This window comes from Berghia stephanieae, chromosome 1, assembly GCF_034508935.2.
Source record: "Berghia stephanieae isolate SIO BIC M18660-M18661 chromosome 1, UCSD_Bste_1.3, whole genome shotgun sequence".
NCBI lineage: Eukaryota > Metazoa > Mollusca > Gastropoda > Nudibranchia > Aeolidiidae > Berghia > Berghia stephanieae.
The window spans coordinates 57877693-57945192 of NC_088360.1; the positions used below are offsets into that span (position 1 = coordinate 57877693).

The 67500-nt window shown below is 35.6% G+C and overlaps 1 protein-coding gene across 1 annotated transcript; it reads right to left on the reverse strand.

Moving 5' to 3' along the window:
• Positions 1-12516: 12516 nt before the first annotated feature.
• Positions 12517-48366, reverse strand: LOC144978238 (YTH domain-containing protein 1-like). Its single transcript, XM_078924059.1, has 16 exons — positions 48169-48366; positions 42780-42863; positions 42056-42190; positions 36891-37103; positions 36245-36418; positions 35773-35921; positions 34422-34476; positions 33790-33907; positions 29055-29139; positions 27940-28136; positions 25936-26015; positions 23971-23998; positions 19927-20008; positions 17348-17422; positions 16928-17068; positions 12517-12934 (listed from the first exon to the last, which is right to left on the reverse strand). The coding sequence occupies exons 1-16, from the start codon at positions 48185-48187 to the stop codon at positions 12650-12652; spliced, it is 1920 nt and encodes a 639-aa protein (XP_078780185.1). The 5' UTR covers positions 48188-48366; the 3' UTR covers positions 12517-12649.
• Positions 48367-67500: the final 19134 nt, after the last annotated feature.

Consider the following 67500-nt stretch of genomic DNA (forward strand, 5'->3'; position numbering starts at 1 on the left):
TTGTGCCATAATCAACTATTCAACATAACCTATAACATAGGACATCATTAGTACTATATAGATGTCACTGCCAATAACCCATTCCTCTCTCTCTCTCTCTCTCTCTCTCTCTCTCTCTCTCTCTCTCTCTCTCTCTCTCTCTCTCTCTCTCTCTCTCTCTCTGCACCTTACACATGGAAAATGAGTCTCTTTGTATTGCGACTTTATCAGGAAGTATGCAAGTGGGCTCAAAGTAACAAAACTAAACAAAACAACAAAAATGAATAAACAAACGATGATTCTCCGTAATTCTAGGGTTTGTCTATGTTTAAGATTATTGTTTTGCTAAGTGGGTATACAGTTCATGGACAAATTTATCGAAGTAATTAAAGACGAGAAAGAACGGATTTGACATGTTTTCGAAACCATTATTTGATTCAAAAATTTCGTTAGACCACCAAGTATGAAAATAGAATGTTAGAGAGAGAAAAAAAGGGTGGGGGGGGGGGGGGGGGGAGGAGGCGAAAAAAGCAGCAGGGAAACAATGTAAAAAGAAAAGATTGGGCGGAAATAAAGGTTTTCTACCCTCACCAAACAAATCCAAATTGATAACTTGATTATGGTAGTAGAATCATATTTTATATATATATATATATATATATATATATATATATATATATATATATATATATATATATATCTATATAGATCATCTTTCTTTCTTGAAAGATGAATGGAGAGCCACGAAAAAAAGTAGGATCATTAATAGACAAGGAAGACTTAGAAAGAAGGAAAAGTTTATCGACGGCCGCACTAAATAAATTATTACATATATGGATTAGAAAAGATAAAATTAAATTAAATACTAAAATCAAATTATACACAACCCTTGTAAAATCCGTGCTTATATACAACTGCGGAACATGAGCACTGACGGAACCGAAGAGTATAGATTAGATAGATTCCATAGAAAACAACTGAAAAGAGTCCTGAATATACGATACCCCACAAAAATAAGCAATAAAACATTGTATGAAAAATGCAATGAAAGACCCTTATCCATTCAAATCCTGGAGGCAAGATGGCGGCTTTTGGGCATATACTCAAAAGAGATGTAAATATACCAGCTAATAAAGGCATGAATACTTTTTTCACCCCAACTGGGCACAAGAAATATCAAGGTAGACCACCCACGTCAATTCACACTGTCCTCAATAGAGACCTAAAACGCCTTCAAAATAACAAAGTATTAAAATCAAAGGAAGACCTTACGAAATTAGCATCCACAGCAAAAGACCGTGAACAGTGGAAGGAAATGACACGGATGATTAGAGAGGCAGCCGAGGCGTCCCGATCGGATGATTAGGAAGCGAAAGGCCTTAAGTCAGTAAGTCATATATATATATATCAGGCCTGCATTGACATTTTTTATTTGATAATATTTAAGATTTTTAGTGAAATAATACCCTATTCGCGGCGGCCATTTTGAGGAAGAGAAAGAAGCAATTTTATGTGCCAAAAGATTTGTTGAACGTTCCATTGTTATAAATCTACTGTTAGAGTGTGTTTGGAATCTAAAACATCATTTATTTGCTCTCCATCAAAATCATAATTTGTTCAAAACTTTATATTGAATGATTGGGGGCAGCGTGGCTCAGCGGCACGGTCTTTGCTTCGTACCCAAAAGCTACCGAGCTCGACTACCCGCCTCGTTGTGTGGCTTTGAGCAAGTCACCTCGCTCTAGCTAACTTTGCGGCGCTGTACCACGGCTGACCCTGGGCTATTCCAGTCTTCCCTTGGAATAGACCCTAAAGACAAATTTCCCCTTGGGGATGAATAAAGGGAATTTATGATAATTTTTTTTAAATTTATAATCAATAAATTTTTTAAGAAAGAGAAAAGAAAAGGAGAAGTTTAACATGTGACCACGCTATTTATTCCACTCTGTGATCAAGTGGTAAAGTTCGAACGAAATTTCTTAGTCAATTACTCATACAATAGTCATTGACTAAGTCCTTAGTTCCCAAATTGTCCTGCCTGAACAATATTTCTCGGTGTCAGTTGACCTGCTTCAAGATAAAATTTAATTTTGAGAACATTACCGTGTCTTATCTATAACGTGTGCGAGTAACCGAGAATTACATGTCTTATAAAATTGTGCAAAGACAACTTAAAGCTTACTATAAGTGAATGACAGACGATCAGGATTTGTTTAGATAGAAATAGATATTCGAAGCCAAATTGTTACTGTTAATTTATGAAATAATGTTTTCAGAAAAGAACGAAAGAAACCTGTCAACTTAAAGGTTAAGATTTCACCCCCCCCCCCCCCCCCCACCACCACCCTCTTTCTCTCTCTATTTATTTATTTATCAATATCTCTATTTCTTTCTTGTATAACGAAGTAATTACGTCGCCATCACAATTAACCTAAATTAATATCATCATATCAGATGGGTGAAAACGAAAGTTTGTGAGATAAACATACGAAGTGATCGTTTGAAGTGCAAGTGTTTTGCTTGTGGCAAGCGATAATGATCGATAACACAAAGTTATCATTTTGAATTCACCATCTAAACCACTTACAATACATAGCCTATCTATCGGCAGTACCTATAAACGACATTTTAAAGAGATTATTATAATAGATACAAGCTCTCACAAGTGCGATAATTCGAATCTTAAATGAGATAAAGGAAGGTATATCATAGGGCATTTAACTTTTAGATGGCATTGCTTGTTGTAATATCTCTATCAGTGTCATCATTTACAACTTGAACGAAAGTGGTAAAAGATACGTATAAGAATGACCCTTTGTTTTGAAGTTTAAAAATACGTGAACACAATAGAAATTAATTGAACTCGATGGGTTAATTGTTCCCTATTTAATGCATGTAAACTTTCGCATAATATAGTGCCTAAGGTACAGTATTTTGATTGGGAGAGAGAGGGGAGAGAGAGAGAGAGAGAGAGAGAGAGAGAGAGAGAGAGAGAGAGAGAGAGAGAGAGAGAGAGAGAGAGAGAGAGAGAGAGAGAGAGAGAGAGAGAGTTTGCTGGGGGATTTTTTCTAAGTTTTACACTTGTCACACTTTAGACCATTTCAGCGCTATTGAAAAGGAAGATGATAGAACAGTCAAATGATGTGGGGGTCTAGCTATCAAGCAGCGAAGAAAATTATAAACATAGGAAACTAGTTCGACAAATAAATATCAGAAGAAAATCCTAGAGCGCTATATTTTTGTAAAGAGTCCCACTCTGATAACGCCACAGGGTCAACATTCAGATGTTTACAAAATAAAGTTTATAAATCTAACAATGACATAACATTGACATAATAAATGTGTAACGGACAAAGAAAAAACAAAAACATCCTCCTACATTAAAAACGATTTACCCACCTAAAGGTTTCTATATGCGCCAGGCAGGTCCCATGCGAAACCTTATGGTCGCATTCCATCCATATAAGGACGGAAAGCTGAATAGTAATGACGAATGATTTGGTGGTAGTTGAGTGATACGCAAACATAAACAACTTAACCCGGGGGGTCAAGTCCATATAAAATTTCATTCTTTTTTAAATACAAGTATAAGAGTGTCCTTCACATTGTTTTTAATGCTTTTACGGCGCTGCAACATATTTAGGTCAAATCAGCACCAGTAAAAAGGAAGAAAATGAGAAAGTAAACAGTTCTAGAATTGCAATTAAAGCACCCAAGAAAAGGGAAGACAAAGGGGAATTGGTTCAAATAGGAAACAGACGTGGATTCCAAGAGCATACTTTCAAATTACTTAGAGATCACCTAAAAGTCTCATCGATACAAGAACAGGAACACACTAAAATGCTTACAAATCATATACAGTATGTAAACAAAATATAATACAGTGCATAACAGAGAGATGATTTGCAAGGAAAAAAATAGCATCTCCCAAAAATAACTATACATTTTACTCTTTCTCTCTCATCCAGGGTATCCCGCCAGGGCGAGACAAAACCAAGTATCATTCCAGTGTCATTCCAAGACAAAGACAGAAAGCAAATTGGAAAAGAGATATAGGGGGATAGAAGACACAGTAAATGCCTCCCTGTCCACTATGGGAGGTCAGGAACCCGCCCAGTCCTTCTATTAAATGGAACGGATTTGCTTACGGGAAAAGTCCCCTTTCAAACTGACACACTGAAATTAATTGCATGCAGATGTGGGCTGAGAAAATCCCTCCTTTGCTTTTTAGAGGAAACATATTTTTGTGACGCATCTCCATAGTAGTAGTAGCAGCAGTAGTCGTAGTAGTAGTAGTAGTAGTGGTAGTAGTAGTAGTAGTAGTAGTAGTAGTAGTAGTAGTAGTAGTAGTAGTGGTAGTAGTAGTAATAGTAGTAGTAGTAGTAGTAGTAGTAGTAGTAGTAGTAGTAGTAGTAGTAGTAGTAGTAGTAGTAGTACAGTTCGCTCCGGATGATCGCAACTTTCGGTTAATCGCAACATTTCCCAAGAAACATAATTAATTCTATATAAAAGTCACTGGTTAATTTCAACAAACTTCGCTTAATCGAAACACATTTTCGCCCTCAACAAGTGGTAAATTCAGGAAATCAAACAAAATATCATGATTAAATTTCATCGTGGAAGAAATCGTGACAGGTTGAAAAATCGAGAGTGAGTGGTATTTAATGCTATATTAGTGTGTCACCACTCTATTATAGACAAAGAGGGCGGGGCTTTGCAGTATGGATTCGTGATGTTATCTGTGGTCATTTAATAGGAGGCAAAGGGCCTGGGAATAGTTTTTACAACAGGTAGACAATGACAGTTGTAAAGAGATATCCTGTGTTTTGGGATTGACAACTGTGCTTTGTGACCAACGAGTTTGATGAGAGCTTAAAATCTCTCATTATGGCTAATCTCTTTGACTCTTAAAAATGTTGAGATCAAAAGAGTGAAATTTAATCAAGTCTGAATAAGACGTCGACTTGATCAAAGCTGCTTTTGCTTGAAAAAATATATTCAGGGCTGACATATGTTATCTTATTGCTCAGTTTGTGGTGGACTAAGAACAATGTTTACAACAACTGGTTTGAGTTTGAGTTTACCATATATGTGTAAAATTTTGCGATAGTGGAATGGAAACTCAATTTCGGTTAATTGCAACTTCGGTTAATCGCAACATTTTCGCTGATCCCAAGGTGTTGCGATTATCCGGAGTGGACTGTAGTAGTAGTAGTAGTAGTAGTAGTAGTAGTAGTAGTAGTAGTAGTAGTAGTAGTAGTATTGGTAATGGTTGTGATAGTGGTGATAATCTAAAAAAAACTCTAGACGTTTAACGCTGCATGCAATAAGAACTGGGTCGCATCAGCCCAAAGGAAAAGAATAAAGGTAGATACAACTCAGTTGAGAAGTGCCTCTTATGTCGAGGGTAACAATGCCTTGGAAAAATTATAAAACTCATTCAAGAATGTTAAATGCGCCCAGCATCATACACAAATATTTGTATTTTGTTGTTTTTATGGGTTTTAAAGGCGCTGGTGACTTTTATGTAATTTTAACCCAGTAAAAAGAAAATAGTAGGGGGAAAGTTGTAGATCTGAAGTTAAAAACATCAAAGAAAGACAAAGGGAACCGGTTCAATTATCAATGTGTCTATTTTGACAAAAGCCCGCAATTTCGCGGGGAAAGAACTATTTTCATTCGATATTGCCAGAATCATTTTCTTGATTAGCTTGATTACGATTAGATGCACATTTTAATCGATGTGCTTGTCGTCGCTGCCATGCTTTATTCGGCATGATTTTAGTTTATCAGTCAGTAGATATCAATATCAATAAGTCGCAAGTCTTTACAACGCTTTACTTGGGAGTGCTTTGCACTACCTTCAATACTTCACAAATTAAAATGGCGGCCGAGAATCAAAACAATGGTCAAATTAGGAAATTTTAAACTTTCACAAATCTATCAAGGTTTGTTCTAGAGTTTTTAAAACGCTTTTATATGATGACAAATTGAATAAATAAACGCCTGACAAAAGATCAACGGTGAAAATAGAAATTGAATGAATACTGGGGATGTAGGAGCTTTCGGAATGTCTCCCCTTTACTTATGTGAGGTCATATGAGAATCTGAAGCGGACGTGAAAAATATCAAGTCCCCGAATCTGTCTACTTTTGGTTTGTTCGGGCTAGAAGCTAGACAGAACCAATTGACAGTTTGCCGAAACGTTTAACTAAATATTTCCCAGGGCAATAATTATCACATCGATGGCATAAAAACGACAGTAATATCAGCAGTAATATTAGTTGATGTTGTTAATCGGTGAAACTTGTTTAAAATTTCTGTAAATCTGAATACCGTCATGTGATCAAGTGAATTATATCACTATGAATGCCACGATTTGCTGAAAAAATGCCAATCTGACAGTTCCTAGCAAACACACCCCCTCCGCCCCCCCCCCCCCCCCCCTCCTTGCTCAGGAATCTCTCTACTTGACGGACACCCCCCCCCCCCACTTTTTTTTTTCTTCCACGCAACCACATTCCAAAACACACACACACACATGCATGCACCACACACACACACACACATACACACACACGCACACGTATAAACATACACGCAATGAGAACACACTACTACATAACAACACTGATCACCGCTAAATCAACACAACGGAAGTAAGGACTCTACTGGACAGATAGAGTGGAGGGTGTGGCCATGAGATGTTAGTGTCTTCGGTAAATTTTTTATGATATCTGTTTGACTTAACGAACTTTCAAACTGACTTTAAATTATAAAAGGAAATCAAGTTATCTGTTTATCTATCTGTAAAAAATACATTTCTATTTTTCAAATCTTTCAGTAGAGTTGTGCGCCGTATCAATTTTTTTATTGACTCAAATAAGCACAATGTTCTCCACAAGGCTATATTTTTTAAAGAAAGGATATACGTTTGTCTTATCCCGGCATAAGCAAAGGATCCCAATATGAAGGATACACTCAAATTCAAAGCTGATTTACAAGGAAAAAAACACTTCTCAAAAAAAGAAAAGGAATTATAACTTTGAGAGCTTCCCTCTCAGTCTCAGCTAATGATCCCTGGCAGGATCAGGAAAATACGAGAAACCTCAATCCAGGACAAAGACAGAGAGCAACATGGAAAGGGAAAACAAATATAAAGGGATAGAAGACAGCAAAAGTGGCCCCTCCACCCTCCTTGGAGGGTCATAATTCACAAATGAAACATTGTGAAGTCAATTTAGCATGGCAAATCCGTCGAAATGCGCAATGTGTTCATATTTATCTATTTTTCGTTTTTATTTAAAGTAAAGCCACATAGAAATGATATTGAATCACCTTCTCAAAGGACTTGAAATGGGGGAAACACATTAACAAAATAACCCAAGAGGCAAGCTCCACCCTCGCCTTTCTCCGCCGAAATCTTAGCCACGCCCCAACGTCATGCAAACAAAACGCCTACCTCGCACTTGTGAGATCACAATTGGAATATGGAGCGGTTGCTTGGGACCCCTACCTGAAGGAGGATATTCAAAAAATTCAGAGACAAGGCGCCCGGTTCATAACTGGGGACTATAAGAGCAGAACCCCAGGATGCATGACAAAAATGTTAAAAGAAAGAAACCTCATCAGTCTCCAACAAAGAAGAAAAGAAACCCGTCTGTCATTCATGTTCAAGATTATAACAGATCAAATACCATCAATAAAGGCAGACTCCTTTTTCACGCCACGACCAAACAAATGAAAAATCCGAGCCAACCACATAACCGAACACCCCATTGAGAGATACGCCACAAACAATTCAAACTGCTTCGAAATCCCACAGACAAGAACACAAAACTACAGAAATTCTTTCTTCATTAGCACTATCTCAGAGTGGAATGGGCTGGATGAACTGGTCATCATGGCACCACACCTAAACGATTTCAAGGCCCGACTGACATGGGCCTGCGCCCAATGAGGATGCCACTGAAATACAACCAGACCATTGGTTTCTTCAGCGCCAACCATACAGATACAGTATATTTTCCGCTAGCCTCACTAACAATCAGATTCTATGAGTAGAATTAAATGATAAAATCCAACTCTCATTTTGACAACAATATTTATTAAAAACATTTTATGTATTAAAATTACAAATATCATACTCACAATTGTAATAAAATGAATGATTTCCCCGATATAAAACATATTTTGCCACCAAACAAATAACAATGAACGACACGAATCAAGCGTGAGATTCTTTATTTTTTTTTTTAATTCAAGTAAGAATATTAAACTTGGTCCCATTAACTCTTAATTATATTTTGAAGGGAAATTAAAATTGCTAATGTGCCATATTCTTAAAAGTCGGCATACCCTAGACAATTGTATATCTTAGACAATAATTCAATTTTGTAAAACTCTAACCCCCCCCCCCCTTTCAAAAGTGGGGGATGGATTTTTCTTTTTTTTAAAGAATGACTTGCTATGACTTTGTTTTGTTTTGTTTGTTTTTGTATTTTTTTTTCATTTAAACAACAAATTAGATAAATCAAGAAACTGCATTCAAAGACAAACATCCTCTTCATTACTTCCAACTTCAGTCAAATGTGAGTATAATTAACTATTGCAGGCTGTATCGTCATCACACTCAGACAAAGAATAAGAGAAAATATCAAATTAGCAAAAGTAACATCACCAAAATTAATTGCATTAATCTCAATTTCATTCTTTTCTATTCTACTTGTAGATACCTAGATTGTCAATGCAACACAAGTCAAGAGCACTGCTCAGAAGTGCAGAGCTACGTATCCTTTACACAAAGCAACTCAATTTTTATTATCTTCCTAATTATTCGACAAACACCTTAGCCATTATAAAGTAATAGCCAGTCTTTGGCAACAAAATATAACAAATCGTGAGTTGTATTCAATAGTTCAACCAATGGGACCACTTATCTCCATGAGCACTACTAACAACAACTCACTGGGCGGTGCAAAAACAAAATAATGATGTCAAAATGCCAGTCTTTTTGGGTTTCAGTGTCAGGCTATAACTTTATGATGGCTACGTAAACACACGCACGCATGCACACGCGCACACACACACACACACACAATGGACTTGAGAAAGTTATTTTTATATAGTATGTGACACAAGGACTACAAGAAATCTGATTATGATATGTACAAAATGTAGATGGCAATGAAGAAATATTTGATTTAGATGTTTTTCGTATACACTTAATTGTCATTTCAGCACCAGTATCAAGGAAGATGATGAACAGTCAAAAGGTTTAAATCTTGTAATAAAGAGCCAATGAAAAATGTAAGACATATGGGACTAGTGCAAGACAGATCAGAATTAGATGGAAGAGTGGTTTATCCTTTCAGTATGTATGAAACTACTTGTAGCTTGTCTGAAGAAATACACTCAGATGGTTACAAAATAAACATTATAATAAAAACCAAACCATGTCATTGTCAATCATAAAGAGATGATTAAACAAGGTATAGAAATATCATCTTTTACAAAAAGAAAAATCCATCGTCCCTTTTCTCTCTCACAAAAAGACTCCAAACAGAGCCCAGGTGAAAGCAAATGGGTCTCATTCAAGAACAAGGAACAAGAAATTAACGACATGGAAAGGTCAAATGATTGAGAAGGATGGAAAAAAAACAAGTCTGTGGATCGATGAAGAATCCACCGACCAAGGAGGGAGAGTGCAAGGGAGGGTCCAATGTTTTCCCACCCAACATGGAATTCCAACAGTTGCAAACAGTGAAGAATGACCTAACATAATGAGATTTATAAGAACACTGGCTAATGTAAAAGAAAAAAACAATTTGGTTGTATATTCAAAATTACAATCTGGTTAAAATTTTGAAATGCTGAATAAACACAATAAAAAAACAGACATCAGAGCACCACCTACATTAATGGGAAAATTTGTTTTATGCATTGCGTGCAAATACATTTGATATATCACTGCTTTGCTCTATCATATTCTACCCTACAAAAAAAAAAAAAATGTGATAACAACAACAATACCACCAATAATAATAATAATAATAATAATAATAATAATAATAATAATAATAATAATCGAGACAGTAAGATCATATCAGCGCCAGTAAAAAGGAAGAAAAGGGATAGTAAAAAGTTATAGAATTACAATTAAAGCACCCAAGAAAATGTAAGACAAAAGGGAATTTGTTCAAATAGGAAACAGATGTTGATTCCAAGAGCACACCATCAAAATACTTAGTTTGAGATCACCTAAAAGTCTCATCCAGACACAAGCACAGGTCCCCACTAAGAGGAATACACTCAAATGTTAACAAATCAAATATAACACGTAAATAAAACATAATACAGTACATAACAGAGAGATGCTTTACAAGGAAAAAAATATCATCTCCCAAAACTATAACTAAACATTCGACTGTTCCCCTCTCAGCCAAGGAACTCTGGCCAGGGTCAGGACAAAACTAAGTAATCTCATTCCAAGACAAAGACAGAAAGCAATTGCAAAACAGATATAGGGAGATAGAAGACACAGTATGTACCTCCCTGCCCACTATGGGAGGTCAGGAACCCCACCAGAATAATATATAATAATATAATAAAAGAATGAAGAAGAAGAAGAAGAAGAAGAAGAAGAAGAAGAAGAAGAAGAAGAAGAAGAAGAAGAAGAAGAAGAAGAAGAAGAAGAAGAAGAAGAAGAAGAAGAAGAGAAGAAGAAGAAGAAGAAGAAGAAGAAGAGAAGAAGAAGAAGAAGAAGAAGAAGAAGAAGAAGAAGAAGAAGAAGAAGAGAAGAAGAAGAAAGAAGAAGAAGAAGAAGAAGAAGAAGAAGAAGAAAAGAAGAAGAAGAAGAGAAGAGAGAAGAAGAAGAAGAAGAAGAAGAAGAAGAAGAAGAAGAAGAAGAAGAAGAAGAAGAAGAAGAAGAAGAAGAAGAAGAAGAAGAAGAAGAAGAAGAAGAAGAAGAAGAAGAAGAAGAAGAAGAAGAAGAAGAAGAAGAAGAGAAGAAGAAGAAGAAGAAGAAGAAGAAGAAGAAGAAGAAGAAAGAAGAAGGAAGAAGAAGAAGAAGAAGAAGAAGAAGAAGAAGAAGAAGAAGAAGAAGAAGAAGAAGAAGAAGAAGAAGAAGAAGAAGAAGAAGAAGAAGAAGAAGAAGAAGAAGAAGAAGAAGAAGAAGAAGAAGAAGAAGAAGAAGAAGAAGAAGAAGAAGAAGAAGAAGAAGAAGAAGAAGAAGAAGAAGAAGAAGAAGAAGAAGAAGAAGAAGAAGAAGAAGAAGAAAGAATAATAAAGAACAAAGAAGCAACAAAAATGGAGAAATACAAGATGAAAATGGAAATGAACCAGACTCGCTTTGAGATTTAATTATTTTTAAGGGTTTTACGGCGCTTGCAACACATTTAGGTCATATCAGCGCCAGTAAAAAGTAAGAAAATGGGATAGTAAAAAGTTCTAGAATTATAATTAAGGCACCCAAGAAAAAAGTAAGACAAAGGGGAATTGGTTCAAAGAGGGAACAGGTGAAGATTCCAGGTTTGAGATCACCTAAATATCCCGTCCTGACACAAGAATAGATCCCCACTAAGAGGAACACACTCAAATGTTTACATATCATAAAATATATGTAAAATAATCAAAGAAATAAACAGTGCATAACAGACAGATGATTTACAAGAAAAAAAATATGATCTTTTTTTTATATACACTGATTTGACTAATAAACCTATTGGTGGACAGTAAACATTTTTTTTTAATGAACCAAATAAATGAAATAAAGTGCTTTTCTGACGGTCATGTTTGTGGTCTTAACACTGTTTTGTTTTTTAAAGAAAAGAAATAACAATAGCAGCAACAACAAAAATGACGAAAATAATAATAATAATAATAATAATAATAATAATAATAATAATAATAATAATAATAATAATAATAATAATAATAATAATAATAATAATAATAATAATAATAATAATAATAATAATAATAATAAGTTTAAAAAAAAACAATAAACAATAATATCCAAGTAGGTATATAATATAATGAATAAACATATTCTTTCGAGAGGTAAAATCGTGAGTGTCTCAAAAAGCAAATCGAGATAATAAGAAAAAAACACACCTCTAAATCTATACTTAAAATTTAAAATTAATCAAACAAACAGGACTCTGAGTCTGGTGCGGCCTATTCTAAAGGTTTTAAACAAACAAAAAGTTTTACAGAATAATTTTGAAAAATATTCATTGTAGGGAAACCAGAGCCAATATATATTTCGATGAAACATCAAGACAAAATCGTTTCTCTTTAAAATCAGATTTACACTTTTTTCACGAAAAGATATTTAACAGCTTTAATTTTTCTACCCAAAATTAAACCCAAATTATTAATTACAATTACAACTCTTCAAGAAAGGATAGAGGTGGAAAAAGAAATAAAATTAGCATTTGAAACAAATACTGACAAGCATACATAAACACGTACATATGATTCACAATTCAAGGTTCCCAACAATTATGATAAATTTGACAAATTAAGAGGAAAAGCATCAAATAATTTTAATATATATGAAGATAACAAATGCTTTGTTTTTATAATTGATTATTCCTTTTTTAAACCATTTTTTCGTGCCCCATCATTTCATTCATTCAAAAATCAATCATTTCACTCACTCCAAATTCTATCTCCGTTCTCGTCTCCTTCCACGATCTTTCTCTCTTTCTCTTTCTCTTTCCGACTGATAACGGTCATGTTCATAGTCTCTTTCACGACGATCATGGTATTCCCTCTCTCTTTCTCTCTCCCTCTCACGATCTCTGTCCCTTTCTCTCTCCCTCTCCCTTCCTCTATCTGAACTCCTTTGAGATGAAGAATGCTGCTGCTCTTCTCGACTTCGATGCTTTGAGCTGTTGTTATTTATACCAGATGAAGTGCGACGAAGAAACTCATCAACGTCACGCTCATACTGTGAATAAAAGAAAAAATTCATCAGAGAAACACATATTTTGGAGTTGCAACTAACAATTACACGGTCATTTTTTTATAATGAAGAGTTTTTATTTACAGTCTATTCAGTGGAACTTGACCGTTGATTTTTCATCTTGATGTCCCATCCCAACTGAAAATGAGACTTGATATTTGAAAGATTATGGATTAGAGATATAAGTTGTGTCTTTTATCTACCTCTTTATTATTTGTGTAGAATAAAGTTTTAAGTAAGTAGAGATAATAACGATATTTTATTTCGTTTTATTTTTAAGGTGTTTACAGCGCTCACAACACATTCAGGTCATATCAGTGCAAGTGAAAGGAAGAAAATAGGATAGTATGAAGTTCTGGAATTACAATTAAAGTACCAAAAAAAAGGAAGACATAGGGGAATGAGTTCAAATAGGGAACACTATCACTATCAGTGTACTTAGTTTGAGATCACCTAAATGTCTCATCCTGACGAAAGCACAAGTCCCCACTGAGAGGAACAATTTCAAAAGTTTACAAATCATATGTATGTAATACAAAAATAATACAGTGCATAACACAGAGAGAGAGAGAGAGAGAGAGAGAGAGAGAGAGAGAGAGAGAGAGAGAGAGAGAGAGAGAGAGAGAGAGAGAGAGAGAGAGAGAGAGAGAGAGAGAGAGAGAGAGAGAGAGAGAGAGAGAGAGAGAGAGAGAGAGAGAGAGAGCGAGAGATGAATTCCAAGACAAAAAATATCATCTCCCAAAACTCTACGTTTGACTGTTTCCCTCCCAGCCAGAGCCAGGACAAAACCAAGTAATCTCGTTCTAAGACAAAGACAGAAGGCAAATTGGAAAACAGCTATAGAGGGATAGAAGACACAATTAGTGCCCCCCTGCCCACTATGGGATGTCAGGAACCCCACCTAGAGATAATAATGATGATTATGATTGAAGTGAGTGTGGAGTAAGAACAGTGCAAAGCTCATGAAGAGTTAAGACAATATTTGACCTTGATGGAGGTAAATGCAATTAAATATATATATATATATATATATATATATATATATTATATATATATATATATATATATATATATATATATATATATATATATATATATATATATATATATATATATTAATGATAAGGACGGATAACAACAGTTTTGAAATATATATAATCTGATCTCATGCCGTAACTGCAACACCACTGACACAAGATATTGACTTGATAGGCAAGAACACTAAAAGCATAGATTATAATATAATGACATGTCCTTCAACTTTAAAACAGGTTTTATCCTAATAAACAAAGACACATCTTGACCCTGAAATAAGACTCAATTGATTTGATATGCTCAAAGTGATAATAAGCTGCTAACAGCTGTGGACATTAAAAAGTAATAACAAAAGTGAATATAATAGCTTCCAAAAAATTAACAAAATACCAAACACAAAATGTTTCGGGCTCAAAATCCTTCTTTAGCCAACAACAGAAGCAATAAAGACATAAATACATTACTTAAAAACCGGACAGACATAGAGAAATACTTGGCACGTCCTCTCTGTATGTAATAAGATCTTGGACAAAAAGAAGCATCCACTCTATTCTACAGGTGCTTAGAGTCATGAACATGTTATCTGCAGTGAACACAATTCACTTTTTTGTCCTATCGTCTGGTGAATATTATTCACTCTCCGTGAACATATTATCGTGAACATATCATCGATTGTCTTATCTTTCTCCTCTTTCTTCCCTCTCCGGATTGTTTTATCTATCATTCTATCTCTCACTCCCCTTTTTCTTCCATCTTCCTCACTTTATTCCTCTCAAAACTGATTGGTTGAGACTTGTATTGGAGACAATCACTGACTAAAATCACAAAACCAAGTTATTAAACCTTTTCATTCCATCTCTAAGCCTTAAAGGGCTAACATGTAGCTTGTGATTATTAAAAAATAAAACACACACATACAACTCTTCAATTATGCCTACGGAATTGATAACTCTAGAAAAGGTGTTATCATTCTGGGGTAGGTAAAATATATATTGATGTAATATTGTACAGAGCTATTAATGCTTATGTAATAACGTGTTATAATTCAAGTGTTGTGAGATGTTGTTACTTTAATTTTGTGCTTTTTATTATATGGCATGGTGATTCACAATGGACAAATTGATGCCGTTTGTGTTAGCAGTCTGAAGACGTATAGTCTCGGCTGCTATAATAATATTGATACATATAATAATACAATAATAATAAGGGTAACAATTTTAATAGTATCAATAATTATAATAATCATGATAATATATATCCCTTCTCACCGCATTACTGGGAGGAAACCACTGAACGCAATATATGATATTAAAATATTTTATAAATACACATATGACTGGAACAGGCTCCTCTTGGGCATACAATTTTAAACCCTGTTCTATTGGCTGAGCCCATAAAACACACCATCTTCATTTTGACAAGTTGTTAAGGCCCGGAGTTAACTTGTCTACACACTTGTCCATCCCTAAAGGCTCCTTGTAGATCCCTACTGACTCCCTACAAACATCTGTCACGTTGACCAAAAACACCTCAATATCCACAACATCTGCCAAGTACTGCATTGTGTGAACACTTGTCTGTGCTGCTAAAGCGTCCTATGAGGGAGGTTTACTCATAGTGCACCACCACTCATCTAGGACAAAGATAAGGAACTGAACCACAAAGACCATGATGACAAAACCCTTTTAATCTTTTTTCTTTATATTTGATTCTTTATTAATTTACAAAAAAAATCAAAACATATTTTCTTAGCGTTAGTCATTGAGAGTTCTTTTCTTGGGGGACCAGAATTTAACTGAGTACAACTATACTGATTTAGCAAAAAGCATTACACTTTGTAACCAAGAGATTGTTTTGTTTTTTGTTTTGTTTTTTTTTGTTATAAAGAAACATTTTGAGCCTGAAATGTTCCGTGTTTGGTACTTGTTTGAAGATATTATATTCATTTTGTTTATTATTTGGTACTCTGTTCTTTAATAAGAATTCTGTGAAATATTTTTATCAAAAAGAAAGAGTAATTGGTTTTGCAAAGCAATGTAAACAAAATAGCTGATCTTTTTTTTAAAGAATAAAAAGAAAGTCAGGGGAAAAAAGTGTAATTTTAAAAGATTTGTTAAAAAAAAAAAGATTTTTTAAAAAATTTGGGCCCATACAACTGTTTAAAAGTAAAATATTAAATGAAATTCCATCTATTAAAAAAAAATCAGAATCATGAAGTTTAAATATACAATGAAGAAACCTGCTTTATGAGATGAATAAAAAAATCGCCCTGAAAACCCCATTTTAATCCTTCTTTTTTTTATAGTATATTGGCGACCCTCTAGACTTTGAATTGAGTGTAATCAAGTTTGAATCCTGACCTGATTTTTATTTCCCCATCAAAAACTTGTTAAAAGGCTATTATTCACTATCTGACCTAAATTTAGATTAGCAGTGATCAAAAACAAAATCCCTTGAGTCCCTATCAGCTATTTGGTCTTGTGGTATGAAATTGTCTTTCGAACCTGAAGGTCCTGATTTTGAGTCCTGCTTTGGGCGGGTTATATTTGTATGCATGGGAAAGGCTCTTTACTCACTTTCTCTAACCATACTCAGTTTAAAATGAGTACCTAGTCATTAGCAGCTTTGTATTACTCTTGTCAAAAAAAAAAATAAGTGTGATATCGCCTACAGACGTCATGTCTTGTCCTACATGTTAAGTGCTGAAGTTGACTAGGGACTCCTTGTAAAGTGCTTTGAGCACATTCAGTGGATATTGCACTATACAAATGCTCATGATTGGTGAAATACGGCTATCCAGGTAAAATCCATCCAGACCCCAAATGGTTGAAGTGTATTGATCAACTGCTTAACTAAGTTTCTTGATCCAATTAAAAGTAACACTACAATGTACTGCAAAAAAGAAAGAGAGATAATAATAAAAACAATTTAAATCAACCATACCGATCTTTTACTGCGACTTCCATAACGTTGTTCTTCAGCACTGCTGCTGTAATCATTGCCGCCACCCATTGGATATCCTCCACTTCTTGAAGGTCTTTCATAGTGAGGTGCATATCCAGATTGATCAAAGTAACCTGGTGGCTGACAAAATATAAACAAGAATTTTTTAGATACTTATTGAACTTAAGTACATTAGAAACAGACAAACGTATTGGTATGAGTAAATAAAAAAGTACATCATTTCTAAATTACTAAATGCACATTGCTTCCTTGATTTTCCACATCCAATGAAAAAGTGGCATGAGACAATATATTTACATTATAAACAGACAAGAAGCAATACACCAAAAAAATAATAATAAAGCGAATTTAACAATAAAGCTTAGAAAACTGTATTTAAAAGTTCATCAAATCACTTACTGGCGCAAATTGTGCCATAGGATGTGGTGGAGGTGGAGGTCGTTGACTAAATTCTCTCATGTAGTCTGAATAGGACTGTAAGAATGATACAAAAGTGCTTAGTATAAGTTATACAGGAAAGGGGTGGGGAAAGGAGGTGAGGAAAAGGCTTTTACTTTTAAATGCTTATCTATGATCCTCACATTTCTGATTTTCTCTCTAAAAATAACTGAAGACTGAGTTCTTTGCAAAGCACATGAATAATTTTTAACACTTACAGTAATCTCAACATGCAAATCTGGACATCAAGGGAATCTCAAACATACCTCAATTCTCCATTTTATATTTCTCTATTTTCATAGCATATTGGCGACCCAAAAATCTTGAACACGAATATCAAAATCTTGAAAAAACTGAACATTCACTGCCCTGAATTCATGAATTTTTGCCTTTTGGTTGTATACAATGGACACAAAAGATACCATTGCTCTATCTGTGACATTAAGTGATAGCAGATGTGTTTCACGTATGTTTATGTATGTGTGTGAGTGTGAGTACGTAGACAACCCCTTAATCTAATTCTAATTGTACCAGTGGGAGACTAGCAAAGCAGTGATTTCGGGAACAGCTACTCTTGCACTCCAGCACATTTTCTTCGAACACAGTTTCCTTGAACTCATGGTTTCCTCATTCAAATGTCCCCATTTTTTTCCGTATTATTCATTGTTATCATTCCATTCCTTCCTCGAACTAATTCTTACCTCAAGAACGTTTTCCTCGAACTAATTTCACTCAACCAACGTAAAAAATCTTTCAAAAAAAATAATAATCAAAGGAACTTTTAATGCACCAGGTGATTTCGACCACTGATAATGTGACAATGACAGTTGTTACATTGTGCTTATCGTGTGTATCAATCTACACTGCAAGTGCGCCTATACACATGCAGACACACAGTCACTCAATCACCGTTTCACATAACTGACACCTCTCTAATTATTCTTATCACTTCGCCATTCATTCTAATTTCAATGCCACATGCCATGTCGGTAAATGAATGTTGCAATAGAGAAACCCCCCCCCCCCTCTCTCTCTCTCTCTCCACACACACACACATATACATGCACACTCACATGCCAACAGCTTATAACATGTCATGTATAGAGTTATCTCCCTCAACATATCAATAGAGTAAATAAAAAGCGGAAATTTATCATAGGGTCAATTCCAAGGGAAGACTGGAATGACCCAGGTGTCAGCCGCAATGCAGCGCCGCAAATTGAGCTAGAGAGAAGTGGCTTGCTGAAGGCCACATAACGCGATGGATATTCGAACTAGGTATCTTTTGGATGCATTCCAAAGTCCATACTGTTGAGCCACACTGCCCCCTCCCCCCCCCATCAAGTCGTTCTGACAAGACACAGGTTTCCTCAAACATTTTTGCATGTCCTGGGGAGTTTGAGGAAACCGTGCTAGAGTGTACATATTAAATCAAACAAGCAATTAGCAGTGGGGAAGATGGAGAAGAGAAGCATGAGGGAGATAAGTGAGGATTGATAGTGATTAGATATCAGAATCAAAATGACACAGCATGCTGATTGTGTAATCAACACTGCAACTGGCTGGCTTTGCCTTCTATAATAGCAAATGCAGTGGGGAAACTCATTCCATCTGTATTGAATGAGACGAGACACACTATTTTTTTTTTTTTGTTTGTTGCTTTAGGTCTCTTCCAACACAATTGAGGTTATATGAGAGACCGCTGAAACAAAAAAACAAGCAATCTAACAAAAATAGTACAAATGTAAATCAAAATCATAACCTAAAGATATCATAAGCTAAATTATAAATAACCAAGAACAAACAGGCAGAAGATTTACAGAAAAAAAAATATTCCCCTGTCAAAAATACAATCACAAACCAAAGAAGCAGGATAGGCTAGTAAAGAGAAGAAGAAACGACATCACTATCGGATCGTACACCCATGCGAACATCATAGGTATATGATTCAAGGGTGATGCTCCCATCCAACCACCCACACGAGACACACTAGAAACTACACTTGTTTCCAGAATTTTTTTAAAAGATGGCCAATAAAAAGGAAACTAAATTGTCTCACTCTTGAATCTAAATGACTGATATTAGCGGAAGTGGATATGACATTACAGAATCCACCAACATTTACCTCCCTCACTTTCTCTAACATTTAATTCTTTGTAAAACTGAACACAAAAATATTTCTTTGTTGCACTGTATATTTTAACAGTCACTTGGATTGACTACAAAGGGCAATTTTTTATCACAGCACAAAACCGAGGTGGTCGCCAGATAGACAAGTAAGTAAGACAATCCATGTGCCTCCATCAAGATGGATTTGAAATCACAAAATTTGGCTTCAACTTTCATGCAAGGTTTTGTTCATTGTTGGTAATGTTAATTAGTAAGAAGAAACAAAGAGAATTTATTTGTCCCCAAATTAAATCAGAACTCCCTATGATCCAACCTCCTTGAATTTAATTGAATCAAACTCCACTGTATACAATTGGCTGTCCTTTAAAGTTGTCAGCATTCAGTGATTTTATAACAATAGAAAAACTTACTCCACCATTCATATATGTTTCTCGTCTTCCTCCTCCCCCTCCTCCTCCTCCTTGTCCTCCCCCATAACGTTGAGATCTGCCACTGTAAAACACAAAAATGCTATATGTCAACACAAAAAGGCTAAGAAATTATTCTCAATTATCATGTGGGTACCAGACTTTTATGTGTTCCTTTTCCATTCTTAATGGATTAAAAACCACAAAACCCAAATTATGAAACCTTCAGATAACCTATATTCTGATAAGCATGATTTAAAATAAAGACCTACTTAGCGCCTTAATCGTTTATATCCCAAAAGGAAAATAAACAATCAAACTGAATATATCATATGATGAGAAGACATATCTTATCTATTTAGGGAGGTCCATTTAATATATGGAGCAGTCTCATCATGTAATTTGAATGCATGACCTCCATTATTTATACACTTACCTATTCTCTTCATAAAACCTTTAGAATTTGATATAAAGTTAACTCATAAAATATGTATACACACCATTTGAATCTATAAAAGTGGCGTAAAGCTATTGGCTGAATAAGCCTTACAATAATCTGATATAAACCTTCATTCTGTATTTGTAGTTTTTAAAAAAAAATCAAATCATAAAGTAAAAGCCTGATACATTACAATGAATTCTCTCACAAATATTAGAGTTTAAGATTCAAATCTCTCATCTTAAGTATCTCTGTAATATTTTGTCTCATCTGTAACGAAGTAGGCGATGTTTGCTCTCTTTGGTGGTAATGGAGGCAAAAATTCTGACCTCAGCATTTTGTACATAATAATACCCTGAGATGCCAGTTCTCAAGAATTTCGGCACAGTCACCACTCAGAAGAATTATTTCATAAGGCTGAAAAAGGAATTTCCCTACACAATCTTCTATCTAATTAAAACCATACTATATGCAGACCTGCCAACCCTACATATTCCAAAAGTGGAATCAGAAGGTCAGAGAATAGGAATTTGAGACCAAAAAAAAGGAATTTTTTAACAATGGATAATTCTGTATCAAAATTCCCACCAACTTTGCCATCAAAAACATAAAGACAATATTCAGGCAAAGCTGGCAAAACTACATATCATCGCAAGTAAGTAATAGAATGGGGAAGGGGGAAAGGAGTGCAATTTATTCTCCTACTTAACTCCTTGTTGGCAATCATTAAAAAAAATATATTTTAAATCACCCTTTTAACTCTTTCAGCGCTGAGGCTATATTCACATTTCTGTCACAAAATGGCTGACACCTGATTGAAGCAGCATGAGAATGACAAACTATGACAAAGAGACATTCGAATTCGGCACAAAATTCCAATCAAAATACCCCCTAGGGCCAATTGAATGTTCTGATGAAAGAAATGATACCATTGGTTAAATTTATAGTACTTTAGAAAGTAGGATTTGATCACATCATTGTTTTTGCCTTTCAAGACCATCCATTGGCCAGTGCGGTCAAAGAGTTGATCTCCCCCATTTTTTCTTCTTACCATTATCATTTTATGAAAATCGGAATTTAAAAGGCAATAGCGGAATTGTGGAAAAGGAAAAGTAAAATAGGAATGATTCCACCAAAATCAGAAGGGTTGGCAGGTATGCATATATGTAAACACAATGTCCAAAAGTATCCCAACCCAATTTTTCCAATTATAACAATATTTGTGACATATGTAGGTCATTCAGCATTAAAACTGAAGAAAATGGGATAGTGATAAAAATATAAGTTCACAATTGAAAGCACACAAGAAAAAGTAAAACAAAGGGAAACGGTTCAAATAGGGAACAAATGCAAATTCAAAGGGCAAAATTTAATGTGCTTAGTTTGAAATCACCGAAAAGTCTCATCTAAATGTAAGCACAGGATCCCACTGAGACGGATACACAAAAAAAGGAAAACAAAGGGAATGGTTTAAATAGGGAGTAGATTCTAAGTGTAAAATATTAATGTGTTTAGATCTCAAAGTCTCATCCAAACATAAGCACAGGATCCCACTCAAATGCTTACAGATCAATATATTTTCAAAAAATATAACAGTTTCTAACAGAGTGGTGATTGTTGCCAGCGGTGATGTGATGATGATATAGTGCAGGTTGTCATAGTGGTGTTGATAATGAGAATTTTGCAGATGTGGTTGTGGTTGTAGTATGGGTATTAGTGATGATGATAATGTGGTGGTAATGGTTATGATGTTGTGACTGTTACAACAGTGATGGTAGTGGTGATGATACTGTTGTGGCAGCTGTTGTCGTTGTGTTAGTGGTGGTTGTAGCAGTGGTACTAGTGAAAATGATGATGCGATGATTATTGCAGTAGTGGTGGTGGTGATTTTGATGTGATCCTGTTCATCGTAGTGGTGGTAGTGATGATGATGATGATGTGGTAGTTGTGGTAATGATAATGATAATGTGGTTGTGGTTTATAGTATGGGTGGAGGTGACAATGATGTGGTAATGGTTGTATAGCAGTGGTGATAGTGATGGAGATGTGGAGGTGGTAATTGTAGTAGAGGGGTTGGAAGTGGTGATGATGCAGTTGAGGTTGTTATTATAGTAAAGGTGGTAGTGATGATTGTGGTTGCAGAAGTGGTGGCAGTTGTAATAGTGGTTGTGATGATGATGATGATGATGATGATGATGATGAAGGAGGTGAGAGTTGTAGTGGCAGGGAAGATGATGGTATGATGGTTGTGGTGACACTGGAAATTGTTGGAGGCTTTCCTCAGAATCATAAATCATGACAGGAATTTGACTGAAGTTGCCTGCAACCTGGAAATTTTAGCTCCAGACTAGAATTTTTTTCAGTGAAATCAGTTTTGGCATCTCTGCAATATCCAGCTGAACTTATGAGTACCTAGCTATAGGCATTGACAGATGCTATAAAAAAGCATTAGTGTAACAAGGATAACTGAGAAAGACAGGCAACTTGTTCTATATAAAAAGGAAATCTGGTTGTGTGTGACCTGCTGGGGAAATAGATGAATTTAGCACAAAAATGTTAAGCCTGTAGCGGACAGACTATACATTTATAAATGATACAAATACAAGTCTACAATTTTATCATAATCAAACCCATTCATTGAAATAGTTATGTATGTTCACTATTTTCTGAAAAAAAAAATATGAAGACAAATTCTAATTCTACCATTGTGTTTGACACATCAAAAATTTGGGACGTAATTCTCAAATTTCATGTGATCTGTCAATCCCCCATTTTGCTTTATGATTGTGCATAGCCTGTTTTTCCACAAAAGTCAACTGATTTTCCTATACATCTCAAATATCTGCATTTTGTATTGACTCAGCTTTTGTGGAAACTATTGTAAGATATCATTGACCAAATGCTGAAGTCTGTTCGATTCAAGTCAGGACTGAGGCCACTCATATTTATAAATAAATTGAATGTCCTTTTCTATTTAAGAAGACTGTGTCATATTACTATTGCGGGAAGTTGCCCAGTCTTGTAACAACAGGTCCAGAAGATGTTTTTTACATTATTTTGTGTGTTCACTTGTGGTTGACAAGTCAATAAAGTAATCATCTCTTTCCCTGCAAACTTTGTAAACATGTAGCTTACATGGCAAAGGTCTGTGAAGTGTCTGATTTTGTTTGACCAGCATCATTATGTAGGTTTCTAGCCAAAGCTAAAAACGAGATGCAAGTTTGAAAACTTTTGATATCTTGATTTTTAACGACTTTGTTATAACAGTAGCCAGCAAACTTTCTTAAACAATAAAGGATTTTAAATTAAATTTGACAAGAAATAATTTTAACGAATGTTTGTAAATTTTCATGTTTCTGATTCCTGCTTCATATCTTAACAGCGTCATAATTTTTTTTTTTCCTTTTTTTTATTTTACTAACAATCTATATAAAAAAGGGACAATTTCTTAAATGTGACAAATTATGAGAGCAGTAGTGAAATTCATGACAACATAAATATCAAATTAACATGGGCTAAACACATTTTTAAGACAACAGACTATCTTGGATCAGTCTATAATCAGCTTATACTTTCATTTTGCTAATGAAACTTGAAATATAACACACCTTTCCATTCTCCTGTCTTTGTAGAAAGCTGTGGAAATATTTGAAGAGGTGCAAAATTATTCAAAAGTCCACAATATGATGGCAAGAAAAAAAAAAATCATGATTTATTTGAATTATTGACTAAAAACACAGCTATGAATTAACTAACTAAATATATCATGATCTTCATTTCTTCTGTGAAATTGTGCAAATTCAGGTCAACACTTGGAAAGGTTTTAAAAATGATGTGCCTTCTGCTACATGAAATCATTGCTTTATACAGGCCTGTAAATCATCTTTTCCAAAATTGTCTGAAAATTTATTCTAACCACCGATGACCTTATTCTTAATTTTGCCTTCTATCAATTGAATGTCGCTTCCGCGACATCTACAAATGTTTTGGGCATGCTGCAGAATCGTTTACTGTTAGTTCTTGTATTCCTTCTTTGTCTTTATGAGAAAACGGCTCAGTGAGAATTTTTTTCTTGCAGATGAAGCCGCAAAATAAAACTAAACAAAAGACATCCGTTTCACTTGCGAATTAAATATTCACTTTTTCATTTGAAAATTCGCCGTAATATGGTTTCGACAGTGTTAAGGCCAACAATCGTAAATTACAAAGAAATTATATAGACTCAAAGAAGGAAATATAGCAAATTGTGTGGGAAGACATACGATTTAAGAAACTTCATGAATGAGTGTTGGTAAAACTGTGCGAGCATGCGAATGACCGCAAGAGGCAGCCACAAACGATAAAACTCAGAGAAATGGGGAATCCCCTTGATGGACACACAGCAACAGCCAAAGCGAAGGAAGCGAGAGGCAGCATGAGAAATAGGAAATCCCCTTGACGGCAACACACTGTGCATGAGAGAGAGAGAGAGAGAGAGAGAGAGAGAGAGAGAGAGAGAGAGAGAGAGAGAGAGAGAGAGAGAGAGAGAGAGAGAGAGAGAGAGAGAGAGAGAGACTGCATTATGCTTCAGTACTGTCATCCACTGTTTTAAGTTTCCCCTGATTTTTTATTTTAATTTAGGCTATAATCATTTTTTCTTCCATACCGGATAAAATTTCTTTAAATTTATTATTGTCTAATAGTATGTCCCTGAGGTAGAGAATAATGGATTGTCTGATTTCAAGCAATTGCCGGAGAATTTACAGCCCTGTTTATAATAACACTCCAAAATAAACAATAAATACATGTCACTTAATCATTAATTTCATTTTATTAATATATCCAACTCCGAAACTCGTCTGTTTATATGATATACATAGCACAATCAAAACAATCTTCAGCTTTAAATGTGCAGTAAGTAATAATTCCTTTCAGTTTTATGATAAAGAACCCAAGATGATCTATTGTTCAGTTAGGGCTCACCCATAGGGCTCTCAGATTACTATTATAATAATAACAGAGCCTTGAGTCAATTGGAAGCCAATTAATCATATTTGATTTCTTCTAACAAGTATAACGGATACAAAATGTGTTCTGACAGAGAGAGAGAGGCAGAATATATACATCATCATTATCACTAAAAAGACTAGAATGAAAATTAAAATCAGTTTGAGCCGCTTTGATGTTTAGTGGTCTGACACCCGCCTTCAGACCATTAAGTAACTGGTACAAATCCCTCTCTGAGGTGATGCAAAGTTGAGTCCTTGAAAAATGTTCTTTACTCATTCTCTCGCCAATCAGGTGTAAACTGAGACCTGGAAGCTAACAGCATGGTCTCTGTCCAATTTTTTGGGGTTTTTTTTGGTATAAATGCCTGGCAGACATTGCGTTTTATCCTAGATGTTGAGCATTGGTTTTGGCTTGGGACACCATGTAAAGCGCCTTCAGCACATTTAGTGGATACCTCAGTACTAAACAGCATATGGTGACCAAAAACATTATTTCTTGGTAAAAAATACAACATTAGCTTGAAAAAGGAGGAATGGTCCCTTTTAGTAAGCCAGTCATAGAAAATAAGATATGCTGCAACTCACGCTCTCTGTCATAGCCACCATGGCTTCTTTTATGTCGTGGATTTGGGCCTTCATAAAAATCATCTCTATTTGGTCTGCGTCTGATTTAGTAGGAAAAAATAGTCAAGTCTATATCAATGACTGAACTCATTATGAAATATCCATGGCTAGTAAGAATTTGGACTAGTTTTAAAAAGGCATCAATTACAATGCTAATCATGAAGAAGAAAAAAAAAATAGCAACAAGAGTGAAGTTGATAATTCTGCAAATTAAAATGAATATTTTCAATCTGCTCTGCAAGAGATGATAAAGAACAGTAAAAAATGTCAACTATCTTGTGAACAAAAATGGGAAACTGGGAGTAATATAATCAATATTCAAATTTAAACGAGAACAAAAGATTATAACATTTTTCTTCCTCTTTAGTAAGAGATTTTTAAAAACATCTTCTAATGATTATTTCATTATGCTTCTTTTTATGTCATTGGAAGAAGGTGGAAGTTGGGTTGGGGATAAGAAAAGGAAACACATTTCAAAAATTACTGAACACAACTCTGAATTTGAACAAAACTTATTCTTTCTCTAACAAAGTATGTAAAAATAAAACAAACAAAAAAACAAGAACAGGACCTTATGAGGAAAAAAATAGAACAGAACAAACATTAAAAAAACAAACAAAAACAAAACGAGATCGTTACAAAAGAAAAGTGGGAGTAAAAGGATGAAGAGAAAATGAAAACGTATGTCAAAATTTAAAATGAGTAAAATTGTATGAACAGCACACTTGACTGATGGATCAGACAGACAACATACCAATGTGTTATGTTTTTACCATCCATTCAGCAATCTCTTGTTTGTACTCCAATCAGGTTGGAATTGGACAACAATCCACTTGGACTAGCAAACCCATTGATATCATTAAGTCCATTATACGAATTTAATACAATCCACTTGCACATTACCCACTGAATATTGGTAGAAATATTGCCTCTTTTTAAAAAGCTTATTCTCCACTCAGTCCGTGAAATTAGATTTTAACACTTTAAAATAGAAAGTTTTTCAAATATTTTTCTCTTCTTAGTAATCCAAAACCACAGAATTTTCAAAAGTTCTCTCTTTAAAAATTCTTAACGATTATACCCACATACTATCCAAAAAGTCAATTGGATCTTATCATAACCACAATTTTCATAAAGTCCTTTGAAAACAGTCCCAGAAGCTTTGCACATTCTAATTTTTCACAACACTTCAAAAAATCTAAACAATATTTTAGCCTCTGGCTTTTCTAGGAATTTCTATATCTTATTTTCTAAAAAGTTCAACTTTTACACATGCATAAGTCCAACCTAAGACCAACATCATCTGAGAATATGTACTTCTACATGGAGAAGTTGTGGATGAAGAAAGGTCATATGCTATACACAATAAGACCTTTATTAACAAAAAGGAGTCCAACCATAGCCGGGAAGCTTTCTAAAGCTGTGCTGAGAAGATGCTTTTCTATGGGATGTGAACGGAACATCAATACAGCAATAACATTGCAGCCATTTCTAGCTTTTAACCGCCTTCACAAAACACAGTCCGGATCTTAGATTTAGAGATGTGTAATGTTTTTAACCTATCAAATTTAAAACATGTAAAAACGAATAAGGTTACAAATCAAGAGAGGAAATATATCAATCAGAACCACTTAATAAGTAGGCTAAATCTTTTTTATTATCGCTAAATGAATAACTTATTTTCTTTAAGTATTTTTTCAGCTCTCAGATTTCTATATCTTTATATATATTCCATTCAATACCTTTAATTATTATTAAATATGCCTACAATAAATAGCCTAGTATCATTGCACACTTCATTAGCACCAAATCCGCTCTTTCATTACTTCTTTTTCATCAACACGATTTCTATCACATTTTAAAACCATCATCAAAATATAGAACAGACTTCATATGATGAACACAAAGGCTGACAGGGTGATGCATGGCACCATGTTACAACAAGTGCCTTATCAGCCTCCTAACCTTGGGGGATAATCAGCATTTGGAGCATTATGTACAGGAGGTCGTGATGACACCATGCGAGGACCCCCACGCTCTTTGTGACTGCTTTCCAAACGCGCATGGGCTTTCCTGGCCTTGTAAACTACATCCGATATGTCTGAATCTTCATCCATGTGGAACAGCTTACATAGACTCTCGCCACATCTAGGTTCTATTTCCTGAAACAGATTTCATTCAAACAGACAAATTATGTTTGATCAAAAGAAATGTTTCCTTTTCTCTTTATGAAAATCATCAATATATGGATACATTGAAGCATTCCTTGTAGTATTTTCCTAAGTGCTTATTTAAACAAATAAATAATAAATAATTAAACTCAAATTTATTTCATCCCCTAGAGGAAATGTGCAAAGAATAAAAACTGATTGATTGACCGATTAATTGACAGATAGATTTGATTGAAGGATTGATGGAACCTTAAACAAATGTAACAAATTGAAAACAGAGAGAGAGAGAGAGAGAGAGAGAGAGAGAGAGAGAGAGAGAGAGAGAGAGAGAGAGAGAGAGAGAGAGAGAGAGAGAGAGAGAGAGAGAGAGAAAGGAGAGAGAGAGAAAGAGAGAGAGAGAGGAGAGAGAGAAGAGAGAGAGAGAGAGAGAGAGAGAGAGAGAGATGGAGAGAGAGAGAGAGAGAGAAAGAGAGAGAGAGAGAGAGAGAGAGAAATGTCTGTATGAGATATTCCCTCTTTACAAATATAATCGTTATCATGTAATACATAGCACCTGTCACTTAATGCCATAATTATGGACACAATCAAGATTTATTTATCATTATTATTATTCCCAGGGAATTCTGAAAAAACCAAGGCATTAGCTGCAATGCTGTGTTGCAAAGTGAACTTGGCAAGGTGACTTGCTCAAGGTCACACAGCAGAGAGAAATAAAAGCTTCGGCACCTCCATGTATCCTCATCATACCCACAGTCGAGATTATCTTCCATGCACGGAGTTGCGACTTAATGACAAGACAAGACAAGACAAGACAAGACGCTGAGACCACTATATTACGCTGTTCTCAACAGTAGGGATAATACAGCATGATTTTTCATAGCGGGGAAATAAGTTTTCATATTTTCATACCTGTCCATCTCTGCCAATCTTAACCCTTTTGTTGTCATTCCACAGATTGAAAAGATGATTGGTTCTTGTAAATTCAAGGTCCCGTCTGTAGAAGAGTTAAAAAGAAAAATTCTTTCACTATTAAAAACTGGTGAACAGAGTAAAGTTGACTGGTTTCAAGAAAATGACAAAAGAAGTGTAAAAATCATTACCATTTTAACTTCAGATTTAACCCTCATTGCATAGATTGATAATCAAAGGACCTTCTATTAGCTGCATTCCAAGAAATATAGCTAGAAATATTCTATTTCATTATTTTCTACAGCAAATCAAGACAGGACTCCTCAATAAAAAAAACTACAACACAAAACTTTTTTGATAGGTTAAATTTTTAAACCCTCATATTAAAAGTAATTTGATTAAAATATTATTCACTGAGACAGTGTTATCTATACAATTAGACCAACCCTCACGTTGATAAATAGTTTTTAGGACTGGAGACGAGACAGCACATGTAGCTTCTCCTTTTAGCACCTCCTTGCAGATTGAGAGGTAATGAAAAAAGGTGAAGTAGAAAAAAATTTATAATCTGTAGTCATTAAATAATTTAAATATGATGTAAATTGTTAAATATTTGACCATGTTTACAATTTTTTTTTTATTATCATTATTATCATTATCATTATTATTATTATCATTAATATTATTATTATTGTGCTCATTGTTATCATTATCATTTATTCATTAATATAAAGTCAACTCTGCTTAATCGCGCACCCTCTGGAGTTCAGGTTAGTGTGTCGATTAAGCGGAGAAGCCAAAAATAATATCTAAGCACCAGCTTTCATGTGCCATTCATGTAGGACCTTCACTTATCAGTTTTCTACGGGCTTGGGACATCACATTCTAGACATGACCTCATTAGCATGTTTTTCATTTATTTATTTATTTGGGTTTGTTTTTGTTTTTCTTCTTTATTTTTTGTCTTTTTTTTTCTTTTCTTTTTCATGTTTTATCGTCAACAAAATGTGACATTATTGTTTGTTAGAACAGTAATCGCAAAGCGTTGATTGCTTTCTATTCTGAGAAAGCTGTTTACGTTTTGTTTTTATTGTTTGTTTTTTAGGGTTTTACGGCACTTGCAACACATTAGGTCATATCAGCGCCAGTAAAAAGGAAGAAAATAGTAAAATGTTATAGAATTACAATTAAAGCACCAAAGAAATAGGAAACAGATGTAAATTCCAAGAGCACACTATCAAAGTACTTAGTTTGAGATCACCTAAAAATCTCATCCAGACACAAGCACAGGGTTCCACTAAAAGAAATACACTCAAATGTTTATAAATCATACATAATATGTAATCAAAACATAATACAATGCATAACAGAGAGACAATTTACAAGTAAAAAAATATCATCTCCTAAAACTCCAACTATACATTTGACTGTTCCCTATCAGTCAGGGCATCCAGCCAGGGCCAGGACAAAATCAAGTAATCTCATTCCGAGACAAAGACAGAAAGCAAATTGGAAAACAGATATAGGGGAATAGAAGACACAGTAAGTACCTCCCTGCCCACTATGGAAGGTCAGGAACCCCACCTAGCAAGCTGTTTATAAACCTTTGTCTCCAATCTCAATCTCCAATTTGTCTACCAAGTCAAGTTTTTAAGGGTTTGTCAGGGGTGGTGTGTCACATTCTGATGACTCATTCTTATCTTCATTATCTAGGCATTATCTTTTGTGTGGCTGAACTGAGTCCAGTGGTTCCTGAGATGTCAGTTCACCGCCAATGTTGTCCATTGTTACGAATTGATCAAATGCTTTGGCCGAAAAGTTATGTGAAATAGGAACAGCGTTGTTGATTTCATATGGCTGTTGGTTGTCACTCAATCAAGGTAAAGCAATTAAGCAGTGATTGTGTGTGATTAATCAGAGTGATTATATAGAAAAAAAATCTGTTTTTCAGGAATATGTACCGTATATGCATAGTGTGCGAGAAATCGATGTGCGATTTAGCAGAGTGAACTGGGGTTGTTTTTTTTTGGTTGTATTTCTTGTACTACTCATAAAGGAATATTGCCAAATCAACAAATCAAACATTTTCTCAAATCATTTGTTTTCCAGGTATAGATCAATCATAGGTGCTTTGAACCTAATCAAGAACTGCTTTACCTGTATATGATTGACTTTCTTAAGGCCTTTTGCTTCCTAATCATGCAAACGGGACATCTCAGTTGCCCCTCTAATCATCTGTGTCAATTCCTTCCACAGTTCACGGTCATTTGCTGTGGATGCTAATTTCATAAAATCTTCCTTTGATTTCATTCGTCGTTATTTTGGAGGTGATTTAGGTCTCTATTCAGGACAGTGTGAATTGACGTGGGTGGTCTGCCTTAATATTTCTTGTGTCCAGATGGGGTGAAAAAAAGTATTCATGGCTTTATTAGCTAGCATATTTTCATCTCTTCTGAGTATATGCCCAAAAAGCCACCATCTTGCCTCAAGGGTTTGATCTTTCATTGCATTTTTAATACAGTGTTTTATTGCTTATTTTTGTGGGGTACCATATATTCAGAACTCTTTTTAAGTTGCTCTCTATGGAATCTGTCCAATCTTTGCTCTTCGGGTCCAGTCAGGTGCCCATGTTCCACAGTGATATAAAAGCATGGATTTTACAAGGGTTGTGTATAATTTGATTTTAGTGTTTATATTTATTTTATCTTTTCTAATCCATATATATAATAATTTATTTAGTGCAACCGTCGATAAACTTTTTCTTCTTTCTATGTCTTCCTTGTCTCCCATTAGTGATCCTACTTTTTTCATGGCTCTCCATTCATCCTTCTTCCTTGACAGTAATGTTATATCTGTTTTGTCAGTATTAACGTACAGTTGGTGTTTTTGTAAAGCTTTTTGGATGACTTGTTTGAGGCCAATTACGTTTTGAAAACGAACTCCCCATGGAAATTTATCCATATTATCAGTTAAACACAATTTCACATTGAGGCATCTTTTCTCCAGCAATCACATTATATATGTTTGTTTTTGTTTTTAAGGGTTTTACGGCGCTTGCAACACATTTAGGTCATATCAGTGCCAGTAAAACGGAAGAAAATAGGAAAGGAAAAAGTTCTAGAATTACAATTAAAGCACTCAAGTACAGTAGAGACAAAGCAGAATTGGTTCAAATAGGAAAAATGTAGATTCCAAGAACACATTATCAAAATAGTTAGTTTGAGATCACCTAAAAGTCTAATCCAGACACGAGCACAGGTCCCTCCTAAGAGGAATACACTCAAATGTTTACAAATCATATATAATATGTGAACAAAACATAATACAAGGCATAACAGAGAGATGATTTACAAGAAAAAAAAATATCATCTCCCAAAACTCTAACTATCCATTTGACTGTTTCCCTCACCCAGGGGATCGGCCAGGGCCAAGACAAAACCAAGTAATCTCATTCCAAGAAAAGACAGAAAGCATGTTGAAAAACAGATATAGGGGGATAGAAGACACAGTCAGTACCTCCCTGCCCACTATGTGAGGTCGGGAACCCCACCCAGATATTAATATATAAAATATATCCAGAGGCATGGTCTAATTTAGAAAGATAGATTTATAATCTAGCCATTTCATCCGTTGAATATTTCACACACCTACCAAAGGAAAGAATCATTAACATTTTAATCTTCTGTCAACTCTTTTATCAGTGCCTAGGAAAAGAACGTCGCTACAAAACACAAAGGACAATTACACTCATTTAGAAATTAGCCAACCACATTCTTGTGTCAGAGTTCCTAAAGAAAAATGTGAGACAAGGGGGAACAGAAAAAAAAACCCAGAATCGGGTAATTCTTATACCAAGCCTGAGGCCATTCAAAGTCTCAGGACTTCAGGGTGCTGATTTAAAAGAGCAAAAACGAAAACCATTCCTCACAGAAAACAACAAAAACTCATGTCCAATTGCCTTGATCATGGCAATAGTCTAATTAGGGCTTGAGCATGGCATTCCCCTTGAGAGGGAGAGACTCAGATGATGATGCCATATAATCCACACAAGCACAGAAAAAAAATAACATGGTATCTCTGACTGAATACCTTAAGGTAAGGAAACCAAAGCCAGGACTTTGTTTTTTTTAAGGAAAAGGATTAGGAAAAGTCCATCAATAAAGCCCATAAACAGTTTTTCAACTTAATTCAAGGATGCCATGTTGAGTCAAAATGAGGGACACTTTGAGGCAATTGATGGACGGAATAACAGGAACACACACACACACACACACAAATACACATTGCCAAATTCAAATAGGGACAGTAGCTGCCAGTGCACAATAGTACTACCAATTGATGTAGTTTAAAATATCTTGGTCATTGACCTATGTATTGGAGGCATCATATAATAATACCTCGGTCATTGACTCCCAAAAATACAATATTACTTGACATCAACTTCATACACTTTGAAGGGACTAATCAGACACAAAATGTGTATTGATTGACCATAGAGGAAGACATCAGTCATATTCTCCTCATACTAGTAACTATCAACAACTGGACTGAAAAGCGGGACAGCATTCCTAAATGCAGGATTGTCTTGTGTGATGCAAGACACTTGGCAAACCATCTTCGTTATATTTAGGTTGCAAAACCAATGCCTTTCAAAACACAATTGTAAACTAGTATTCAGTCAACAATTTGTTTAAATACATATGTTTTATCATGCAAAGCAAGATAGTAGTCTTACCGACTTATCCAATCAAGTTTAAAAACACCACTGAGTGCTTTCTGTGTAAGCCCAGGTGGAAGAACCCATTTGATTGGTGGATGGTCTTTGGTTGACAGTTCAGCTAAACGGGCATAACCTATGGTGGACAAGTTTTCAGTTAGTCATCATTACAGCTTATCTAATATTCTTTTTTTTTTAATTAAAGATGTTATTCATATTTTTTATACATACAGAAACTTGAAATTAATACTCATTTATTGTCAAAGCAATTAGTATTGAACTTACACAGAGAAAGTAAAAGACAAAACAAATAAGGAGAAGTTGGTGAAGCATCTGACTAACAAGCAGGCAGACAAGTTTCATGATTTTTTTCTGGTCATTCTGTTCAGTCACAGTGATCAAGTAATTGGATAGTTGAATCTGTTAGATCTGGCAGAAATTACTTTTCGATAGAACAGCATCCTATCTAAAAGATAGCAAGCAACTGTTATTGTCCATTTAATAATATAAAAACTATAATTAACTCAGGCTCCCTGGGTTACTGTGAGATTATGTCTTTAATATTACACTACTTCTTTTTGAACCATATACTTATACACAATAGTTTTCACTACAATAATTTACAAACCGTAACCTTAAGCACACCATACCTTGAAACCTTCCACTCTCTTTAACAGAGAAAATCAGAATGACATTCTCACATTCCTGAATAGAAAGAATAATAATAATAATAATAATAATAATAATAATAATAATAATAATAATAATATAATAATAATAATAATAATAATAATAATAATAATAGATCTGTAAATGAGCTCTATAAAAATTGACTGAGACTGAGACAGAAACTGAAACTGAACCTCACTGAATCTCTTCGTTTCGTATCAGAAAAATCCAAAGAATCGAGATGAATAGTAAACAGTGAGCTCACTTGAGCAAAACAATGGCAGAAAACTAATTTACGTGGGAATTAATTAGGCTACTTACAATTGTTCCTTATAATTAGGTACCCACATCAGTGGGTCAACCAGTTTGTTTACAACGTGAGGCAATCGAGATGTGCTTGTAGCAATCATATAACTTTCGATTTGAAGGTGTCTTCATTACGCACTTCCGGCATTCGCATTAAACTTTTTAATACTTTTAGGTTCTGCCAAGTAAATGTGGTCAATTTTGGCTTAGACGAAACAGTGAAATTTGCTACCATTGGGATCACGACAGGTTTGGAAAGTGAAAAGATAATTTCATAAAGGCTGTGTGAAAATACACTGGGGTGTGTTCAGACACGGCAATTCTAAGAAGCGTCGCTTAGCCGTGGCAATATATCCATCGTAAATATAAACGGCCTTTGAGCTATGCATAGCGCTGTGGAACATTCCTAATTACTTCACGGTCATTCGATCGACTACGATTCATGAATTCTTTCTTTCTTCTTCATTTCTTTCTTTCCTTTTTAAAAATATTTGAATTTGACGAATTGACTGATTTCAGTTAATTGTCTGAGAATTTACAGGTCTATAATAATAATAATAATAATAATAATAATAATAATAATAATATATAATAATAATAATAATATAATATATTTACATAATATATAATCTAATCATGATCAAGCATACATGTAACGCATATATTACAATTACAAATTAGGTGATGCCACAATCAACAAACAAACAAAAATTGTGTATATATCCCCCACCCCCCTCAAAAAAAATCCGAATTTCTAGAGAAAAGCTGTAATCAATCCATAATGCAATATTTTCAGCCACATCAAAATGTGCATAACTGACAGGTCTGAAAATAAATATTTTATGAATACTTTTGCTTCATTTGAAAATAGGGACTTTTGTATTTCCTCAAAACGTTATTACAGGAAGTGAAATCTATCCTCTAACTATTTTTACATTACATCATAACCAACAAAAAATTGCAAAAATATCAAAGTTCTATCAATCCTCTTTGCAATTTATTTCTATAAATGTTAGCAAAACTTACCTTAAAGGCTTGATTTAAACGAGCCTCGTTCTGTGGCGGGGTTGACCACACTCCTTTGGCTTTAGCAAGGGCAACATTCTCATGGTTGTTGCTTTTAACTAAAAAGAATCTTGCCCCCCTCATGAGGTATTTAAGTTTTGAATAAGAACCTTGGGATAAAATTAATGAGTAAAAGATTAAGACTGGATATCAAACTGTGACCATGGAGTAATTGAAATACTTGTATGAGTTGTTCTGGTAAAGAAGAATCTGTGGTCAGGACATTATGAGTAAAGACTAAAGGACAAAATTAAAATTAAAATCTTTTACTGTCTGGATATAAAGCAGACTTAAACCTTTTTTACATGTCCAAAAAGAAATAGTTATAGTCCCCAAATTGAAATATAAAAATAATAAAAATATAACAGTAAAAGGAGTAGTAATTATAATAATTTAAAATTAGGTTACTGACATTTTTAAACTATTAACTCACCACTCCTATCTTCCTCTCTACTGTGAGCCCTATCCCTCCTCCTTTCCGGAGAGCCTCCTCTTTCTGATCCTCCCTTTTCAACATCTCCATCTTTCTGACCTTTAGTTGTCTGCTCGTGTTCACTCTTTCTGTCCCATTCAATGGGGGAAATTCCCCTTTGCAATTTCTTGGTTGCTGTTAATTGACATAGAATAAAATTTATCTTTGTTCTTAAGCTACAGGTACAAATCTCAACTATCACAGGCAACAAAACCAATATTTTCTTTCCAAACATATTTTAAAAATTCATTCAAATTTAAAAAATGGAATATAGTAATGAGGAATATTCCTGATTATTGTTGAAAAACCTCATATGTTTGTCATCTCACTTATGTGGAGTTTTTTTTTTTGTTTTGTTCTTTTCCTTTTTTTTAAATTCAACAAATTTGTTGATTTCAGACAATTAATTGACGATTTACAGAGCTAAAATAACAATTAAATCTGTATAAGTGGCAAGACTGCTCTTTACAGAGCTGACATATGACCAACAAGCACAAATTCACAGAACACAACACACAAACCCCAAACCAAACACAAATCCAGCTCTTCTACAAATAATAAATCATATAAAAACTAATGTAATATATAAGAAATTTGTTGAACTTACCACTTGATGAAGATTCTTCTTTGTTTTCACTTTCCTCCTTCTCTTGGTCTTCTTCATCATCCTCTTCTTCTTCATCATCGTCTTCATCTTCATCGTCGTCATCCTCATCCTCCTCTTCTTCACCATCATCTTCTTCTTCCTCCTCCTCCTCCTCTTCATCATCATCATCATCCTCCTCCTCTTCCTCATCATCATCTTCTTCTTCCGACTCTTCTGAAAAGAGTAAAATTATTCAATGAAAAACAAGTTAAGGAATAAATAAAAATACATACATATGAACATTTAACATGCGATTATCATGCTCAATGTGATTTACTCATTCCCCCAGTAAACGATATAAAACGCATGTGTATATTTCATAGATTACTATTTGCCTCTTAGGCATCTTTGTTTGTGTAAACACTCTACAATGTCCATCAATGCTTCCAGTCAGGAGCTCATTCACACCTGAGTTGAGAGGAGTATTGTGCTTGCTACCATCTCACCCATTATTTTCAACGGTCACCCACCCTCAATCTGCTACTGACCATGAGGCGAGATACTGTATCACTGATACCAAAAAACTATGAATGTAAAAATAAAATGTCACAATCAAGATTTGAATTGTGATCATATTTTATTTTAACTTTGATACTTTAAAATTCATAAACATCGGAATATGGAAATGTCTTACTCAAGTAGCTTTTACTTTTACTGAATCTCATTACATTTATTACAAGTTAGTTCAATTTTTTTTTTTTGAAAGAAGGGGTACTTTTAATAATGTCTCAAGCCAATAATTAGAAAATAAAATCTAGCTTCAACCAATAATTGAACAACCTCATTTTAGTCTACTGTGTGCTTATATTATTTATTGCTTATAATCGTTAAAAATATATTTTTTGCCACATACTGAATTTGCATAGTGGCCAACTTTTCAGGAAGCAAAATCAGAACACAAAGGTGCCCACAACCACTTTGGTCAAAATCTATAACAGATTAAATATTCGTTTTTAAGGGTTTTACGGCGCTTGCAACACATCTAGGTTATATCAGCGCCAGTAAAAAGGAAGAAAATGGGATAGTAAAAAGTTCTAGAATTATTGAAGCATCCATGAGAAAGTAAGACATAGGGGAACTGGGAACAAATAGGGATCAGATGTAGATTCCAAGAGCATACCACCAATGTACTTAGTTTGAGATCAAGTATAAGTCTCATCCGGACACAAGAACAAAATCCAACAAAGAGGAACACAATCAAATGCTTACATTATACATTAAATAATAACAAATATACTAATACATAACAGAGAGATGATTTACAAGGAAAAAAATATCATCTCCCAAAACAATAACTATGCATTTGACCGTTTCCCTCCCAGCCAGGACTCCGACCAGGGCCAGGAAAAAAACTAAGTAATCTCATTCCAAGACAAAGACAGAAAGCATGTTGGAAAACAGATATAAGGGGATAGAAGACACAGTGTGTACCTCCCTGCCCGCTATGGGAGGTCAGGATCCCCACCCAGAAAGCTGTGTTGTGAAATTGTACTCGTTACCACCTCTGTAATTCTGCCCTTAAAGGTAAACTTTATCACAAATTTCTGATTGACCAAAAAGATGTTTCATTTCATTATGCTTATATTATTGAAATTTCCTTTCTGATGAAAACGAAGTGTCTTATAAACCCAAATTTATATTGAAATGCATGTTTTATGAATTAAAAAAAACCCAAATACCGTTCCTAAAGCTACCCACTTTGTAATTGTTTAAAAATCAAGACTTGTACAAAACAATAAAGAATAAAAAAGATCATTATAAATTTTATAAATCAAAATACAATAACTTTAGTTATTATAAAGGGATTTATTCCATTTATGTTTAAGCTAATTCGCACTACAGTTTTTAACCGAAGGCTTCATAGTCAAATATGTTAGTTCAATTTAATTTTCACTTAAAATTTTCTATTTAATAAGTGGCAATAGTTTAAATGTAATCTGAGACTAGAGTCGTTCCTTCCCTTACCGATCATTTCCCTGACCGACCAAATAGACAACACACTAGACAACACACCAGAGTTTTTGTTTAGTTACGTCTTTAATTGAATGACTTTAGTTGTAATAACCCGATTACATCATCTACGAAGATTGCTTCCGCCACTACAAACTGTCAAAATACAAAGTTGTAGCGAAAACGCACTAAAATTGACAACTTTTCTTCAGGAAAGATGAAAATGTTTCTTGTCTTACGGGTTGCACCACGTCCGTCCTAACTGACAAATAAGCATAATGTAACTCTCCTAACCGTAGAAATACATTGAGTGGATTAAAACTGCCTCCTAAGATCTCTATTTAGCATAACTATTGTCAAATCGGTTTTGAATCTCCATTGTTCCATGAAAACAGGTTGGTCAGTGAGGGAAGGGCATTTTCGCATGTCCCTACCCTTACAGACCAAACACTTTACATGGGTCTTTAAAAACCCTACCAAACACCTTAAAATGTTTTATGTTGTTTTTTTTCATTTCCTAGACCTAGATGTGTAAATAGTTGCTAAACAATTTGTTGTTTAACAGTGGCTGCAATAGGAAGGCAGAAAAAGAGAGGGAAGGGCAAAAATCCTCCCCAGCGAAACTAGCCAAGAGACTCATATAGAGGTTATTCTGGGCTGTGTTTCATCATGTTCATCAGATTGCTTCAGAAACAGAGAATACAATATATATATGGCCGAATCAGTTGCGGCCGGTGCAAGCGCTGGTTACATTAAAATACAATGCTCGGGCAGCCAGCGTGATACCATTGAAGCCCTTGACGAGGAAGGACTTAATGAGTATTTGTTTCAATTTGATGTTGTTTTAAAAAATAATATCTGCATGTCATGTCTTGCCCTCATCATTGTTACTGAATTAATGTTTCCTTGCCAATTCGTGTAAAGCGTCTCGAGCGAGAATTTTAAGCTGACTTTTTGTTATTTAATGAATAAATGATAGTCTTATTCACTGTATACTTACGATGATATTTACAGTATAGTCTTTCTAGTTATTCATTTGAGATTTTTATCAAATTGTAGTGCATCATAATAATGTTCCGTTGGTGGTAAGGTTGGTGGTCGGTAGGGGAACGATGGAAAAGAATTTGGTCGGTAAGGGAAAAATATATCACATATCTAACACCACTAGAACATGGATAATATCTCTTGCCGGGGAAAAGTCAGTTGAAAACCCAAACCTACAACCATGTCTTAAGATTTTGCGACATTGCTCTTTGAAAACGGTATTATTTATGGTGCCTGTTTTGGACATATTACTTCCCTTGTTCTCGTAAGGCCTGACAAGGCTCTTATTGGACGGTAGGGGACGAAACGACTCTATTTAAAGTATAAAATAAGCTTTAGACCTGTAAATGAGCTCTATAAAAATTGACTGAAACTCTTCGACAAACTGAAGATTCAATTATTTTTTTAAAAATAAGGGCATCATTGGAGAGGAGAGTGATAAATACAATATATTAAAATAGTGGGTATTATTATTACTGGAAGTATGACTGCCATAAATTGATGTAGAAGGAATGCTAAATAAGCATGTCATTCAAATAGGTAAAGATGACTTCATCAAAGTCATTTTCCTGCCTGTGGAATTTTTTTGACATAGTCAGAAGAATAATCACCATTATCATCTTTAACGTCTAGCCATGACCAATTGAATTTATTCCTCACATCTTTATCGATGCTCGACAAGTCTGAATTGCGATCCACGAACAGCTCAGCCATTGTGAGAACATTAGAATAATGTAGCAATGAGCAAACTTGATTTTCAATCAGTAAATGACAGAAAAAAAAAACTTAAATAAATATGACTTCAGGCCAATACACTGAATTATTAAGTAGAAGTGAATTATCAAGAAGAAACTTCGGCAGGCGTAGCGGAAAAATTCAAAGAATCGAAATGAAGGTAAATCGCCACAAAACAGCAAGCTCGCTTGGGCTTGAGCAAAACAATGGCAGAAAACGTCCTGATTTGCACGGGAATTAATTAGGCTTGTTCCTTATAATCAGTGAAGAAACGGTCAACCAGTTTGTTTACAACGTGAGGCAATCGAAATGTGCTTGTAGCAATCTATCCTAACTTTCGATTTGAAGGTGTCTACATAATGGACTTCTGGCATTCGCAATTTACTTTATCATACTATTGAGACTCGCCAGGTAATTGTGGTCAATTTTGGCTTAGATGAAACAGTGAAATTTATCGCTCGATGGCTCAGTTAAAATTGGCTACAGTTGGGATCACGACGGGTTTGGAAAGTGAAAAAATAATTTAACGAAGGCTGTGTGAAAATACCCAGGGAAGTGTTCAGACACGCCTTTTATAAAAAGCGTCGCTTTGTCTTGGCAATATATACATCGTTAATATAAATGGTCCCCATGAGCTATGCGTAGCGCTGTGGAACACTCCTAATTACTTTACGGTCATTCGATTACGATTTGTGAATTCTTTCTTTCCTTTTTTAAAATATTTGAATTTGACAAATGGACTGATTTCAGTTAATTGACTGAGAATTTACAGGTCTAAAGCTTATATGCATAATTCTATACAAATCCTCAAAAATGTATGAGAAAAGTATTGGTGAAAACCGGCATCATATAACTAACTGAAATGATAACTATTGTACTAAATGTGATGTATCATTCACTCAGAAACATGTCAGCAATTTGTGTACGACATGTGTGTATCATTGTATCAAATGTATCAACATCAACATCATTCACATCAAATATAATTTTAAATCATACTAAATCCTATGGAATTGTATCCACATATTTGAGTCCAAAAATTGTACTAAAATACGCGAAATTGTACCGGTTGGCAGGTCTGTATTATAGTGTCAGTTTGATGATAAGTTTGTGGAGTATTTCACAGACACTGGTGTTATAGTCCATGGTGCTTGAGGGTCTGTAAATAGCACATATTACTAATGATTGTTTATTTTCATTTTTTCTATTTATTTTGTAGATGTTTTGGGTTTTTTTTTCCAAATTCTATTTTACACTTCTCTTTGAAGGTCAAACCCAAACAGTTAAAATTTTATTGACCACTATGATTCAATGTTATCACAATTTTTTTTTGTCTGTTGTCAAATTAATTTAAAATAATTATTACTGAAAAAGAAACAAAAATTTATAACCAATACCATTTTCTTTATCATCAGAGGATTGTGAAACTTTGGCAACTTTTACGCTGGGAGCATCAACTGGATCATTTGATATCTCTCTTTTAACAGCTCTCTGATTCATTGGTCGTGAAAAAGAGTTCCTGGTGGAATTCTCTGTTCACAGGAAATGAAAAGAAAACAAAAAAGGAAAAAACATCCTATAAATAAAACAATAAAAATCAATCAATTAAAAAGAATAAAAAGAAAATTCAATTACTTGCAATTACCAAAGCAGTCTCTTGAAACTTCAGAATCAACTTCATTTTATTAATTTTTAAATTAGAACTCTCAATTAGCAGAACTGTGGCAAGTTGTAATGATCAAAATATGATTTGGGACTGAACAAAAGCTCATTGATGATGTGAGATAAATTTTTGAGACTTGTAAAAATGAATAAATGTTAAAGATGGTTAAATAGTTTAAGGAGTTTGTAATAAAAAATGTTTTGGTTGACAAGGTTGTTAAATAAGATTTTATGTTATAATACATGAATCAAAGAAGTTAAAATATAAATCATTTTTCTTTAAAATTGCCCCTTTTCCCAACTCTGCTGATCTCTCCCTACAATGACTCTGCAGGATGTGGTACTCTTAGAAAAAAAAAAAAGAGAGAATGGAATTGTAAAATATTCTGAAAAGCTTTAAATCAATTGACTTATCCATCTAAGTCAAAGTCAAAGCTATTGGCAACTTCTTCTGCTTACCTCCATCTTCACTCATTTCAGCTGAGAAATCATCTTGACAATCATCTAGAATATCATCCAAGACATTCTCCCCACCCCCTCCTCCTATTGTAAAGTAAGAGTAAAAAAAATAAATTAAAAATTATTATATTAACAACCAGTCATTTCATCAGTAGGTCAGCAAACAAAATTGGCTAAAACAAAAAATGTAAAACAAACAAAAACATGACACAAATAAAACAGGAGACAGGCTTGCAATTATTTGAACTTAAAGTTTCAGTTTCAGGTAATAGGTTAACTTAAGTCAAAGGTTGAAGTTATTCACTGACACATCGCATCTGTTTTTAATCACAGGTGATTATTTGTTTCGCTGTGTCTAAGGATACTGGAATTGATAGTTGTAAAAGTGTTGATCCGGGTCTGGCCAGTCTGTTTGCATTGTCATTTCCTGGTATATTTGAATGTCCCGGTATCCACTGGAGAGATAAGTCTATTCTGTGTGTTGTAAGGAATTCATCTTGTTGAGATCTTAAATTATTGAAGGTTGAGGAGAGTTTATCTAAATCCAGAGCTTGGAGAACCGATTTGGAGTCTGTGAAGATGACAGTGTTTTGAAGTTTTGAAGGGTTTAGCTGGAAAACAGAAGAGGGGTGTCGCAGTGAGGCTTCTATTGCAACTGCCTCTGCCTCGTAGTTTGAGCAGGAGCTTCCGCAAGAATTGTGGATTTTATCACAGGTTTTATCTGGGTATTCTACTACAAACCCATACCCAGCATTTTTAGTTCCTTTGTGGGCAGATCCGATCCATCTGTGTAAACATGTATCCAGTTGTCTGGGTAATCTTGTATTGTCTTCATTGCTAATGTTTGTATATCTGATTTGTTTTTATTTCTTCTTGTTACAGCGAAACAAATAATCAAAACAAATAAGAGAAAAGAATGGATGAACAGTTGGGCAATGAGCACCACGGGTAGATGTATGTTTTCCCATATGACGACTCCTGTAAAGACTGATAGCCTAAATAAGCTAAGAAGACACCAGCAAAGCATCATCTTTCAACTAAGAACACAACACATACCGCTCAACAGCCATTTGCAAAATTACAAAAGACGCATCCCCTTCCTGTCCCCTATGTCAACACCCCAATGAAACAGTAACACACCACTTGCTTGAATGTCAACCTCTTGAAGACCTGATATGCACATTCCTCCCACCAAATCCAAGCATCAGTAACACACTTTATAGTCACCTGGAACAATTACAAAAGACGTCTAACTTCTACGTCATGGCACGAGACCGAAGGGCTAGAGCTCAGGTGGTCGCTGGTTCGGATAAGTAAGTAATCACAGGTCACTAAGCACAGACATGTATGTGAATAACCAGATCCTGGCTGATTAAAAACAGATGCCTTGGCAGATAAATTTTATGAAAAATGCCAAACTAGTCATGGAAAAAGTCAAATAATCTTTTAAAATGCCAGTGGTAATTTACGTATCAAATCAGTTAATATCAAGTGATATTTAACACAAAATGAAAGTAAACAGTGATAAAATTTATGCTAATCCAGCTTTTTAAAAAGCCAAATGACATCAATAAAACATATGATGACAAATTTAATAATTAAACGCCTGACAAAAGATCCACGGTGAAAATACAAATTGAAAGAAATGCTAGCATGAGGAGCTTTGGGAAGGCCTCCCGATTTTTTGTTGGTTAATCTTATGTTTTTATTGATATCATTATATTAACTTTACTTATTTCTCTGTGCATTTCGAAACTTTCCGTTTTCTGGAATGTAGATAAATGTTCAAAAGAGCGGAGTTTGAAAAAAGTGTCTGTGAATAACCGTCCATCGTTATTGCCAGACTGTGCCTGCGAACCAATAATCATTTTTCTTATCGAAGAGCTTATTCACAGTACTACTGCGAACAGTGGGGCCACTATTCGCAGTAATAGAAGCGCTCTCCCATCTCTAGAAGCGCTCTCCCATCTCTGAAAATTTGTTTTTGTCCCCTCACTGAGCACATTACTATTTTCTGTTCAAAATGGCGTGTTGTCGAATGAGTTTGTTAGGTTGAGAAGGAAAGAAAAGGAGGGATGACTGAAACATTTTGTGTGACTTAGAATTGAGATTTTGAATGTTTCAACTTTTCCCTAAAGTCTGAAACTTGACAAGATCATGCTTTGTTTTGTTTTTGTTACCCCAATCCAATCCATGAAGATTTCCCCATCCCCACCTCTCAGACTTGATCATTCATTCACATCTTGAAATCTATCACAGCTTATCTGTCAGATTACTTTATATAGTTCTGTACCTTAACCTGTTTATTGTATTATTTACAGTTAGTTAAATATATTTTATAAAGCTCCAGGAATCTCTCTCTCTCTCTCTCTCTCTCTCTCTCTCTCTCTCTCTCTCTCTCTCTCTCTCTCTCTCTCTCTCTCTCTCTCTCTCTCTCTCTCTCTCTCTCTCTCGCCATTGCTTGACTCATATCTCAGTGCTCCTACAAATAATAGAAGTTACCATCAATAAACTAACTCTACTACTACTCGTACAGCCACCACCACATCATCATTACTACTATTACCACAGCATCATCATTATCCTTTTATAATAGTCATCATCACTATCACTACAACATCATCAACAGCACTACAATCACAACCACCACATCAACACCACCATCACTAAACAACAACAGACACATTGTGATCATCAGCAAAACGCAAAATAATAATAATAATAGAGTAATTTATTTTTTAATAAATACATAATAAATAATTTTTTTAAAAATAATATAGTAATAATAAAATTGTAGTTTATTTATATTTTGCGCCCAATCCTCTATACAATAAAGCTCTAGTTCTCGGCTAAAGGAAATTAGTTGCAGTCTGAGAATAATGCAGAATAACGAATACTGAATACGAACACTATCTACTAATTCGCAGTTACTGCGAATATTGAAAACGACAGCTATCGACTATTCGCAGTACTACTGCAAATACTGATTTCCCCTATTCGCAGTACTATTACGAATAGAGTAATAGTAGGTACTTTGGTAAAGGGAGCCGATAAATGAGCTAGTGGCTGTGACCCGATTTTTTAAACTTTTTTTTAGTATAACTTTTGATTACGGATAAAATAGGGTATAATATAGCTTTGGATAATTAAAAGATTAGAACTTAGTAAATCAAAATTTCATGATGGCACGTTTATTTAACATCTTAACTTTTATATAAAATTAAATTCAGGGCAAAGTTGTATACCGTTCCAGCAAAATCCTTACTCAAATCTTAGCGGACATTTTAGACCAGTTTTGAAATCCAAATGGTGGTTACTACCGGAAATGCAACAATTTTCAGGTCACAAAAAAGTCCGTCAGTAAATAACAAAGGCAAATAGAAATAGAAGACCATTTTTCTGAAACTAGAACATAACTTTTCTTCTGCTTATCTGATTTTCACAATTTTGGTATCATTAGAATCGTGTTGAAAAGCATTTTAAAATGATATTGGTTTAATTGAGCTGAATCCAATTTGAATTTTTTACCAAAGTACCTAGTAATAGAGGAGGCCTTTCTTATTCTCAGACGCAGACATGACTCAGTCCGAGTCTGAGAATAATCAGTCACTCGGTCACAGTGAAACATGAGAAAGAAATAGGCGATATATTGTTGATGAGATTCGTAAACAGGGAGAACTAACAGTCCTTTGAAGTTGAAGTCGATTGGGCTGAATTGATGGGATCAATGAATGATGAGTCAAAGGAGATGGGGAACGTTGACTAGGCAGTTTAGTGAGCAGCAGCAGTGGCAGTCAAATTTTGACCCAACTCTCCTATAGGAAAGTTGTGACTGGAAATTGCCATTCGCGTTTTGGGGGGTTCAATTAAACATGAATAACTTCGTTATAAAGAGGAATAGCGCAGATATATTGGTATCATTATTTTCGTCTTTCAATTTCCTTTTAAATGGTGCCAATTAAGGAAAAATCCATTAATAATTCCAGAAGTTATATGAAGTTAAAATTTGGCAATTATCAAATGCATTTATTTTTATATTTACCGCGTGTGTTTTAAAAATTTAAATGCTTGTTTTTAGAATATCATGCCAAATTTCAGGGCTCTATATCGATGCGCAGACACGTTTTAACTCTGTGGCGAAATGCCATGTTTACATTATCTTCTCATCATGGCTGCCGGACGATATCGATATTCATATCGATATTTTAAATTTAGTTATGTATTATTAATATTTTAGTCCATAATATTTTCAGTACTATTATTTACTATGTTTTTATTTTGAATACATACTTTCCAACTTTATTTATGGGCATTTTATAGTTTTTGTTTTAAAAGTTCGTATATTTCTTCTCTTTGTGAAATCCGATAATAATATCGATATTTTATAAATACCAATTGCTTTAATTGAATTTTATTTTACTTTGCCATCAAGTCATCAAGTTTCTTTCCCATATGTTTATCATTTTTATCCATATTCTAAAGGCCTTAGCCTTAATAATTATTATGGTAAGAAGTTCTATTAGTTATACATTTTGACACCCCCATACATTGAGAGAGAAGGGGGGGGGGGGATAAAATTATATTAATTGTCAGTTCAAATGATGTAATAGCAATAAACCCAAAGTGGTTCAGCAGAATTTTTTAAAGTATTAAAAGCCAGAACTTTCCTTCTTATTATAATAGAGAATCCGTTTCAATTTATTTGAACTTTTTCAATCTACCATTTTATTTATATGCAATTGAATTGCCATAGGTGTCATTACACAACATGTTTATATCTTTCATTTAAATTAAATACTCTCAAAACCCTTTTTTAATCTCTATGTATTAATTCAAAGAGGGGAATTATTTGCAATTGTTTCAGTGAGATATTGGGGATAAATCCAAAAGTGATATAGCAAATTGTTTCTTACGTCCGTCTAGTCTAGCCGAGTTTTTGATGATGTAACATTTGCGTCATAGTCATATTAAATTATGTAATAATGTGTTAATTTGAAATGTTTATCTTCCGCTTTATTAATGTAAATGCATTGTCCTCGATAAGACGAACATTTTGGTATACAATATATGATAAGAACTCCATATTAACTGTATCACGCGATTTCGGTCACAACTTTGCAATGGTAATTTTGGGGAAAAAATCGGCCTGAAATTTCAGAGTTTGAACTGCCGTAACAACATGTCTAATCAAGATAGAAACAAAATTCAAACTGTTTTGTAATCTGTGTTGCCAGCTCTTTCATATGACATTGGTTTCAAGTGTGTGAGGTACATTTAGAATTTCTATTAAACTCCCTACGTTGACGCCAAGACTAAGATTCAAATAGAAAAGACACTCACTGTCAATGTCAAGTCTCAGAAAGAAAAAGAATCAAGTTCAAGCTCTAACCTTTAGCTCTGTTGCTCATGTTGATTAGTTCGAATCTAGTTGTAACGGATGAATTGCATTTAATACGAAAAACAAAAGGTTGCAGAACCCTTTGCAGAGTAGTGTAGATTGTAAAAGAACGAAAAATTATCCGGGATAAAGGAAAAAAATGATCGATTCCATCCGTCGTCAGTCCATCTTGTCGTGACGTGAGTGAGCTTTGGCGAGATTTCAAAGATGCCGTTCACTGTTTGCCTCTCTGTTATGTTGTTTTGTAGCCGTGTGAGTGTAACTTGGGCCACTGTTTTGTTTGGGTTTTTTTTTTCTTTTCTTACCAGCCCATTTTTGAAGATTACTGAGACTGATTAACAGTGCAACAAGTGGGTTTGATTTTTTTTGTTTTGTTTTTTTTTTTACTTTTATTATATAAAAATTATAAGATATACAAATACAAATAACAACACAATAAATAATGCGACGGTACCGTCAAAGAAAGGGATGTTGATTAGTAAAAATACTAAATATAGGCATATGCCTATGATTAATAAGAAAAATGAGATAACGGTTTTCAAACCTTACCAGTTGGGCCCAAACCGTTAACTGAAAAAAAAAAACCGGAATGTGCAGACAAAACGGTTTATTAACATAATGACGATCTTACCCTCGTGCTGGCGTGATAAATTATTTCGAGGTCACAAAAATGTCACCAAAAACTAAAAGACATGAAAACACTTTTTTTTAACATGAGTTTAAGAATCACCCACGTGTTTTTACGTTTAATGCCGTTTGTCTTGTTCGTAGAGCTAGTTAGTATCAAGTTGACGTCACTAAGGTCTTTGTTATTGCTTTTGCCATCCGCGTTTATGAGTAATTCTCAATAAACTGTATTAGTATTAACCAGACTATAAAAGTTCAAAGTTACACATAGTTTTGTATGTTGGTCCATTATATTTCCGGATGGCAATGTTTTGAGTTTCTAAGCCAAGCGCATTGGTACTATCTACCTATAACGTAAATATTATGTAATCAGGTTATAGTAATGGGTGTGAATCCTTTGTGACGAGGACTTAATATAGCGTTGCGTAATACACGTGATTAATTTTTATACTCCACTGTACACGAACTATCATCTGATAACGTTACTTTTCCAGCATCAAAACATGTGATCATCTCACTGAACCAAATGCTAGAAGTGATTATCCGCCCAATTGTATGACAATGTGGATAGAGCTTTATGATAAGGTAAATACAACACGAATAAACCATTTTAAGGCATAACACATTATTTAGAAAGCCTGGTATGAGTTGTGATTAATCCCTGATCTAAAACTATCTTACTGGTTGTGAAGTATTTAAAAAGCATGACGCCTATTATTGATTTTAAATCCTACTTTTATGCATGAACACTTTTTAATTATCCAATTTAAACAATAGTGTTTTTGTAACCAGGAGCCACATCACATTGAATCATCATCATCATCATCATCATCATCATCATCATCATCATCATCGTCGTCGTCGTCGTCGTCGTCGTTATCATCATCATAATCATCATCGTCGTCGACGTCGTCATCATCATCATCATAAAATAAAAATAAAATTAAAATTCCCTTTATTCATCCCATAGGGAAATTTGTCTCTAGGGTCTATTCCAAGGGAAGACTGGAATAACCCAGACGTTCGCCGCAGTGCATCGCCGCAAATTGAGCTAGGGCGAGGTGATTTGCTCAAGGTCACACAGCTCTGCGGTGGGTGATCGAACTCGGTACCTTTCGGGTACGAAGCAAAGACCATACCGCTGCCCCATCATCATCATCATCATCATCATCATCATCATCATCATCATCATCATCATCATCATCATCATCATCATCATCATCATCATCTCATCATCATCATCAGCATCGTCATCATCATCATCATTATTATCATCAACAGCATAACCATTTTCATAGACCCTTGCTTGGCATAATCTGTCCCTTCCTCATCAATGCGTGGATCAATAGGTCCCGTATGAACATTGATTAAATAATTTTTTATTTAAAAAAAAATCATTTCAAACATTCTGTGGTATAGTCCAATCCAAGTGTCCATGCTTTTTGTCATTGGCATTAGTCCTTTTTCCCCCGTTATGTGACGTTATCTTACTTTTCGATATTTCTTCTTTAAAGTATAAAAACTGCAGTTTGTTTTATCGATACCATAATAAATCACATTTTTTTGTTTCTATTAGATAAATCTATATTAATAAAAAGAAAAAGCAAGATTCTCTGTGGATGTGTGTGTGTGTGTGTGTGTGTGTGTGTGTGTGTTTGTGTGTGTGTGTGTGTGTTGACTACATGGAAAATCAGACTATTGTCTGCTATGAAAATTAGCTATGAAGTGAATAGAAAAGTGCCAGAAGACAATAGAGAATAATTTTTTTTTTTTTTTTTTTTTCGCGGCGGTGGTGGGGTTTGAACCTGCGACCTTATTGGTACGACAACTCCGCCTGGCAGGTGAGAGCGTGGCTCTACCGTGTGAGCTATCCACGAACACAAAATATTCGTTTCAAACTCAAAGTCATTACTAGATCCCTCTCTCACCCACTTCTTGAGACCGCCGATTCGTTCGTACACCACCATCGCGAATAATTTTGACCAGCAGTTAAGCTTAATAGCCAATATTCTCAACACAAACATATAACATAGAAACGATTGAGACATTGAGTATGCTCCGGTGTATGGGGTGAATTTTTAATTCAGAAAAGTGAGTGGAGCAGGCACTTATGTTGGTAACAACAAGATATGAAGTGAATAGAAAAGTGCCAGAAGACAACAGAGAATAAAAATTAAAAAAATTTTTATTCTCTGTTGTCTTCTGGCACTTTTCTATTCACTTCATATCTTGTTGTTACCAACATAAGTGCCTGCTCCACTCACTTTTCTGAGCTATGAAAATTAGCCAGTTCGGTAACATATTATCTCTCCCGACGGATTATCACCTTGTCGTGGTGGGAGGGCTTGCGTATCTCGAACCTCGGACCTCCAATAAGAGAAAAAAAGGAGAGAGATCAGACGAAGAGTAATCCACCGGCCCTCCAGGAATGGGGGTTGATCGTAGGGTTAACAACCCACCTCATAAAAAGCAAACTGTTACAGAAACAGAAACCAGACGTAAATCCACAACCGGCGGTAGCAGAGAAGCGGATCAGAATACTGGCTTCATGACAGTAGGAGGTCAAAGGCGAAAGGAAGCCCCAGACCAGATTGCAGCTCTGTTGTCACCAAAACGCAAGCTCAATGTCTCGTGCTGGACTGTTATGACCTTATATCAAACAGGAAAACTGGCACAAGTCCAGCGCGAGATGTTGAACTACAAGATCGATTTGCTGGGCATATCAGAGGCAAGATGGACAGGAGCTGGGAAGCGCCAACTCTCTAATGACGACCTGATCATTTGATCAGGACGAAATGATGACCATCACAGAGAAGGTGTTGCCCTCTTGATAGCCAGGCAAAACAACAAATCACTATTGAAATGGAAACCGATAAGTGAAAGAATTTTATGCACTAGACACAACTCAAATTACACCAAACTATCAATCCTCACATGTTACGCACCTACTGATATTTTAAGAATGGCCGTTGAAAACATTCCAAGACATGATATGCTCATGATCATTGGGGACTTTAATGCAAGAGTTGGCAATACAGTTGAAAAACAAACAAATCAGTCAGTTGGAAAGGAAGGCATAGGGGTGATGAACAACAATGGAAGCAGACTGACAGAATTTTGCGAAGAACACAACCTCATTATTGGTGGAACTTTCTTCCCATACAAAAACATACACAAATTGATCTGGAAATCACCAGATGGAAAAACAGAAAGTCAGATAGACCATATAATTATCAACAGAAAATGGAAGAGCAGCTTAAACGATTTCAGAGTCAGACGATTGGCAGACATTGGAAGTGACCACCATCTTGTCACAGCCAAAATCTCTACTAAATTGATGAAAACAAAAATAGCAAAACAGAAAAAGAAACGTTTCAACACAAATAAATTGAAAATCCCAGATATCCAAAACCAGTTCAATATCTCAGTAAGAAACAAAGTCAGTGCAATACAAGATATTACAAACATAACAATCCAAGATTTCAACCACATCATGCAGGAAAGTGCCACTGAACACTTAGGACACAATAAATCAATACAGAGAATTGGATATCAGCAAGGTCATGGGAGCTCATTAACCAAAGAAAATCAATCAAACAAAATCTCTTGAACGCTAAATCCCCCCGACTGAAAGAAAGGCTATCCAGTGAATACTCATTGAAGGATAAAGAAGTGAATCCACAAGGCATGAAAGCCAAAAGAGATTTTGCAGAAAATTTAGCAACTGAAGCAGAAAATGCAGCTGTAAGACAAGACATTCAAACGCTATACAAAATTACAAAAAAGCTCTCGGGAAACAGAAATTATGGTCAAGAGAAACCATTAAAATCCCAAGATGGTAGTGTCATCACAGACGAAAAGGAGAAAATTGAAAGATGGAGAGAATATTTCGCAAACCTTCTGAACAGACCAGACCCATCTTCTTACACAGATAACCCAGAAGCAGAAATGGACGTAGAGGTTAATCTTGGTCCAATCACTGAGCATGAGGTGCGCGAGGTAATACAACAACAACAAAAATGGCCAGGCCCCAGGTATTGACAAAATCAGTGCGGAAATGCTTAAAGCGAACTCGCAAGAAATATCCAAAATTCTCAGTAAATTGTTCACCAACATTTAATTTGGGAAAAGGAAGAAATACCAGAGGATTGGCAGAAAGGCATCATCCATAAAATAGCCAAGAAAGGAGACCTGGGAAATTGTGCTAACTGGCGTGGAATCACACTTCTGTCCATAACGAGCAAATTTTTTAATAGAATCCTTCTGAAAAGAATCTCACCTCACATTGAAAACATTCTTAGAAAAGAGCAAGCAGGATTCAGAAAAGGGAAGTCATGTAGTGACCATATATTTACCCTGAGACAAATCCTGGAGCAAAGCATTGAATGGAACAGCCCCCTCTACACTATTTTGTCGAATTTGAAAAAAGCCTTTGACAGCTTACACAGAGAGTCCCTGTGGAAAATACTCCGCCATTATGGTATACCGATAAAGATAGTCAACTTAATAAAAGCAATGTACAGCAACTACCAATGCCAAGTGATCTGTGGCAACAATTTAACAGACAGCGTTAATGTAACAATTGGTGTAAAACAAGGCTGCATACTCTCCCCGCTTCTGTTTATCCTGGCTCTAGACTGGCTCATGAAAAATACAATTGATGTTAAGAAGAGAGGCATTCGCTGGACACTGACATCCTTTCTGGAAGATATAGACTACGCAGATGATATCGCGTTAGTTTCCAGTACACACAGAGACGCCTCAGAGAAACTAAACGCACTACACAAGAACGCCTCGAACATTGGACTGAAAATAAATTTCGATAAGACTGTGTACATTAGGGTGAATCCAAAACATGACAGTGAAATTAGGATAGATGAGCATATAATTGAAGAGGTAACAGAGTTCTCCTACCTCGGATCCAAAATAACAGACGACGAAAATGCAGAACACGATATCAAGCACAGAATTCAAAAGGCAAACCAGGCTTTCGGTATGTTGAAAAACATTTGGAAATCAAAGCAAATAATGAGAAAGACAAAGCTGAAAATATTCAAGAGCAATGTTTTAAGTGTACTGCTTTATGGAAGTGAAAGCTGGAAAATGACATCCTCCTTAATACAGAAACTAGAAGCCTTTCAGAACAAGTGTTTAAAAATAATTTTAAATTTATTTTGGCCTACAAAAATAAAAACAGTGGATCTATTAAAGAAAGCTGACTGCACTGGCATTGAAAGCCGAATAAAAAGAAGAAGATGGCGTTGGCTGGGTCATGTGGCCAGAATGGAAAAAGGGTCACTTCCCAAGACAGCAGCCTTGGACAGCAGATGGGAAGAGAAAGCGGGGAAGACATAAAGAAACCTGCGAAGGACCAAGGAGAAAGAATTAAAGGAAGCAGGCCTGTCCTGGAATACAGCCACCATAATATAGTTTTGTGTTTTGTGTTTTTTAATTTATATATATATATATATATATATATATATTATATATATATATATATATATATATATATATATATATATATATATACTTTTTAAAATTAATTTATCACTCTCCTCTATTTTAAATATAACTTTGAAACGCATCCTTCCACTCCCGTTCTCCCACTTTCATTCTCTCTCTCTCTCTCTCTCTCTCTCTCTCTCTCTCTCTCTCTCTCTCTCTCTCTCTCTCTTTATTTTATTATTTTTATTTTTATTTTTTTTCTCAATATCTTAACAGCGGAGGTAGTGGATCACTAATAACACTATTGCTGTCTAATATTTTTCAATTACCCCCTCCCCCACCCCCCTACCTTATTCTTGAAATATATATATATAGTTTTTAATCTCTCTTTCTCTCCCTCTCTCTCTCTTCCATTGCATACACAAACACACACACACGCACAAACACACACACACACACACACACACACATTTACAAATTTTCGCCTATATTATTATGACAATCTAATATAAATATATATGTATTCTGTGTTTACTTGATAAAGGCCAAGGACCGAAACGTCGTTTGTTTTGTGTTGTTTATTCATGAGTCAGATTTACTCCCTTTATCTTTATCTCCAAAGAAGAAGTAACAGAGGAGGGCTACTTGTCTTATTTACGAAAGTTTCAGTCCATATTGCCTTCCCATGTTTTTGACTATTTCAATACTCATTGGTTTAGTAAGCCTCACTTGTGGGCTGCCCACCGGTTGGTGGACACTGTCAAACTCCATGTCACCACTACCAACCACTGTGAGGCATACCATGCCACAATTAAAAGAGTAGTGAAAGGTGCTCAAAAACTGTCCAATGTCCTCCAAGATCTCTTATTCATTGATAGAGATATTGACTTTCTGTTTTCTTGCAAAAGCCTCCGGTTGATGAATACGAGGGCAGTTGATTGTGGCGATCCTGTCATTAACGCTATAAGAGATGATGTAACTCCTTTTGCTGCCTCTATCATATTGAATCAATAGTTGAGCTATGACATCAGATCTCACTCTCTCTCTGACACTACTTTTCGGTTGTCCAGACAATCAAAGTCCTACATTGCATCCCCATCTGAGTGCTCTTGTGAATTTTTCAAGAATTTAGACTTACCTTGTCGGCATATTGTTTTCATTCGTTCTCATCTGTCATTACCTATGTATCTTCGTCTTTCTGAAGGACATAGATTCAAACCAAGTATACGCCATTCTCTTCCAACAAACGCTACGTCTCAAATTACGATACACCAAGTTCCTTTGCTCAAAGCTCCCAGAATAAGGACAAGTGACAAGAGAGGCGAAATTTAACGAGGCAAATTCTTTCTTTTGGGGAAGGCAGAATTCGATGAGAAAATGAATTTTCTTTCTTCCTTATTTGATAGTTGGACTTCATCATCCAGTGACCTGTATCACCGCTCTGTTGATGGTGATGCTATTTCCAGCGAAGATATTCCTGGTCCTTCTCACTCCAGAATTGACTGCAGTAATTTTGTTGAGCTTGTTGTTGAGGCTAGTTCTCTTATTGTTGGGGGAATTTTCTTCTTTTGTTAAGGCTATTCCTCTTGTTGTTAAAGCTAGTGCCCCTTTTCTTGAGACTAGTCCTCTTGATGTCAAGGTTGATCTCCCTGTTGTTGAAGCTATTCCCCCTGTTGTAGCAAGTTCTGTTGTTGATGCTATTCCTCCTATGGCTGAGGCTAGTCTTCCTGTCGTTGTACCTCCACCTCCTGTTGTTGAGTCCACATCCATAAATATTAAATCTCCTCTTGCTAGCCATTCTAGCTCCTCTCCTGTCTTTTTTTTCAAATTTGGTTTCTTTTAGTGAAGTTAGACTAAAACCGGCGCGTGTAAGAGGTAGGCCGAAAAATAAGTTAATTTCACACGGAGAAAGCGAAAGGCAACTGGATTGATTCCCTTTTCTACATTATTGGGTGAAAAGAAAAGGCAGCTCATGTTAAGGAGAGCTGTTGATGAAGTCAATAACCTGAGGGGAGTGCTTTATAGCACTTGCGATCTGAAGGATGCATTGCGGTTAGGAGCTGTACTGTTGAGTGAAGATCTTGAATGTTTGGAGGACTTGTTCACTATTACGGGATGGAGTGAGTTGATGCGCAGAGTTGATATAAGGAAGGACCAAGGAATAGTTTGTTTTAAGTGCAAGCATTATGATGATGGTGAGAGAATGATGACAAAATGTGAAGGTTGTTTGGAATACTATCATTATGAACGCACCCGTTATGAAGAGAGTTATAGAATATCGAATTGGTTTTGCGAGGACTGCTTTTAGTTTGTAGGTGCCCACGGATTAGATTATTTCAGTTTCTTCCCTTAGTAGTCGCATGATGGTCTTCTTTCATTTTTAATCTTCAAATGTCATTTCTATTCTTACTCCTCGAGTTCTTAATGTGCGTTCATTCTAGTTTTATGTTCTTGGTTTAATATTTTTTATCATTACAGTGTAGAACCCATCCTTTCTGCCGGTCCCTCTGTATATTCAATGTCCACGCAGTTCCCGTTTCATAATATTTTGACTTTTCAGCAGGCCAATCTAATCATCTCCATAGCCACCCAAACCTTCCCCCCTGAATGACAATTTAAATATTTCTAGTAGTCTTATAAATATTCTTATATCTTGTGCACAGAGACAATATGTGTTTGTGTGTGTGTGTGTGTGTGTGTGTGTGTGTGTGTGTGTGCGTGTTTATGTGTGAATGTGTGCTTATAGTAGTTGTGTGTATGTGTATGAGTGTCTGCGTTTGGATATTGTACACAATCGTCTAGATTATATCAATTAACATCAAATTTATTTGTTTTAAACTTTCATCATCACAATGTCTATCTTAAGTTTTCAATTTAAATTTTATTCGCATTATTACCTAAATGTGCAACATTATTCACATGCTTTTTTGCAGTTCAATTTCCAATGATTCACCATCATCTGTGGATTATTCCTGAATGCTTTAACCGATTTATCAAGTTTGTCGCTCAAGAGTGCAAGTGGTCTTCTTGCTTTTTTCTTTAAAGTTAATACTTTCAATCACATAATTGGTACTCTGTTCGGTGTTTTTTGTAGAGACATCTCCATTCGAATATTTGTATATTTTGTTTTTCTTCTTATTTAGATTGTTAAATTATTGCAGCGACAAATGATTTTCGATAATGTGAATAATGATTGCTGTCAAAATTTGTGAAACGAACATGGTTAAAGAAAACAAATTTTACAATCTAAATTAAGTTTGGAAGTATGTGAAACAAAAATTAATGAGGGATATTTAATTCATAGAACTAAAACGACGAAATTATCATTGATGTTAACTAAAACGCAGATATAATGAATATCTTCGATAGCTTTTCTTGCTGAAGATAGTCTGTATCGAATATGCATTTTAAAATCAATCGTCATATATATATATATATATATATATATATATATATATATATATATATATATATATGTAATAGAATGACCATTCTATCTAATGTTATTTGATTTTGTACTCTATTACTCTTTACTACTTGTCGCTACCATCACTATTTAATTGTATGCAAGACTGTGTGCCTCTGTGGTTGATATCAACATTCCTTTACCTCGTGTGTTACTATGACCAATAGTACACTGTGTGTTGTGTGTTAAGCCCTTACACAGGTAGTCTCTCGATGTAGTACTATTTTTATCTGCGGCTGGGTGTGACTTCTGGCCTGATACTATATTTTTGTGTGCTTTCTTTCATCACTTCACATCGTTATAACTTCATTTTAACAACTATGATCATTTACAAATTTATATCACTAATTCTGGCAAATCATAGCTGTCTAGCCACCTACCTTGAGTCATCTAAATCTACTTTGTTCTTCTGTATACTTAATAATTGCTACTTAAAAATTTCATACAGGCATAACGATTAACGCCTTTGATTACTAATTACGAGCTAAGCATTTACTCTTTAACTCTGTAATTTACTATGATTGATTCGGTAGCATAACTCTTTAGTTTAGACTTATTCGTTCCTTCATACATGTCCCATGTTATTTGCATTAATTTGTCTAAATCATGAAGATGCACACAACTCGATCGAGTTTACTCACTTCAGTCTACGCATCACTTTACCTGGACCAGTGACGTAGGTGCTTTCCCTGACGTCCGCGCTAAATCTATTTTTAACTGCTATAGCTAATATGAGATTATTCTGCCATTGATTCTTTTCATTCATTCATTGATCCATTCAAAAGAATGATCTGTTCCATTGTTCCTGAATAAAGACTTCATCATTTTACATCCTGGCCTTTGTTGTTTGATCGCCTCCACTACCCTGGATCCTGGCCTTTGTTGTTTGATCGCCTCCACTACCCTGGAGTGGATGGGCTAGGACTCGGGTAGACTATGGTGTCTCCGGACTTGACTGTGGTGTGTGCTCTTCGCTCATGAAATCAACTCCCTACTTCTACTTCTGACACATGAAGTCATGCTACTATCACTAACAGTAGTACTAAACTGTCACTTCATTGTCTCGATCTATCTTCCTCACTTGAGCACCACCGCCGCAGTTACAGTCTGGAACTCTTAAGTCGACCCCGGGACCGAATCCATCCACTCCCACGGCCTCTACACTCGCCGGCATCAACTACCCGGTTGTCTCTACTATCGCACTCGCCGGCATCAGCTACCCGGTTGTCTGACTCTATTACAAATTTGGCGCTGCGAGCAGGATCTCAATTTCAGAAGCCACAGCCTTTTGGAGACCTGCTTATTTATTCATCAGTCAGACATCCACTTGGAATTGGAACGAATCTACACTCTCGCTGCCAGTCCCTGTACACCAACCTCGATGTTTTATTGCGACAGACGACAATCGACGTCAACTTACCACTCGGCCCCTTTACAGCCGAATTTATAACAAGACGGCCGCTACCGGCTACCATACACGTCGAGTATCCTGTCCAACCCGAGATGACCAGTGACTGCCAAACCCGAGAGGACCCATGTTCCTGAGCCCGAGATGACCTGTGTGTCTGTGCCCGTGATGACCTGTGTGTCTGTGCCCGTGATGACCCATGTGTCTGTGCCCGAGATGACAGTGTGCCTGTGCCCGTGATGACCCGTGTCTCAGTGCCCGAGATGACCTGTGTGTCTGTGCCCGAGATGACCTGTGTGTCTGTGCCCGAGATGACAGTGTGCCTGTGCCCGTGATGACCCGTGTCTCAGTGCCCGAGATGACCTGTGTGTCTGTGCCCGTAATGACAGTGTGCCTGTGCCCGTGATGACCCGTGTCTCAGTGCCTGTGCCCGTGATGACCCGTGTCTCAGTGCCCGATATGACCCATTGTTTGTGCCCGAGATGACCTGTGTGTCTGTGTCCGAGATGACCCGTGGGTCTTACCAACGTGAATTTACCAACCAGATGGAGCCTCGTCCCTATTACTGCCATGCAACTATCCAAAGGCATCGTCGTCGAAGTGGTGGCCGGTGTTCCTAAAAGTCGCGTCTGTGAGAGTGAAACCACGTCACAGAATCCCGCCTGCACACATCTGCCCAGACGACATCACGCCAAATGCAAGGATCTGCCTGAGCTTGACCACCACGTTGGTGAGATAATCCATGTTTTGTAGGTTCCTCATGTATATTGATTCAATATCTCGTTAGTTCCCATTAATTTTGCAATATGCTCATGATTCATAATGAAACATACAATGTAATTATGGAATGTTTAAACTATTGCTCATACTCATAATTATAGCAGTGTAGTTCTTTCTACCTTTACCGCTAACAAGCGACGTCCACTTAATATTTCCATGTCTATATTCGACATGAGCCTCCTCATATTTGAGACGTTCATATTTCAAGTTTTAACGCTTTTCTCATCTTATACTTATACCGCTATGCTGAAGCGACGTAAATTTACATTGATTGCATTTCTTTCAAGTTGAATTCGTACATTGAATCCTCTCTGCCTTGTTGACCATTGACAATTAAATAATTTGTTCTATGAGGACATAGAACGGTTCGAGTTGGGGATATGTAATAGAATGACCATTCTATCTAATGTTATTTGATTTTGTACTCTATTACTCTTTACTACTTGTCGCTACCATCACTATTTAATTGTATGCAAGACTGTGTGCCTCTGTGGTTGATATCAACATTCCTTTACTCGTGTGTTACTATGACCAATAGTACACTGTGTGTTGTGTGTTAAGCCCTTACACAGGTAGTCTCTCGATGTAGTACTATTTTTATCTGCGGCTGGGTGTGACTTCTGGCCTGATACTATATTTTTGTGTGCTTTCTTTCATCACTTCACATCGTTATAACTTCATTTTAACAACTATGATCATTTACAAATTTATATCACTAATTCTGGCAAATCATAGCTGTCTAGCCACCTACCTTGAGTCATCTAAATCTACTTTGTTCTTCTGTATACTTAATAATTGCTACTTAAAAATTTCATACAGGCATAACGATTAACGCCTTTGATTACTAATTACGAGCTAAGCATTTACTCTTTAACTCTGTAATTTACTATGATTGATTCGGTAGCATAACTCTTTAGTTTAGACTTATTCGTTCCTTCATACATGTCCCATGTTATTTGCATTAATTTGTCTAAATCATGAAGATGCACACAACTCGATCGAGTTTACTCACTTCAGTCTACGCATCACTTTACCTGGACCAGTGACGTAGGTGCTTTCCCTGACGTCCGCGCTAAATCTATTTTTAACTGCTATAGCTAATATGAGATTATTCTGCCATTGATTCTTTTCATTCATTCATTGATCCATTCAAAAGAATGATCTGTTCCATTGTTCCTGAATAAAGACTTCATCATTTTACATCCTGGCCTTTGTTGTTTGATCGCCTCCACTACCCTGGATCCTGGCCTTTGTTGTTTGATCGCCTCCACTACCCTGGAGTGGATGGGCTAGGACTCGGGTAGACTATGGTGTCTCCGGACTTGACTGTGGTGTGTGCTCTTCGCTCATGAAATCAACTCCCTACTTCTACTTCTGACACATGAAGTCATGCTACTATCACTAACAGTAGTACTAAACTGTCACTTCATTGTCTCGATCTATCTTCCTCACTTGAGCACCACCGCCGCAGTTACAGTCTGGAACTCTTAAGTCGACCCCGGGACCGAATCCATCCACTCCCACGGCCTCTACACTCGCCGGCATCAACTACCCGGTTGTCTCTACTATCGCACTCGCCGGCATCAGCTACCCGGTTGTCTGACTCTATTACATATATATAAACAGTGTTATGAAATAACTATTACAATAAGAACATGTGTCTAGATTGCTTCCATCTAATGTGTACTTATTTGCAGGTCTGATAATCTAAATATGTTATGGTCTCATTCTTAATATGGAAATACTCTCGAAGGCAAAATATTTTCCATTGCAACAATGTTAAATCAAGGCCATAATTCCGTTCAGTTATTAGACCTGCAATTATGGGCACATGTCCTTACCGTTTGAAATTATTGCTACAGTTGTCTACCTTTTTCAAAAACATTGCATAAGTCTATGACATTATACATTATTTCATAGGATTTAAAATAAATGGCAAATGTGACTGCAATGATAGTCGATAGTAGTAGGGGGAATTAGGTCCAAAAAACCAGAGACTGGGACAAGTGTTTTATATGCCAACAAGATAACCCAGACCGTTGAGAATGTCCCTCTTAGTCGAGGAGGTATGACAGAGGGCAAGGCTATGAAACTCTTTTTGAAGATTTAACACAATTCAATTCTTTGGTTTGTGATGAAAACAAGTTGGATGTATCTATTTTTTTTAATTCATCAGAAAGAAATGAGATTATTGAAAGATTAAAACAAACTGATGCTAAATTTCATAAGTATTGTCGTGTAAAATTTAATGCCAACAAAATTAGGCGATTAGAATTAGAGAAATCTAAAAGAATTGCCCTCCAAGAATTCCAAACTTCGTCATTTGACTTGGAGGAGTCACCGAATGAATATATTTCGCAACCCACGAGTTTAATGAGACAACGTTCAAAATTAGAGATTGGCTATAATAAACAAACGTGCTTTTTTTTTTTGGAAAAACATGGAATCGGGAGTACATTCTGTAATGACAACAGATATGGAAGAAAATATTCGTGAAATAGCGTTATCTATAAAAGATTTTGATATGTTGTCATTTATTGCCGGATGAGATTTAGTCGCTCAGGAGGCACACTGCCGCCCTATACCATAAAATTTGTCATGCACGATACTTTTTTTTAAAAAAAACAAACTTGAAAAGATGTCACTGCTGATGATAATGATGTCACAGTTCTTGAAAGAAGTCGAGCTTTTGCTAACATTATATCTTTTATAGAAGAGAACCCTGCAACAAATGTGACGATCGACATGAACCATTGTGGAGCTTATTTCCAGAATTGTCGAAAGTGTCCCAAAAACTCATCAAATGTTCATGTAAGAGAGAATGTATCGGCATCCTATGCAAGTGTTTAAGGTCCGCTTTGCCTTGCACGGACTTGTGTAGATGCGGGGGTGTGTGTGTGTGTGTGTTGGGGGGGGGGGGGGGAGGTCAGTCCAGTAATGAGTAAAATTCTCTCTCTCTCTCTCTCTCTCTCTCTCTCTCTCTCTCTCTCTCTTTCTCTCTCTGTGTCTCTCTTCCTCTCTCTCTCTCCGTCTCTCCCGCTCACTCCCTCTCCCCCTCTCCCTATTTTATCTACTAGTTAGGTTAGTACAATAATGAGTAAAATTCTCTCTCTCTCTCTCTCTCTCTCTCTCTCTCTCTCTCTCTCTCTCTCTCTCTCTCTCTCGCTCACCCCCTCTCCCCTCTTCCGCTTTTATCCACTAGTTACAACACGAAATAATCGTAAATGGTTACCGGTGTATTTAAAGTTTTAGAACGCACATTGTATTGTCGTGGTTATTTCCTCGGACAAGTAATGCTATATAGGAAAAAATAAAAGTGCTAAAAACGCACTGTTATGATAAATTGGCAGAGTGGTTCTATATCAGGTGTTATTTATACGGGTCATAGCTACCTATATGCCAATTTTCAGGATTTCAACCCCAATGTGCACGGTTTTAGCCTAATTTTCCCTTATACAATGAATATGAAGAAAAAAAATATTTTTACGCAGTTATATCCCTTGTTTAATATAGCTGTAAGAGGTAAAATCTAAGGCCTTAAACCGATACGTTATGATTGATTGCCAGAGTGGTTCTATATCAGATGTTGTTTCTACGGGTCTTAGCAACCTGTATGCAAATTTTCATGCTTTCAACCCTAATTTGCATGGTTTTAGCCTAATTCCCCCTACTATAGCATACTATAGTGGAGATAAAGATAAAGGGAGTAAATCTGACTATAGTGAATTGTTTGAAAGCTTAATTATACAACAAATAACCCCCCCCCCCCCCCCCCCCACCAAAAAAAAAACAAAAAAAAAAACAAACAAACAAACAAAAAAAAAAACAACCCAACAACTCAAGCTCATGTGACATTCAATATCTGAAGCAATATGGGATTTCTCTTCAAAATGACTAATGATAAAATATATGATTTATATCTCCCATTTATACTATTGAACGATTTTTTCACATAATCTTTTATCAGCATTGTTAGTCCAGAGGCTTTCGATTTAAAATCAATAAACTTTTTTTTTTTACTGGGGGGGGAGGGGGAGGGAGGGCATAGCTCATTATGTAGAACACTCACTTCACAACCAAAGTGACCGGTATCCAACCTGTTTGAATTGGGTTGCTGGGTTTGTTAGATATGACGGAAAGTAGTTGCTGTTGATTAGCGTTCTGTCCAAAGGATAGCAAGCAATTTGCTGCTGTCCGTTTAATGGTATCAAAACCAGGAAAAGCTCGGCCTCATGAACCCTACGCTCTGAAATATATCTTGTTTTATAAGGATATTGACCGCTTTCTAAAGTGTGATAGCCACACATAGTTGAAAGCTAACAACGCTAATTTGAAGACTAATAAACTAACATCGCTACATACTCATTGTTAGCATAATATTCACACTTTTCAATCCTGAAATAAACGATTGATCTTCACACTGCGTAATAAAACTATTATTATGACGCACTATCACCTTTTTATTATTTCAATTGTAAAAAGATAGTGATGATGATGATTATGATTATTGCAAAATAAAGATGATATCAGCTATTTATATATGAAATAGTGTGTGTTTTTCTTTAAACCTGGTCGTATGCTTTAAGTTATTGTCATTACCTGCTGTTTTTAAGACTGACATTCAGGGTCTTTGAAAATAGCAACACTTTGACTTGAGACTGGAATTCCACCAGCTATCATTCAAATGTATTGACTGGGTGGGGTTCCTGACCTACCATAGTGGGCAGGGAGGTACTGTGTCTTCTATCCCCTTATATCTGTTTTCCAACATGCTTTCTGTCTTTGTCTTGGAATGAGATTACTTGGTTCTGTCTGGCACTGGCCGGAGTCCTAGCTGGGAGGGAAACAGTCAAATTCATAGTTATTGTTTTGGGAGATGATATTTTTTTCCTTTTAAATCATCTCTCTGTTATTTATTATTATATTTATTTTGAATGTATGTAAGCATTTGAGTGTATTCCTCTTTGTTGGATTTTGTGCTTGTGTCCGGATGAGACTTATAGGTGATCTCAGACTAAGTAGATTGGTGGTGTGCTCTTGGAATCTACATCTGATCCCTATTTGTTCCCAGCCCCTATGTCTTACTTTTTCTTGGGTGCTTTAATTGTAACTCTAGAGCTTTTTACTATCCCATTTTCTTCCTTTTTACTGGCGCTGATATAACCTAAATGTGTTGCAAGCGCCGTAAAACTCTGTAACACAAAAACAAAACAAATGTATTGATATTATGCGTTATCCGCAGGGTAACTCATAGCCTATGCTTTACTACACCGCCATTGTGATTGTGTAACTCGAAAGTATCTCAAGTGTTTTTTAAGTCTTTGAAACTTTCCATGATGGGTAGGAGGCCACCCTGTGTCTTCTATCCCCTATATTTGTTTATAGAGTTGCTTTCTGTCTTTGTCTTGGAATGGGATTGCTTAGTCTTGTCTTTGTGTCGGAGATATTTTTCCCTTGTAAATCATCTCTCTGTTATGTATTGTTAGTTGTATATTCTGTTTTGGATGTAGTCTGTAAACATTTGAGTGCATTCCTCTTAGGGGGATCCTGTCCTGGTGTCTGGATGAGACTTTAAGGTGATCTCAAACTAAGTGCATTGACGCTTGGTATCTACATCTGTTCCCTATTTGAACCAATTCTCCTTTGTCCTACTTTTTCTTGGCGGATGGGGGAGGGGAGGGGTAAACTCTTACTACTGTCTTGGTTACCCTCTGTGTCTGTCTTCATCATTCCATATTACTACTTTCTATTCTTGTCATGGAATGATTTTTCTTGAGACCACTTTAACCATTGATTGGAGTTCCTCATCGACACCCTCAAATTTATGGTATCTTTTACGTGATATGAGGGTCCAGATAACTCTGTTAGTAGAGCACTGGCTTCAGACGCATAAGGACCAATATCGATCCCAGGTGCAGTCGGGATTTTTCTGACCCCCGTGTTCCCCCTGCATCATTAATTGGGAAGCCGGTTCAATTATATCGGGTGGAAAGAACTAAGATAGACCAGCGTCCTACCCTATCCAAATGATAGCAAGAAGTGATCATTTTACGCTATAGAAACCGGGACCGGGCTAAAATCCGGCTCCATGGGTCTTATGGATTTGAAGAACTACTTTTTGTTATGTGATATAGTATTGTAAGTCATCCGTTTGTTATAGGTTTTGCTGTATTGGCATATTTAATGGAGATCCTTTGTATATTTTAGGTTGCTCAGGATGAACAGGTTTAATACTTTTAACTTTTAACATCCTTCTATATAATTTTATAGAGGAATACTGGGACTTTCAGAAATTACATTGCTTTTAAAATTCTCTTCAATGTTAGAGGATTGAATGCCAAACAATTTCTTCATTTACTCCATCGTCAAACCAATTGACGCATTCATGTATGTATGTATATTTGTATGTATGTGTTATATTTATGATTTGTAGACATAAAAGATGCATTTGGAAGTATAGATCACGAATTCATGCTACGTCAACTAATGAATATTCATATCCTTCAGTATTTATCAACATTACTAAGGATATTTATAACAAAGCATCATTCCAAGTAAAAGTCAGAAATCACCACACAAATATAATGAGACAAAGGTATAATCCAAGGATGTCCATGGTCTGTAATTGTCTTTGAACAAGGAATAGACAAATGGCTAAGATGGATCGAACAAAACCATACCTCTCTGCAGATGCCACTAACCATCCAAGGTTACGTTGACGAGTTGACGACGTCACGTTACTGGCAAAAAGTGAAGAAGTAATGAATCAACTGTGCAATAAAACAACTCAATTTATGAATGCAACGGGAATGAATATAAAAACCCCAAAATGCGCCATAACACCTGGCCAACGTTCAGGTAACAAAAAATTCAAATTACCAACAATAACAATACAACAACACGAAATACCAACATTAGAGAAAGAAGAATTCTACACGTATTTAGGACATCAACCTGACAAACAAAAGTGATGAACATCAACGAAAAACGACAATTGAAAAATTTAGAAACAATATGAACCTTTTAGATGTTTCCCCTCTGCCGTCTTCAGCCAAACTGTGTCTCTTGAGATCCATGTGCTTTTCAATTCTAATATTTTATTTTTGTAATCTCATGTTTACCGAAAAGGACCTTAATGAAATTGAAAATATAATTGTGAACAAAGTCATAAATTGGTTACATTTGAATAATTCTAGTAAAAGGTCATTCATGTTTTGTCCAAGAAAAGGTAGTCTCGGGTTACCAAACCCTAAAATAATTTATTATGCAAAACACTTATCCTTTGCCCTGTCCATCCTCAATTGTGACGATGACAGGGTGAACATAACAGCCACAAACAGCCTGAACCTTCATCTATCGAAAAGTAAAATTCTACGCGTCTCACTAGACGAAAAAGAAGACACCACTTTTACCGGTTTTTGTCACAAAGGCAAACGCCTCCAAAATAACACAAAAGTTAATTGGCCAAAGTCATTTTGGGTGGATCTTTTTGAAAAGTGTATCCGCCAAAATATTTCCTTAATAAAAGATGAAGATTGTGTGATGTCTGCACAGGCTGATAGTGACGTCAGTTGTTCTTTTAAGTCCCCAAAACGTT

What these genes read in the sequence shown, in the direction of transcription:
- LOC144978238 (XM_078924059.1), bottom strand. An exon ending in AGATTGGCAGAGATGGACAG is followed by an intron (nt 28,137 to 29,054) that starts GTATGAAAATAT and finishes AATCTGTTTCAG; the next exon opens with GAAATAGAACCTAGATGTGG. An exon ending in AAACATATATGAATGGTGGA is followed by an intron (nt 17,423 to 19,926) that starts GTAAGTTTTTCT and finishes TCATTCTTACAG; the next exon opens with TCCTATTCAGACTACATGAG.